General features: G+C 34.4%; 5 protein-coding genes and 1 pseudogene across 12 annotated transcripts; 2 read left to right on the top strand and 4 right to left on the bottom strand.

The window, feature by feature from the left end:
- The first annotated feature begins 739 nt into the window (after positions 1–739).
- Positions 740–13,393, top strand: LOC126715845 (ABC transporter G family member 1-like; annotated as a pseudogene).
- A 4,011-nt stretch (positions 13,394–17,404) lies between these two features.
- LOC126715846 (ABC transporter G family member 1-like) lies at positions 17,405–22,697 on the top strand. Of its 4 annotated transcripts, none has more exons than XM_050416658.1 (10): positions 17,405–17,547; positions 17,712–17,797; positions 18,488–18,738; positions 19,225–19,304; positions 19,470–19,940; positions 20,202–20,288; positions 20,648–20,773; positions 20,860–21,060; positions 21,213–21,299; positions 21,825–22,697. In XM_050416658.1, exons 3-10 carry the CDS (start codon positions 18,516–18,518, stop codon positions 22,503–22,505), a joined length of 1,956 nt encoding a protein of 651 aa, XP_050272615.1. In that variant the 5' UTR covers positions 17,405–17,547; positions 17,712–17,797; positions 18,488–18,515; the 3' UTR covers positions 22,506–22,697. The 4 variants fall into 4 exon arrangements, with proteins under 4 accessions (XP_050272615.1, XP_050272613.1, XP_050272616.1 ...); XM_050416656.1 differs by having other exon boundaries at positions 17,712–17,779; XM_050416659.1 differs by having other exon boundaries at positions 17,460–17,592; positions 17,712–17,779.
- Positions 22,698–26,135: 3,438 nt separating this feature from the next.
- LOC126715847 (basic blue protein-like) lies at positions 26,136–27,784 on the bottom strand. The gene is made up of 2 exons (XM_050416660.1): positions 27,544–27,784; positions 26,136–26,577 (listed from the first exon to the last, which is right to left on the bottom strand). Exons 1-2 carry the CDS (start codon positions 27,707–27,709, stop codon positions 26,378–26,380), a joined length of 366 nt encoding a protein of 121 aa, XP_050272617.1. The 5' UTR covers positions 27,710–27,784; the 3' UTR covers positions 26,136–26,377.
- A 3,487-nt stretch (positions 27,785–31,271) lies between these two features.
- On the bottom strand, positions 31,272–32,932 carry LOC126715848 (basic blue protein-like). Its single transcript, XM_050416661.1, has 2 exons — positions 32,680–32,932; positions 31,272–31,766 (listed from the first exon to the last, which is right to left on the bottom strand). Exons 1-2 carry the CDS (start codon positions 32,855–32,857, stop codon positions 31,567–31,569), a joined length of 378 nt encoding a protein of 125 aa, XP_050272618.1. The 5' UTR covers positions 32,858–32,932; the 3' UTR covers positions 31,272–31,566.
- Positions 32,933–39,301: 6,369 nt separating this feature from the next.
- On the bottom strand, positions 39,302–50,203 carry LOC126715849 (sterol 3-beta-glucosyltransferase UGT80B1). Of its 5 annotated transcripts, none has more exons than XR_007651938.1 (15): positions 50,048–50,203; positions 49,087–49,158; positions 48,603–48,699; positions 48,329–48,477; positions 47,597–47,667; positions 47,021–47,102; positions 46,736–46,837; positions 46,392–46,447; positions 45,830–45,864; positions 43,937–44,150; positions 43,423–43,638; positions 41,784–41,843; positions 41,636–41,680; positions 39,775–39,969; positions 39,302–39,451 (listed from the first exon to the last, which is right to left on the bottom strand). XR_007651938.1 is itself a non-coding variant. In XM_050416665.1 (15 exons), the coding sequence occupies exons 1-15, from the start codon at positions 50,135–50,137 to the stop codon at positions 39,395–39,397; spliced, it is 1,458 nt and encodes a 485-aa protein (XP_050272622.1). In that variant the 5' UTR covers positions 50,138–50,203; the 3' UTR covers positions 39,302–39,394. The 5 variants fall into 5 exon arrangements, 4 of the variants coding, with proteins under 4 accessions (XP_050272622.1, XP_050272621.1, XP_050272620.1 ...); XM_050416665.1 differs by having other exon boundaries at positions 39,775–39,996; positions 41,636–41,675; positions 43,937–44,045; XM_050416664.1 differs by having other exon boundaries at positions 41,636–41,675.
- Positions 50,204–53,394: 3,191 nt separating this feature from the next.
- LOC126715850 (protein HAIKU1-like) lies at positions 53,395–57,552 on the bottom strand. Its single transcript, XM_050416667.1, has 2 exons — positions 56,512–57,552; positions 53,395–54,974 (listed from the first exon to the last, which is right to left on the bottom strand). Exon 2 carries the CDS (start codon positions 54,969–54,971, stop codon positions 53,550–53,552), a length of 1,422 nt encoding a protein of 473 aa, XP_050272624.1. The 5' UTR covers positions 54,972–54,974; positions 56,512–57,552; the 3' UTR covers positions 53,395–53,549.
- Positions 57,553–72,089: the final 14,537 nt, after the last annotated feature.

Raw genomic sequence — 72,089 nt, forward strand, 5'->3', positions numbered from 1 at the left:
CACTTGGCGAGTCCGAGGAGATACTCCTCCTCGGACGCCCCTAAGCAGGCCCGGCCCATCATAGTTAGGATGGGATATCCTTCGCCCCCTGCCTCTTTCTTCTTATCGTGGTTGGGCTTGGTACATGAACTACGGCCCAACATCCGCTGACAGATTTTATCCCCCACAACACTCATATCAGTCTATGTATTATTATAAAAAAAATACATTTGCATTATAGTAATTATGTAAATTTGTAAAAATACATTGGTACTAATATAATTGTGTAAATTTACACTATTATTGTAGCACAAATGTATTTTTGCACAATGATACATAAATTGATGTGAGTGTATTTTAGGGCTGGTTGGACAAATTTGGAGATTTATGCCATTTTACCATTGATGCAAATACTATTACAATGAAATTAATGTAAAATTGTAAGGGAATGACCCAACATTCTTGAAAAAGGAGGCCCAAATATAAAATTGTAAATATATATTTATATATATTTATATTTATATATTTTTTTCCTTAAGACTAAGAGGGGGGGGGGGGGGGGGGGGGCGGGCTCCCTCGGGCCCCAATTAGTTCTGTCAAGTACTGATTTTATTGTAACTTGAAGTAAAGATTTCAGTTGTTGCAGAGAATTACACAATGTGTGCAACATGAATTACCGATATAATTAATTGAGCAATCAGCTGTCAACACTGCCTTTAAGTACTTGGCTCTCTTAGCAGTCCTGCCCATTCCAAATCCTTCTCTCACGCTCCCTGCCACTAAGCACTTGCTCATGAATACTGAGCTGTGAGCTCTCTTACTACTAGAAATCACACAAAACAGAAGTTGGCCATATATGGCATCGTTTCTTCAACCAAATACTAGAAATCTTGAATATAACAACAACTCCACAACTACTCTTGCTAGGTTGTTAGAAATGGAAATCATTAATCCAATGCAAAGCAATAACAGAGGTGGAAACGTTGTTAGAACAATGGTTCCGGAGGAGAATGGTGTTTTCTTGACATGGGAGGATTTGTGGGTGACGGTTACAAATGGAAAGGAAGGTAGTAAATCAATACTTGAGGGTGTGACTGGTTATGCACAACCAGGCGAGCTCTTAGCCATAATGGGCCCTTCAGGTTGTGGCAAGTCTACCCTCCTTGATGCATTAGCAGGTATATATGTCATATTTTTCACTTTACTATAAAATTATTTACACCTTCAGACTATTTTCACGTCTTATCTAGTGATAAGGCAGACAAGATATTAGTCAAAAAGAAAAGGTGTAGAGAGGGATGAAGGACTGGAAACAGTCATATATGTGTGTGTGTTTGTGTGTCCAAAACTCTTCGGGCCTCTCTATCTCTTTAGAGATAGAGAGAGAGAGAGAGAGAGAGAGAGAGAGAGAAATTTTGAGTTAGGATCAAGTTTTACTTGGAGTAACTCCAAGTAATATTAAACTCTCTAATAACTTTTATCAGATTAATATTTTAAAATTTTCACTATTGAAATATATATATATATATTCTCTATGTTCTAGAAATGTTCGCCAAATTTTGTACCAATTGGATGTGATATACTATTCAATCTAAAACCTCATCATTTTCTAATAATTTAAAAATATAAAAATTTAGAATTAAATATATTTCTTGGTAGACAAGACAACAAGTAAAACAACATTACTTCCATGACAAGTAATAAAGCTCACTATAAGGCTTAAATGTTCAAATCCAACTCCTTTTCCTACATAAATGCCTCTAAAAACAGGACCGGACCATCGCCTCGTGATCAAAGACAAGCCTTTTAAGCCCACTCTCTACAAATCATATTGTGAGGGATCTTTTTTGTACGAGCCTAACGTCATTCTTGGGCCGCTAAATAATCGTGTCCCTACAATTGGCGCCGTCTGTGGGGAGGCTTGCGCGTTGGCATAGGTGGCGTTCGAGTCAACTCTCTAGCAAGTAGAGATTCGCGGGTTTTCCCCCGTCTCCAACGACATGCAGTTCTTATTCCGACATAAACTTGTGCAGGGGCTTATGTCCTGTAGCGCCAACGGCACGGGCAGCTCTAGGGGCTTCCGACCCCAAGTCAGCTCTCCCCGTCATGGTCAAGGGGCTGACCTGCAAAAAAGCAAATAAGTACAAAAAAGTACTCAAAAAAGTTTTGGACAGAACCAAGGCCTTGCATGGTCCTCAGACTCAAGCCTATGGGGAAACCAAGCACCAAAAAAAAAAAAAAAAAGTTTTGGACAGGACCAAGGCCTTGCATGGTCCTCGAACTCAAGCCTATAGGGAAACCAAGTACTTAAAAAAAAAAGTTTTGGACAGAACCAAGGCCTTGCATGGTCCTCGGACTCAAGCCTATGGGGAAACCAAGTACTCAAAAAAGTTTTGGACAGAACCAAGGCCTTGCATGGTCCTCGGACTCAAGCCTATGGGGAAACCAAGTACTCCAAAAAGTTTTGGACAGAACCAAGGCCTTGCATGGTCCTCGGACTCAAGCCTATGGGGAAACCAAGTACTCCAAAGAGTTTTGGACAGAACCAAGGCCTTGCATGGTCCTCGGACTCAAGGCTCTGGGGAAACCAACTACTTACAAAGAGAATACAAGTTTTGGACAGAACCAAGGCCTTGCATGGTCCTCAGACTCAAGCCTATGGGGAAACCAAGTACTCAAAAAAGTTTTGGACAGAACCAAGGCCTTGCATGGTCCTCGGACTCAAGCCTATGGGGAAACCAAGTACTCAAAAAAGTTTTGGACAGAACCAAGGCCTTGCATGGTCCTCGGACTCAAGCCTATGGGGAAACTAAGTACTCAAAAAAGTTTTGGACAGAACCAAGGTCTTGCATGGTCCTCGGACTCAAGCCTATGGGGAAACCAAGTACTCCAAAAAGTTTTGGACAGAACCAAGGCCTTGCATGGTTCTCGGACTCAAGCCTATGGGGAAACCAAGTACTCCAAAGAGTTTTGGACAGAACCAAGGTCTTGCATGGTCCTCGGACTCAAGCCTGTGGGGAAACCAACTACTTACAAAGAGAATACAAGTTTTGGACAGAACCAAGGCCTTGCATGGTCCTCGGACTCAAGCCTCTAGGGAAACCAACTACTTACAAAGAGAATACAAGTTTTGGACAGAACCAAGGCCTTGCATGGTCCTTGGACCCAAGCCTCTGGGGAAACCAACTACTTAAAAGGAAAAGCTACGTTACGTGGACCTCAAAATCTCCCCGAGGAAAACTCTCCATTAACAATTGGGTTAATTCCTGAACTACATGGATTCTCTAGTTTGCCCTCGGATCCTCAACACCAAAAGGACCAGTACGGAATGGAGCAACATGTTTCCAAAAGCATAATCGAAGTCATTCAATGCTCGGTCACCCCCTCGGATGAATTATTTAGAATTTATCGTTCTCGGACAATATTTTCGCACTTATTACAGAACGTTCAACCGTTATCTCGGTTAGTTTCCTAAGTTTAACTTACTATGAATTGTTATTATTATGCCTGGTAGTGTCGGTAAATTAGAATTAGTTGGATTGTGTTTCAAGGGTTTTTGCTCTAAATATTGCTGAGGAGAAACACACACATGGAGCACACCCATTCACAAAGTGGTGTTGCCAAAAGAACAATGTTCAAAACAAGTAAATAAATTTCCATTTTTACTAAAACAAAGAAATAGTACAGCGTACAATGAAAAGCTGGAATCAGCTTATGTCAAAGCTCACTACATAACCAAAAAGAAAGATACAAGAGAATAAGATAAAGCCGAGGAAGTGGCACAGAGGAGAGGTTGGCTACTGCTCCAAGACCTTGTTCTTCCTCAATGCTTTTACATGCCCATAACTCAGGCAGCAAAAGAAACCCAACTTGAGCCTCACACCGCTGAAGGAAAGGTGCAGGGAGCCGGAAGTTGAGGAGCCTTCACCAAAAATTTGCCTGCGACAGGGCAGAGGCGATGATGGCGGAGAATCTTTCTTCTGACACACCAAAATTCTGGCATGAACAGAACCTGCTTCGGATTTTGACTAAAAGAGAGAGAAACACCCTTTCCCCCCTGTCGAAGCGGAATATTCTCTTCAAGTTATGCTTACTTTGCCCGTACCTCACTATTCTGAGTCTCAGGAGGACACGGCGCCTCTGTGGCGGAGAGAGTTCTTTCTCCCCAACCTTCGCCTCAAACATGTTATGCTAAGGGAGAATAGCATTGGATATGAGAGTTGTGATTTGAGAGGAAACTGAAGGATTGGTACACAGGTGAAGCAACTTTCTCTCCTATTTATTTAAAAAGATAAGGTGGTAGCATTTAATTCACGCAGCGTCCCAAGGAACGCTACAGACAAAATGGCTCCGGCTCAATCTCCAACGCCACCTGCAACCATGGGATTAAAGAAGTCTCGGGAAGGTGCACCTCGAACACTGGGACGCCAAAAAGTACCGCGTGGCCAAAGACTACAGAAATACCTCTTAATTTGTGGGCCTAGTGAATTCGTGGCCCAGACCCGTTCTACATGGGGGCCCAAGGATTATGACCCACGCCGAGGAATAGCCGTTGCCGAGGACAACCTCCTGCTCGGCACCTCGTGAAATACCTGAGGAAAGGGAGAAACTGAACTCAAAAAGTTTTGGACAGAACCAAGGCCTTGCATGGTCCTCGGACTCAAGCCTATGGGGAAACCAAGTACTCAAAAAAGTTTTGGACAGAACTAAGGCCTTGCATGGTCCTCGGACTCAAGCCTATGGGGAAACCAAGTACTCAAAAAAGTTTTGGACAGAACCAAGGCCTTGCATAGTCCTCGGACTCAAGCCTATGGGGAAACCAAGTACTCCAAAGAGTTTTGGACAGAACCAAGGCCTTGCATGGTTCTCGGACTCAAGCCTATGGGGAAACCAAGTACTCCAAAAAGTTTTGGACAGAACCAAGGCCTTGCATGGTCCTCGGACTCAAGCCTCTGGGGAAACCAACTACTTACAAAGAGAATACAAGTTTTGGACAGAACCAAGGCCTTGCATGGTCCTCGGACTCAAGCCTCTGGGAAAACCAACTACTTACAAAGAGAATACAAGTTTTGGACAGAACCAAGGCCTTGCATGGTCCTCGGACTCAAGCCTATTGGGACGCCAACTACTCGGATGGGAAAAGTCCTCGGCTCAAATACTATAAAATGTTAAGGCCAATAAAAGTGTTAGGATGATGGCGAGACGCCCCACTATTCGGTAGCCTAAGGGGGCTGTTCATTTTTGCGGGTGATATGTCTTCGGATGATTACTTCCTATACCGCATAGAGCATCCAGTTCTAATCTCGGCATTGTTTTGGGTAAGTATCGTTATTCACAGGTAGGCATTGCTGTGTCAAACCACTCTATTAAAGTTATAATGATATCTTTTTGTTAGCAAGTATTTTGGCCTTAGTTATCATTGATTCAAATGCTATACTATTATGCCGAGCAACGTTTGCAAAGTTGTAAAAACATAGAGATAGAACATGCAAAGTAAAATAACAACAATTTTTATTAATATGAAAAATTATTACAACGTACAAAGAGGGGCTTAAACAAGCCTATACAAAAGGTGAATTGCCGAAGCAACGGTAACATCCGCAATATAGATAAGTAAACAGTCGGGTGTCTCTTAAACTCGTCTTCAAAGTCTCTCCAATCTTTGCCTCAGTATTGCTCATGTTGAGAGAAGGACCTGTCTTAAAAAAAAATGAAGGAGAAGGAAGAAGAAGATGAAGGAGAAGGAAGAAGAGGATAGAGGAGATGAATGAGGAAGATGGAGGAGATGAATGAGGAAGATGGAGGACATGAGTAAAAGAAGGAGGAGAAGAAGAGGGAAGAGATGAAAAGAAAGAGAAAGGAGCAAAAGAGGGAGAAGGAAAAGCACCAGGAGGGACCTGGTGGTGGAAAGAAGAAGAAAGAGAGGCAAAGAGAGGCGCCAGTGAACGAAGAGAAGAAGAAGCAGGGGCATTTAGTCCCTGCCCCAGTCCTGACTCCTAACACACTGGTGCCGTGTTAGATATGCTTGTGAGAGAGCGGGTGGTACTGATGATGTGCTTCCTCGGCTCAGTTACGCCGAAAATGTGACGTGATGAGTCCCTGCTTCGGATTTTGGCTAAAAGGAAGGCGAGACAAATCTTGAGTCTCCGCCATCCTTGCCCTGACCGAGCCATTTAGAGCTTCGCTAGAACATGGTGTTTCTGGGAGGGGAATGATTTTTTCATTGCTTATTACTACGGTGAGTGTATTTCAGGTTAAGGTATAACCGGAGAGTAAAAATAAATTCCGGAAGGAATCTAAGGGTTTCAAATTTTGGGGGGATTAAAGGGATTCATCTGTGGGAGAAACAACTCTTGTTTCTTCTCTTTATATAGGGGACGAAGAGGAGAGTACTTAATGCGTTCAGATCTCCAAGGAAAGCTGCAAACAAAAATACGTCCGTTTCATTCCCCCACGCCATCAAAAACCGTTGAATCTGGGAGGTCTCGTAAAGGGAAGATATTAAAGACGCGCTTCGAATAACCAAACGGCATAAACGCATCGTGCGCAAATTAAGGGGAACATCTTGTAGACCGGTACACTCCCTGGGCAGGTGAAGAGTCGCCGGCGTTAGTCAATAGTTGAATTAAATAAGCCATAATGAAGGCTCGGTATTACCAAAACCCCCCTCTCCAACCATGATGTTGGACAGCAGGGTTTTGAGGGGCTATTGTGGGGCCCAATAATCTATGGGTCAGGTCCACTTGCTCGTGGGGAGTCAAAAGGCCCAAGCCAAAGAAGGCTACGGCCCAAGCTCAGTAACATAAAGCCCAAATGGCCCGGAGATGTTGCCGAGGACAGTTCAGTCCTCGGTAGACCCAAAATTCCACCGAGAAGAGGGGCAAAAACGGTATAGAACCAGACTGGAAAGGAGACCTAAAATATCTCGGGAAAGCTGCCCTTATTACCCTTCCCAGATAAGATTCTGCATCCAGCAGAGCCGGATTCTTCGGCTTTATCAACCATCCCCAGTGATTATGGGATTAGACTGACGGGACAAATATCAGTCTTGGAAAGGTTGACCCTACACGTGGACGAAGGACAGCGAGCGTCAGCGAGTATAAAAGAGAAAGTAAGTAATCTGGATAAGGGGGCTGGAGACAATGGATAAAAAAGACCAGGGGCTCCTATTCTACCTCCAGGAGAAAAACTCCATGGGTGAAAACCCCTTAACAATGTATGCACACCACATAAAAAAGAGAAACCCACCGCCGGATAACCGGAGGAAGATCTTAATCGTCCTCGGACTAATTCCGAGGAGTCCAACCCCTCAGGATGTGACGCTATAAGGCTTAAATGTTCAAATCCAACTCCTTTTTCTACATAAATGCCTCTAAAAACAGGACCAGACCATCGCCCCGTGATCAAAGACAAGCCTTTTAAGCCCACTCTCTACAAATCATATTGTGAGGGATCTTTTTTGTATGAGCCTAACGTCATTCTTGGGCCGCTAAATAATCGTGTCCCTACAGTTTTAATTCCGTACCAAATTTAATTGTAATTTTGTTCAATCTTATATACCCTGTATTTTATGTGAGATTTCATTGTATGGGTTATGTGTAAGAGAAAGTGTGAAGACTCAAGACAAATTGAAGATCAAAGGAGTTTTCGCGGGTAGCTCACGAGAAACCTTCCCACAAAGTGAAGCCATGTGCTCAGCATATGACTAGGATGCGAAGAGTCATGATAGATGGTGACAATAGGTTTTCGAGAGTATTTCACAAGTAAGGCATTCCCACGAGATACCCGCGAAACATTCTATTTTATTATTTTGTCATATTTGATACACCATGTCTCTACCCACACTATATATACCCACATTACCCACATACTGAGAGGAGTGTTTTACAGAAAGAAAATCCTAGTCATAACCCTTGAGAGTTAGAAATGTCATACCCACAATCCTCTACAGAATCCATTATGGTTTTCCTCAACTCCTACCTCTCCATATTCAAATCCTTGAGAGGTTAATAACCCAAACACTTACCACACTCATCCTGAGTGTAAAGTGAGGTTTTGGTGTTACTGGGAAGCATTGGAAGAAGCCATTTGTTTGGTGGATGCAATCGGGCTGAATTGCGTGATCGAGAGAGCTAGAGAAGACAAGACTTCATCAAGTCAGTTGGTAGCAGGAGCTTGGAGGACTCAAGTACATGGAATAGATTAGGCTTAGAGGGTCTTTTACTATTCGTGTACTTCAATTCATTCTCTAGTGGATCAATTCACCGCTTGAAGGGTGGCGGAGAGGTTTTTCACCGAGTTCTTCGGTTTCCTCTTCGATAACACATTGGGATGTTATCTTGTGTTTACATTCTTCTTCCCTACTCTTTTAGCTTTCATTTTATTGTTGATATTTGATGAATATGGTTTAGAGTAGTTATATTGTTTGTTCACTCTCATTTACTCTATTCCACACTTAGTTTAAGTTAGAGTAAAATCAACCGAGACATAATCTTTAATTTGGGAGTCTAAATAGCTCTTATGTTTTCACACAAATTCGAACTTTCAAAAATGTTATACATTATTATTATTATTTTTTATTTACCTAGAAGAGTGCCTCTAAAATATTAAACTAATAGAATCCCAACTCAATAAAAAATTTAAATTATTTAACAAAAAAAAAAGTTGTAAATATGTCAAATCATATAATTTCCCTTAATAGTTCTTGCTAAATCGAAAGTGCACTTGGTTGAGCGAATGCTTGGTGAGAGTGAACTGTTTTGTTCTTCATCAGAATTTATCGGGTTTTCTTGACCTATTTGACATGGTTTCATGTGCCTAATATAGTCAATGGTATTTTCAACTGTTTTTTGAAAGGGTATAACGCCTAACTAGTATCCTTTCATGATGCATAATTATTTGAACCTCACGTACATTATCTATAATTAGATGACAAGTTCAGTCATTTCCAGCATCTTTCATTACTTTTCTGCATAACACACTTATAAGAAGTTCTTGAGTGTTTAGAATTGCTATTTGTGGATATTCAGACTTTGTTGTATCTCTGAGACAATTTGCTTGTAAACCATAGCAAATTCTTCAAGCGAGGGCAAATTTAGTCCTAATCAGAATGTTGATACGTGTCTCAAAGCCTTCAATTTCCCCTCCCCACTACCCTCACCAAACAAAGGGCTATGTCATTTTTTTTTTGGATTGACTAAAACATATAGTTGAACACTGTTGCAAGTTCCTCCTTCTAGCAACTGAGATTCTTGTCACTTATTTTATCATGGAAAATAAATTATAATGTCCATTATGCATGCGCACACAAGAGTAAAGCAGTTATATCATAAGTACATTATATATTTTTTAGAGACTTTCACTCCATTAGGCATGTGAGAACCAATAAGGAGTATTTTATGGCAGGGAGATCAGGTTTAAACACAAGGCAATCAGGGGAAATTCTTATCAATGGCCTTAAACAGAAACTGGGTTTTGGAACATCGGTAAGAGACAAATTGAAAGATAAACATATAATTCTTTTTCCTTTATTAATCAAAGAGAATTTATATCAATCCTAAAGGAATTAAATGTAGCAACTGTCACAAAATTCTTAACCATTAAAATATACTAATCAGTTTAAGTTTTAAATATATTTAGGCCTATGTAACACAAGATGATACTTTGATGACGACTTTAACTGTAAGAGAAGCCATGTATTACTCGGCTCAACTCCAATTGCCAGACTCCATGTCAAAGTCAGAGAAGAAGGAGATTGCAGACATAACAATAAAAGAAATGGGCTTAGAAGATGCCATGGACACAAGAATTGGTGGGTCGGGAGCCAAAGGCATTAGTAGTGGGCAAAAGAGAAGAGTAAGCATTTGCATAGAGATCCTGACACGCCCCAAGCTTCTTTTCCTTGACGAACCAACAAGTGGACTTGATAGTGCAGCATCATATTATGTCATGAGCAGAATTGCTAGCCTGCATAAAAGGGATGGAATTACAAGGACTATAATTGCATCCATCCATCAGCCCAGCAATGAGGTCTTCCAAGTCTTTCACAATCTTTGCCTTTTGTCATCTGGGAGAACAGTCTACTTTGGTCCTTCTTACACAGCAACTGAGGTAAGTTCTCTAATGCTTCTAATGTCTACGAAGAATAAAATGATATTAGAGACAAAATATTATTCTTTTTCAGAACTATTGACTTGTCCTATTATAATTGGAGCAACATTAATTTCACCCCGTCCACCCTTTTTATTATGCACCAATCATAATAGGCTATGTCAATAGTTAAGAAAAATATTGTGTCTCTAACCTTATTCATGAAGAATGTTAACATGGTGTTTGGAATATGTAACTAAACATACCTAGTTTCAATTCATTGCAGTTTTTCATTACAAATGGTTTTCCCTGCCCGACTCTCCAAAATCCATCTGATCACTTCCTTAAAACTATAAACAAAGATTTTGGAAAGGTAAGAGAACATAGGATTTTCCCATTGGAGAATATGTTTCGTGGTTCTTGTTTAATATTTTGTAAATTTAAATCTAAATATGTATTACGTATCATGTCCTTTAAAATTTTGTATTACTCCATACATTGTTAGACATCTCCATTATTATCATAGGCTCAAAACACTTTTTTCAACTTAGCCTTATGCAATTACTTACCCAAATCTTAAAAGCAAACTCCTTATAAATCTAACACTTTTTTTTTGTTTTTTTAAAAATGTAGGATCTTGAGCAAGGTTTAGATGGAGGGATTCCAACAGAGGAAGCAATTAATTCTCTTACAAGGTCATATAAATCTTCTGAAATTTACCAACAAGTTCAAAGACAAGTATCGGAAATATGTAAACGGGTAATGAAATTCAGACAATTAGTCTTATAATTTATTTACATAAATCTTTCCAAAATTAATGACAGAAACTTACATTGGTTTCAGGACTATGGAGCATTAGAGAAGAAGAGAAACCATGCTGGGTTTGTTATTCAATGTCTTGTTCTTACAAGAAGGTCTTCTGTGAACATGTACCGTGATATAGGCTATTACTGGTTACGCCTAGCTATTTATGTTGCATTAGCTATAGGCCTAGCCACAGTATTTTATGATGTTGGCTCTAGTTATGGATCAATCAAGGTATGAGAGAGAGATTGAATATTCCTTATACTTATTCTAAAAAGCTAGAAAATAAGAAGCAATATTAATCATTGTAATGTTTTTTTGTACTTTCTCTTTTTTTTAGGTGAGAGGTTCACTGATCATGTTTATAACTTCATTCTTAACTTTCATGACCATTGGTGGATTCCCTTCTTTCTTGGAGGACATGAAGGTTTGTTTTGCTTGTCATTTATGTATTGATCCTCTTTTTCTTTTTTTGGGAAGCAAGTATTAATCTATTTTTATGCACATAGATTTTACTTACCTCTTTTAACCTGCATTCGGACTAGTCTTTTTTTTTTTTTTTTCTTTTAATGTCTAAAATTAATTCAATCCTTTAACTTTTAACTTTATACAATTCAGTCATTTCGTTAATGTGCCTTAGGTGATATTTTATTTATTGATAGGGTGATATGCCATTAAGTATCTCAAATGATGTAGTTTTAAAATATACAAATATATATATATATATATATAATTTCTTACATTAAAAAATAGAAAATTTTCATTTCTTTTCAAATTGAGGCAAGAAGAAAAAAATACAAAAAAAAAAAAAAAAAAAATTATAGTCCAAAATAAAAGGACCAATGTGAAACGGATTAAGAAGTTGAGGATTTTTTTTTTAAAAAAAAAAAATCACTTTTTTTCAAATCTAGAAGTGCTAGTTGAAATATATGGTTAAGATTAGAAATTAAAATTCACATTTTTCAGCTTTTCATTTTTTTCGCTTTTTCTTTTTTTAACTTTTATATCACGCATCAATATGGTTATTGCACAGTGCAATTATTACACCAGATTCAAATCCCTTCCATCTATGGACCAATCTTTCACCAACATATCACCCATTTGTAATTGGGGACCAACTCATTCACCAAGTTCTTCACCATTTTCTCAACACAACTCGCACACTCATTTTTGTAAATTTTCTCCAAAACGAATCCCAGTGATCTACTTTATGTTTTACATTAAATAGAACAAATCTAAGCATGTACATCAAATATTACGACATTTTAAAATTTTAAAGGACATGGCACTTGGTATAGTGTCTGATTAAGAAAATAGAATCTTATCCGTAAAATGGACTCTCTACATTTTAAGTGAATAGAAAATGTTTGATTTTATAGTTGAGGAGGACATTAGAACTAATTTCATACTTTAGGGGAGGGAAAGTGCAATTAGCTCAATTTTATGGTGATCACTCATCTGGTGTCACTACAGATTCCCTTCTAACTACTTGGTTTTAACCAAAATTGACAATTTATTGATGTCATACTCAAATATATTCCATCTTTTTTTTTCTCCCATTTATCCAGGTATTTGATCGAGAAAGATTAAATGGACATTATGGCACTAGTGCATTCATCATAAGCAACTCATTTTCTGCTGTTCCATACCTGTTATTGATTTCACTGATTCCCGGGGCAATAGCTTATTACCCTACAGGACTTCAAAAAGGAGCTGAACACTTTCTATTCTTTGCTTCCATATTATTTGCTTGCATGATGTTAGTTGAGAGCCCAATGATGATTGTTGCAATCATAGTACCTAATCTTTTAATGGGTATAATAACTGGTGCTGGAATTCAAGGACTCATGATGTTAGGTGGTGGAATCTTTTGATACCCAAATGATCTTCTCAAACCATTTTGGAGATACCCATTATACTACATAGGTTTCCACAAGTATGCATACCAAGGATTGTTCAAGAACGAGTTTGAAAAGCTAACATTTCCTGTAGATGAAGCTGCAGGACCAACCAACATTAGTGGTAAAGAAATTTTGAGATATAAATTGCAAATGGAAATGGGTTACTCTAAGTGGGTTGATCTTGCCATATTGCTAGGAATGGTTGTTTTCTATAGACTTCTGTTCTTGGGTTTCATCAAGACTATGGAAAAGATAAAGCCTGTTGTTACAACTTTCATGTCAGCTCCTCCTAAACAAACAACACAAGTCATGGTGAATCCCTCTTCTACACCTTTACATGGAGAGACTCTAGCAGAACATTGATGTTATTGGTTGTATTTTAGAAAATAGTGATGGGTAAAGGACGAGTAACTTTTACTATGTTTATTAATTAAAGGAAGGGAACTACTGGTTTTTTTTTTTTTTTTTTTCAATTGAAGTATTTGAAACGAATCATGGAAGTGAAAGTCTGCTGGTATGTGATTACAGTGCGTTTTGATATTTGATTCAATAAGCTCAGTGACTTGTAAGATTTGCTTAATTTTTATTGAACACCCTCCATACATACCGTGTATAAAATGTGAACACTTAATATCCACATTTTTCAAGAATATTCATATTTTAGACATTTATATAGAGTGTGGAAGTTTATAACGTAAAACAATCATGATACTAGATAAAGTTGCTACAAGTAAAAATAACAAATCAGTACTAAACCATGAGACTTTTATTTTTCAATAAGAATTAAAACCTCCTTTTAAAAAAAAAAAAAAAAAAAAAAAAAGCTTGCAACGGCCTTATGATGTTTATTAAATTTTCAATTTTGCCTAATAAGTTGTAGCCTGCATGTGCCATGCAGGGATGTCAAAAAATAATAAACAATGGAAAACAATCTTCTTCATATTAAATGTATCTATTTTATCGTTTCGATTAAATATTATAAATTTAAAAATGCACCCAATATTACATTATTTTAAATTTTAAATATATATCATGACAATCTGATACAAATTTACAATGAAAAGGAAGTTAGAAATAGCTTTATTATGAACTTTTCAAATCGATAACATTGGAGGCTACAGCTCCATGAATGAAATGGGATACTTCCTCCAACGAAACATTTCAAACATCAAAACTACATGCCATTGATAGATCCATTATCAGACCTAGAAACTAAAGTAAAACAGTAACTATGATTTCGTGAAAGCAACAAATGAAGCTCCCCCACTACATGCCATTGATAGATCTATTTCGAACACATGGCATACTCCAAAAATTGATGGGGAAGTGGTTCATTTAAGTCAAAGCAATTTTTTGGAGCAAAGTGCTTGAGTGTTGAGACTCACTTGCAACTACATCCCCATCCATTAGTGCTACAATATACATATATAAAAAATAAAAATTTACATCATATTAATTATAACATATTTTTAAAAAATAACTATGAATCAAATAAAATACAATAGTAGTACCTTGTTTAATTATTCCTCAATCCTTCATTGACATTTCTTCATCTCTTCTCCTCTTTGATATTGGGAAAGGGAAAGAAATTAAGTTTGATATTGGTAAAGTAAAAGAAAATTGATAGTAAAATATTAGTAAAATAAGATTTGGTGGAAAATAAAAAGTGAAAGTAAGTGAAATGTGTCAAGAGGGCAATTTAACATGGGACCCATGTTAACATTTGCCAAAACTATAAAGTAGCTAGAACACTAAAAGTGGGACAAAATATTTTTAGCGAAAATATCATTTTAGTCCCTACATTTTTGAACTATATTCAATTATGTCCATATATTTTGATAACAATCAATTTAGTACATGTTATTTTCAACTTGTTATCAATTGGGTCCTTACTACCTACTGTTAACTCACTAATAGAAAATGTCTACATGACAAACAATGTACACAATTGGCATACTTAATGTTGACATGGATAATAAAATAATATTAATAATTATTTAATTTCTATTTGAGAAAACCTCGTTAGCAATTTTAAGAATAAATTTAAATAAATAAAAAAACTACATGAGAAAAATAAAACAAAAAATTTGAATGATGAGTAGCTTTCTTGCATCTTCTTGTCGGCTAAACACAACAAACCCATAAGCACAAACTTAAATGCAACCCAAAAAATTCAACATAACCAAATTCTATTTCAACTTTCAAGCAGTGGATCCTTCGGACCAACACTAATTCTCGATCTTCTTAGACCAACCAAATATAAAAGCAAATTTTTTTTTTTTGAGAAAGAATATAAAAAAAAAAAAAATTGAATGGTCATAAAACCACAAAGATTTTCTACACAATGTCGTATTTGCAAATTCAATCTCTTTCTTCTAAAGGTTCTATCACTCTCTTTCCCGCAGTCTCACTATCTCATCGCAAGAAAGCCACTAGCAGTCATCATTCAAATTTTTTGTTTATGACCAAAAGCAAACATAAAACAAAAAACAAAAAAACAAAAAAATGAGATACCCCTTCACAACAACCAGTAGTCTTCTCCTCTACCAAAGACGTGGTCCACATCCACCATGTCATTGTCACGAAACCTTGTGGCTTGGGATGGAGCCGCCAGGCTCTACTTCTTTGACTATAACAAACACTACCTCCATCAATCTCTTCAGATCTACTATAGATGGGCTGGATTTACTGTCTGAATTTTTCTTTCCCTCATTTTCTTGAATTAGAATTTGGTTATAGTGAATTTTTTGGGTTTAGTTTAAGTTTGTGTTTGTGGATTTGTTGTTTTCATTTGACAATTAAATAATTTTTATTATTATTTTATTATCCATGTCAGCACCAATTTTCCATCTTATACTGCAGAAGTACCTAATTATTTACTCAAATGCAAAACTTTCCGATATGAGATGCTTTGAAATTTGCTACGCTGTCAAAAATGTGGGCATGCGGAAAATATTTGCTTTTTAACACTTAAGCTCATAAAGTTGTTGGGTTATTCCTAAGCCTCCAAGCTTGGTTCATGAGCATAGCCAAATTAGCATGTCTGATTGATTTAATGCCTAAACCCCCAGCCTCTTTCAAAAAAAATAAACCCCCAGCCTCTTTGGGAGTAGCTATTAGCTCCTAACTAATATGACAATGACTGTGTTGATTAGTATCACCCCATAGAAAACAACAATTCATACTATAAAAAACAAAAACAAAAACAAAAACAAAAAAAAAATAACAATTCATACTATATATCTAGATGCCGACTAACTTTTTTGAAGGAAAAGGCTCGTTTTCATAACATACATCGGAACAAGGTTCATTTAATTAAAGTACCACGACCAGAAATTGAAAGATATTTGATTTGACAACCCTCAATTTTATTTCAAATCTTATCAACTAAATATTGATAGGCATTGGCAGTTCTACAAGTGGTTTTGCATTTGTTTTTATGCGTCAAATATGGTTGGATTTTGGATTTTTGTTTTAATGAAAATTTGAAAGTGAGGTCGGGGGAGGGGATTTAAATAATCAAACACTGGGGTGGGGGCGGGGGGCCAACTACTTAAATTTCAAATTTCTTGACAAATACTAAATTCTATCGCCATTCTTCATTAGGAAAAATGTTAAAGCTATTATACATAAAACTTACATTATCATGTGACAATAAATATAATTAATAAAGTTTAATTACATAATAAATAAATATTTAAATTATTTTTTATAAATAATGACACGATGATTTGTAAATTCTATATCATAAAAATTTGTAATATCCAAACAACATTTTTTTTATTGGAACCTTTAAAGTTTGAAGCACATGCTTATATAAATAGGACTTAACCCTCATCATTGTTGTACTAACTACTAAGCTCTATCAGCAGTCTTTCCAGTTCCAAGTATTCCTCTCATGCTGTCTGTCACTGAGCACATGCTCATAAATACTGAGCTCAGTGTCTAGAAATTACAGATACAGACTGGTGGAATGTTTTATACACGACATTTTTATATTAAATTTTAAGCGGTATGTTATTATTAACTATTATGAGTGTGTCAAAAAATAATATAAATTATGGATTAAAATTATATTCAATAACAACTCATTATTTAAGATTTATTGTGAAGATATTATAAAAATGTTGTGAACATATTTTAGATCAACTAACCCAACAAATAAAAGGTTAAAAAACACTCAAGAGCTAACTTGTGTCACAGCGTCAGAAAGATTGAAGGAGCAAAGCTGCAAGGAGGCTTTGATTCGCCACCCACCACAGGTGAATCTCTCTCTCTCTCTCTCTCTCTCTCTCTCTCTCTCTCTCTCTCTCTCTCTCTCAGGCATCTTAACTCTCATTCTCTCACTGCCCCGTCTGTCTCTCTTTTTTCTTTCCTCTACTTTTTCGTCATTTTACAATGTAATAAAGCATGTTTGCACGTGAATAATAATTGCAGACATGTTTGCACGTGAATAATAATTGCAGACAGACACGATTATATTTACAATATTTTCACAACAAATTTTAATTGATATGTTATTATTAACTATTACAAATAAACCAAAAAGTAATATAAGTTGTAGATTAAAATTAGATCGAGTAACAACTCACCACTTAAAAATCATTATAAAAATATCATAAAAATATTAATATTATGAGTATAACATTTCTCTGTCAATTATCTCTACAAATAAAAGGTAAAAAAACATTCTCTAGAAGTAACTTGTGTCACAGCAGCAGAAAGATTGAAGGAGCATATCTGCAAGGAGGCTTTGATTCGCCACACACCACGGGTGAATCTCTCTCTCTCTCGCTCTCTCTGTCTCCCTCAGCCTCAGGCATCTTAACTCTCATTCTCTTACTGCTCCGTCTGTCTCTCTCTTTTCTTTCCTTTCCTCTAGTTTTTCGTCATTTTACAATGTAATAAAGCATGTTTGCATGTGAACAATAATTGCAGACCCTCAATCCTTATCCTCCTCCGCTGGGCAAAGACGTGTGTGGTCAAAATCATTTCTACGAAAGCAAGTGAGTACTGTGTAGCAAGTGTGTGGTACTTTCATTTTATTTTCATTTTGTTTCATTTGACTTTAATTTCTCATCTCTTATCATCTGTTTTTTTTTTTTTTTATTAATCCTCTTATCATCTGTTTATTTGTTCTTCAAATAATCAATATATCATAACGTTATAAATGTATCTGATTAAAATATATTATTTTTTATCATTTAATTTATAGATAAAATAATATAACATATATTTGGTTCTAGTTTATTAGATTTTTATTTATGTATTAAAATTTGAATGATTATTTGTCTTTTATTTAGAAATCTTTAAATTATTAGTATTTTTTTAATTTTAATCATTATACTTAATCGATGATAATTAAATGTGAAAAATCTAGGTTCATGAACAAGTTTTGAACTATTGACTCATTCTTAAGATTAAAAAAAAAAAAAAAACGATAATTCAGAAAATATTACACTTTTTGATTTTAATGTATAAAATATTTAATTTGTATATTGATTATTAAATTGTATGTACGTTACTAATAGAATGGATATAATTAATATATCTATAGAGAAAAAAAAATTAGTCGTCTAATTTTATGTTCCCCAAATATAAATATCTAGCTTGGCCACTGCACAAACACTAAGAAATTGCCCAAGGCTGCACTTCTTCAATTAAATAGTACTAGAAATCATTAACATATACAAAAACTTCACAACTCTTGCTAGGTTTTTAGAAGCGGAAATCATTAATCCAATGCAAAGCAATATCAGAGGTGGAAACGTTGTTAGAACAATGGTGCCGAAGGAGAATGGTGTTTTCTTGACATGGGAGGATTTGTGGGTGACTGTTACAAATGGAAAGGAAGGTAGAAAATCAATACTTGAGGGTGTGACTGGTTATGCACAACCAGGCGAGCTCTTAGCCATAATGGGCCCTTCAGGTTGTGGCAAGTCTACCCTCCTTGATGCATTAGCAGGTATATATAAATATATTTATGTCATAATTTTCATTTTACTATAATATTATTTTACACCTTCAGACTATTTTCACGTCTTATCTGGTAATAATGCAGACAAGATGTGTTTGTGTCTATCTCAAAAACTCTTCGGACATCTCTAGTTGTATTATCTTATTATGAGATGTCATTTACAATTTTATCAAAATTCATTGTTCGGTTAACGAGTGTCTTTAAAACATTCGATAATAAACCAATTTAAGAAAGTTTTGATACAATTTTTATAAAAAATAAAAATCTTTAAAAAAATGTTTTTTTTTCTTTTCTATAAAATGTTTAAACCAATGTTTTTAGCACATCGGTTAACTTCTCCCAAATTCATTATATTGATATGGGATTAAAAACAAAGGGCTCTCTCTCTCTCTCTCTGTGAGAGCTGAAATATATTTTTTAAAGAGTTTCACTCCATTAGGCATATGAGAACCAATAAGGAGTATTTTATGGCAGGGAGATCAGGTTCAAACACAAGGCAATCAGGGGAAATTCTTATCAATGGCCTTAAACAGAAACTGGGTTTTGGAACATCGGTAAGAGACAAATTAAAAGATAAAAATATATCTCTGTTTCCATTTCTAGTCAAAGAGAATTTATATCATTCCTAGAGGAATTAAATGAAGCAACTGTCAGTCTGTCACAAAATTCTTCTTAACCATTAAAACATACTAAGTAGTTTAATTTTTACATAAATTTAGGCATATGTAACACAAGATGATACTTTGATGACAACTTTAACTGTGAAAGAAGCTATGTATTACTCGGCTCAGCTCCAATTGCCAGACTCCATGTCAAAGTCAAAGAAGAAGGAGATTGCAGGCATAACAATAAAAGAAATGGGCTTAGAAGATGCCATGAACACGAGAATTGGTGGGCCGGGAGTCAAAGGCATTAGTAGTGGACAAAAGAGAAGAGTGAGCATTTGCATAGAGATCTTGACACGGCCTAAGCTTCTTTTCCTTGATGAACCTACAAGTGGACTTGATAGTGCAGCATCATATTATGTCATGAGCAGAATTGCTAGCCTTCATAAAAGGGATGGAATTAGAAGGACTATAATTGCATCCATCCATCAGCCCAGCAGTGAGGTCTTCCAAATCTTTCACAATCTTTGCCTTTTGTCATCAGGGAGAACAGTCTACTTTGGTCCTGCTTCCACAGCAACTGAGGTAAGGTATCTAATGTTTATGAAGCATAGAATGATATTAGAGACACAATATTTTTATTTTCAAAACTATTGACATGGCATATTATGAATGTAGCAATGTCAATTTCACATGGTCCACCCTTTTTAATTTTATTATGCACTAATCATAACACGCTATGTTAATAGTCAAGAAAAATATTTTGTCTCTAAACTTATTTATGAAGAATGTTCACTTGGTGTTTGGAATACGTAACTAAACTTTCCTAGTTTCAATTCATTGCAGTTTTTCGCTACAAATGGTTTTCCATGCCCAAATCTCCAAAATCCATCAGATCACTTCCTTAAAACCATAAACAAGGATTTTGGAAAGGTAAGAGAATTTTTAGTCATATAGGACTTTCCCTTTGGAGAATATGTTAAGTGGCTAGTTCACTGAGGAAAAAGGATCTTCTTCTTTTAAAATGGATTTGTTTCATGGTTTTTATTTAATATTGTAAATCTAAATCTAAATATGTATTGAGTATCATGTCATTTAAAATTTTGAATTACGATACACTACATACACTATTGGATTCATAACATAAAATTTTAACCGTGAAAAAGATGGAGACATCTCCATTATTATTATAGGCTCAGAACACTTTTTTCAACTTTGCCTAATTTCTTACCAAAATCTTAAAAACAAACTCATAAATCTAACAAATATTTTTGTTAAAAAAAAAAATGTAGGATCTTGAGCAAGGTTTAGATGGAGGGATTCCAACAGAGGAAGCAATTAACTCTCTTACAAGGTCATATAAATCATCTGAAATTTACCAACAAGTTCGAAGACAAGTATCAGAAATATGTAAACAGGTAATGAAATTCAAGCAATAAAATCTTATAATTTAATTTACATAAATCTTTCCTAAATTAATGATTGATTCTTACATTGGTTTCAGGATTGGGGAGCATTAGAGAAGAAGAGAAACCATGCTGGGTTTGTTACTCAGTGTCTTGTTCTTACGAGAAGGTCTTTTGTGAACATGTACCGTGATATAGGCTATTACTGGTTACGCCTAGCTATTTATGTTGCATTAGCTATAGGCCTAGCCACTGTCTTTTATGATGTTGGCTCGAGTTATGCTTATGCATCAATCCAGGTAAGATAGAGATAGAGATTGAATATTTCTTATACTTATTCTACAAAGCTAGAAAGTAAGAATCAATATTTGATTCATAATGCAAAACAGGATCAATTCAAGAGCCAAATTAATCGTTGTACTTTTTTGTTTTTGTTTTTTTGGTTTTTCAGGTGAGAGGTTCACTGATCATGTTTATAACTTCATTCTTAACTTTCATGACCATCGGTGGATTCCCTTCTTTCGTGGAGGAGATGAAGGTCTGTTTTGTTTGTCATTTAAGTATTGATCTTCTTCTTTTTTGAAGCAAGTATTAATCTATTTTTATGCACATAGATTTTACTTACCTCTTTTAACATGCATTTGGACTAGGCTTTTTTTTGTCTAAAATTAATTTAATCCTTTAATTTTTAACTTTATTCTATTCAGCCATTTCTTTAATGTCCATTAGGTGATTTTTTTATTGATAGGTTGATATGCCATTAAATATCTCAAACAATGTAGTTTTTTTTATTTATTTTAAATATAATTTCTTACATTAAAAAATAGAAATTAATCCTTTCTTTTTAAATGTTTGATTTTATTGTTTAATTAGGAGGGCATTAGAACTAATTCTGTACTTTGGAGGAGGGAAGGTGGAAGTAGTTCAATTTTATGTTGATCACTCATCTATTATCATTACAGATTCCCTTCTAACTACTTGGTTTCAACCAAAATTGACAATTTATTGATGTCATACTCAAATATATTCTATCTTTCTTTTTCTTTTTCTCCCATTTATCCAGGTATTTGATCGAGAAAGATTAAATGGACACTATGGCACTTGTGCATTCATCATAAGCAACTCATTTTCTGCTATTCCATACCTGTTATTGATTTCACTGATTCCCGGCGCAATAGCTTATTACCCTTCAGGACTTCAAAGAGGAGCTGAACACTTTCTATTCTTTGCTTCCATATTATTTGCTTGCATGATGTTAGTTGAGAGCCTAATGATGATTGTTGCAAGCATAGTGCCCAATCTTTTAATGGGTATAATAACTGGTGCTGGAGTTCAAGGACTCATGATGTTAGGTGGTGGAATCTTTAGATATCCAAATGATCTTCTCAAGCCATTTTGGAAATACCCATTATACTACATAAGTTTCCACAAGTATGCATACCAAGGATTGTTCAAGAACGAGTTTGAAAAGCTAACATTTTCTATAGATAAAGCCGGAGGACCAACCAACATTAGTGGTAAAGAAATTTTGAGAAATAAATTGCAAATGGAAATGGGTTACTCTAAGTGGGTTGATCTTGCAATATTGCTAGGAATGGTTGTTTTGTATCGACTTTTGTTCTTGGGTTTCATCAAGACTATGGAAAAGATAAAGCCTATTGTTACAACTTTCATGTCAGCTCCTCCTAAACAAACAACACAAGTCATGGTGAATCCCTCTACTGCACCTTTGGTTAGACTCTGAAGCAGAACATAGATGTTATTGGTACTATTAGAAAATAATGATGGGCAAATGAAAGTAAGTTTATTTTGTTTCTTAACTTAAGGAAGGGGACTACGTTCTACTGCTTTTTTGTTTTCGATTTCTATGCAATTGACAATTGTAGTATATGAAACGAATCATAGAAAGTACAATTATGTTGGTGCATTATTATCATCTCTTCTCAACAACAAAAAAAATTGCCGGTGTAATATTATAATTCATATTGATATTTGATTGTAAGAAATTCTAAGCTAGGTGAATGGTAAGATGTACTTAATTTTTTTTATTTATTATTTAGGTAAAGGGAAAATTATTACTTCACACTAGTGGTGTACACATTTTGTATACACCTTGTGTAGAATGTGAAAAATAGATATCCATATTTTTCAAGAGTATCCACATTTTACATACAATGAGCACAAGTGTAGAGGTTTTTTTTATGCAAAACAATCATGATCCTAGGTAAAATTACTGCAATTTGAAATAACAAATAACAAATTACTAAATCATGAGACTTATTTTTGTTGACACCTCCTAATATTTCTAATGAAGACATCTTAGATTCAAATCTCTTCTCCCCTATTGTAATTATCTAATCATCCCCACAAAAAAGATTACAATTACAACCTCTTGTTCGAAATCGGAAAAAAATAAAAAATATATATAAAAAAAAATAAAAAAAGCTCTTCCAATAGCCCTCTTAATCTTATTAAATTTTCAATTTCACAAATAAGTTGTAGCATATGTGCACCACGAAGGTATCTCATGAGACATCTCTCTCACATCATGTGTGGATCACACATGTTGAGATAAATGTCATATAAGATGCCATGCATGAATATTAAAAAATAATAAACAATGAAAAACGATCTTCTTCATTTAAAATGTATCAATTTTATGGTTTAAATTAAATATTATAAATTCCAAAGTGTGTCTAATGTTACATTATTTAAAAATTTTAAAATGTCATAATACTCTAATACATGATATATATTGAGAAGAGAGTTAGAAAGAATTACTATTAATTATGAACTTTTTCCAACTGATTACATTGGAGGCTAGACCTATGAAATGGGGTACTTTTCTCAGTTTCTCCAACCAAACATTCCACATGTTAAAACTACGGGAAATTATAGAATACTCTCAGAGTATCATAAATGCATACTCTCCCCTCTCACATAATTGTAGGTCCTACTAATCAAATTCATGGTGGGACTCACTATTCATGTAAGAGTGAAAAGTACGCATTTATGGTACTTTCAGAGTATTCAATAATTTTCCCAAAACTACTTGCCGTTGATAGATCTATTAATAGACCTTGCTAGAAACTAATAGCTTGTTTGGATGAAGGGGAGTAAGTTAAATTACCTTATTTGGATTTTTTTTTTTTTTTTTAAGGGAGGAAAGGGAGGGATTTGGAGGGGTTTAAAGGGGTTTTAACTACTTCTAACCCCTCATTTTTAATTCCTCCAAATTGGAGAAATTTGGAGAGAAAGTAGAGTATAGAAATGCTTAACCAAATGAAGTACCAAATATACCCTTACCATATTAACAAAATTACAAACTATGAAAATGCTAATTATTCCTCCCCCTTACTTAATTTTAAAAACATCCAAACAGGGTGGAGGATAACTCTTCCCCTCTATTCTCCTCCCCACTACTCTACTCCCCTCTATTCTCCTCTCCCTCCAAACTTCTAAACATAGCATAAAGTAAAATAGTAGCTTTGACACCCCGAAAAGCAACAAATGAGCCTCCTTCATGGATCACTATCGCATGCCCACAATGGTCGAGAAATCAAGATGAGAACCTGCATGCAATTACTCAGGTCAAAACACACGCATATAACATCACTCTCAAAAATTGACTCGAAAATACCAATATCCATGGCAAACGTAGTGGTGAAGATATACCAATTGGAGAGAAAATTCATTGCATTCTTTTTTCTTTTCTTTTTTTTTACACTCTTTCCATTTTCCAATACATCAAGTTTTAGCTTAGCTTATAGACTTGTGGTGGTAGTTCATGTGTAATCGAATATGGTTTCGACTTTAGAGGTTGAAAGTTGAAACTTAAAGTTGAAGGTACCACTTGTTTAATACTATTTTTTTGCCTCCGGTAAGAGTGTCGATTGCTTTATAGTTTTATTTTTATATACTATTTTAGTTGAATGAATTTTCTTTTTGGGTGTGCTAAATTTATTTCTCCAATGATTCATCCCATGATATGGAACTACGAGTACCACTTGTTTAATCTTTTTACTTCTCTTCAATAGACTGTCGGTTGCTTTATATATATATATATATATATATATATATATATAATTGAAGTAAAAAAAATTTATTCCACTTAAGAAAGTTAAAATTTCTTAAAATGAGATTACCCCTCATTTTTCTTAAATGAAGCAGCTCTCTATATCATTTGAGTTTTGAGAGTGCAACTCCTTACTAATAAAAGTGACCGGATTGTTCGGCATGATTGAATTTTCTCTTATTCTTAAATAATTAACATATTTTTCAGCTTTCATCTCTATATGTTAGTACAATTTTAACTTCCTTTTTTTTTTATCTTCTCAAAAAAAAAAATCCTTATTTTCTTTTTCTTTTATGTTTGAATAATCTTCTTTTTCAATTAAGAATTTAATTCATCTGAGTGTTTATGCATGAAGTGTTTGGAGGTTCATGGGAGGATCTAGGGGTTTCAAGCTGCAAAGTTAGACGTCTAACTATCTATAAAAAAAAAAATAATAATAATAATAAATTATTAAAAAAAGGTTTGAAACATGCATATATAAGACTTTTCTTCCCCTCCTTCTCAATAAAATTGTTAAAAAAATTATCCTATGGTTTCAAAAAATATATTTCCTTTTTATGTTATGATACTTTTTTTCTTCTCTTTTTTTTTTTTTTTTCGTTTGTCACTTACTTTAATTAATTATCTCTTTAAATACTTACAGTAATTTAATGAGTCATAATATATATGGATGGTCTAATGAATTATTGCATTTTTTTTTGGCAATCACTTTTCTTTTTCTTTTTTCTTTTTCTTTAATGTTTTGGAAAATTTTTAAATCATATTAAGGTGATTAAGAATATGTATAAACTCATTTAATTTATTCCCTTTTCAAGGTTTTAATTCTTCTTTTTTAAAAGTATAGAATTTATTTTACTACACCCTAGACTACATATAGATTTAAATTGTAATTTTTCTCATTTGAAATTTGAATACAATACATACATATATATATATATATATATATGTAAAAACAGTATATATATTTTTTAATTTAATAGCGTCTACAATAATATAATGGAATTTAACAACTCCATTAAAAACATAAAAGAAGATAAGAATCTTGACGGTAAAATAAAATAATAATAAAAATAAAAAACAGCCTTGAAGGTTAAGGAGACAAATAGGACGCCAAAGTTTTTGATTTACACTTCAATACACTGCCATGTGTAGTTATTTATTTATTTGCTGGCGAAATGATGGAATGGAGTATTGTTTGTCAGTCCATATAAATACCCTATTTAATGAGAGATAGTACAACAATAAAAACTCATGAAAAGATGTGGTACCCAGAATTCAGATTAATAATTGAAGAAAAAAAAACCACAAACCATCTTTTATTTCAATTTTATTTTATAAGACACCTACACTTTTTTAAGGTAAGCATAACTCTTACCCTTTCACATACATACAACTCTTTTTCTTCCTTCTAATCCTGTTCTCTATTTTATTTCATGATCACTAGGAAGTAGCAGCAACTAGTGACACTAAACTTTAGACCCAACAAGTGGAAACATACATAAATAGTCAAAGAGATAGTGCTCTCCAATGACACATGTTAATTAGATAGCAATGACAGCAACTTTCATTCCAGATTGACAATGTCCAGCAATACTGCAGATGAAGAAATTTTGGCCTTTCACAAGTTTGATTTGATCCTTTCCTGTCTTGTAAACTTTGGAACCTCTTGGTGTCGTGCATGTATTGTAACCCACTTTGTTCACAGCTACCAAGTTGTGTGCAGCTGGGCTATAGTTGAACGCTGAAAAGTCAAGTAAAGACAACCTTCTTGGTCAATATATATCACAAAGTCTGTCATATAACAAAGAAAAGACAAATGATAAAGTTTTTTTTATTTTTATTTTTGGCTAAAACAAGATAAAGTTATTACTAATCTTTGAGTAGTAATTGATACGGACAACAACATTATAAATAATTTTTTAATTATTTTCAGAAAATTATAAAATATTTCAGTGTGTGTTATATCAGTTTAGAAGTTTTATATAATAAAATTTATAATTTTTATAATATTGTTATTTTTTTTATAATGCTTTTAAAAATTTGTACTAATCCTACCAACACTCTAAAGATAGAAATAAAAATAGGAAGTTATATCTTACCAACCCACTACAAGCCTTAGTGATTATTGTACATAGTTCATTTAAAAAAAAAAAAAATGTGATTAGTGTACATAAAGCTTTTTACTTTTTGTTGTTAATGTCGTTTGTTCCTTTGCAACCACATTTATTATTGGCAAACTGTATTCTTTTGCTTTTTCAACCAAATCCAACCCCATAACAGGGTCATGTCGGTTTCACTATTTATATTTCTTTATTCTATTTTTTGTCCCATGTTGATGTTATAATCCCTAATTTTCCATGATGCTATAGTTTCGAGACTAGCTCCTAAAATTTACAGGCCTTACACAAATCAATTTAGCTTTTTTTTATTTTTTTTATTTGCTGAATATCAATTTAGCTTTTTCTAAGGAAGAAGCATATAGTTTTAGATAACTCGGTTTATGTTATCATGCCTTTATGATTAATTTTTCTTTTATTGTGATATTTATATTATTTTATTATGATAAAAGTTATAATAATATAACTAGTGAAGAGATAAAATAAATAAAGTAATGTTAAGGGAGGTCAAATAGTTAAAAATAGAGCAAATATAGCTCTGCTCTGATCTACTAAAAAGTAAATCTTCGTATACTAAACAAGTATGTCACCAGCCCTAAACTGCTTTCCCTTAGGCCAGCCAGCAACGTTGAAAGTCCAACCACCTGAATCTCCAACAGTGTAGCTGGCTGCATGAGCCATCTCAGAGTGAAGCACAAACATCAACATGCACAGAAACACTGTGGCAACCATTGCACTCCCTCTTCCCTGAGCCATTTTTTTGGTTAAAAAATAAAAACTCAAACTTTGAGAGAAACAGAAGCAGAGAAAGATCGTGTGTATGTGCGTGTGTGTGTGTCGGTGTGAACTTTGCAGAGGAAGATGGCCTTTTTAATGAGGGTGGTAGTGGACTTATGGGCCCATATGTTGAAACATTTTTCACAGAAAGAGATGGGTCTGGCCAGTGTCATAAATACTTGTTTAAAACTGTATCCAATGTTATATTATTTAAAAATTTATAAATGTCATTATATTTTAATATATTTTACATGGGTCTGGTTAATGTGTGTCATACATTAAGTTTTCGAGAAAATTTTTTCAAAAAATGAAAATTAAGGGCAAACATTAGTAAAATCTATTTTATATATATTGAGAAGAAATTTTGAAAGACTTACTACTAGTTATGAACTTTTTAAACTGATTACTACATTGGAGGCTACATAGCTCCATGAATGAAATGTGGGATTCTTTCTCGGTTTCTCCAACCAGACATTTCACACATCAAAACTACAGGTCGTTGATACTTGATAGATCCATTAACAAAAGTAGAAACTAAAGCAAAACATTAGCTTTAACACCACGAAAGCCACAAAATGAGCCTCATTTATGGATCACAATACATCCCAATGGTCGAGAATGATCACACTACATTGGATGCTGCAATTACTCGAGTCGAGACACATGCATATAACATAACTCTAAAAAATTGACTCGAAAATACCAATATCCATGGCAAACTTAGCGGTGAAGATATACCAATTGTAGAAAAAATTCATTGCATTCTTCTTTTTTTACACTGTTTACTATACATCAAGTGTTAGCGTAGGTTGTAGACTAGTAGTGGTAGTTCATGTGTAATGGTATATGGTTTCGACTTTAGAGGTTGAAACCTGAAGTTTTTTTTTTTTTTTTGAGAAACAGAAACCTGAAGTTGAAGGTACCACTTTGTTTAATACTATTGTTTTGCCTCTCTAGTAAAAGTGTCGGTTGTTTTATAGTTTTATGGACTTGGTTTAGGTCCAATGCATCCAGTGCACTGGACCCTAGTCAAATAGTAACATGTGTCCAAAAGCGGACACATGTCATCATCTCAACGGGTTCAGTACTACTGAACACTAGACCTAAGATTGACCCTAGATTTATATACTATTTTAGTTGAACGAATATTCTTTTTGGGTGTGTTAAATTTATTTCTCCAATGATTCATCCCATGATATAGAACTACGAGTATCACTTGTTTAATCTTCTTCCTTCTTTTTTTGATAGACTGTTCGGTTGTTTAATATATTATATGTAATTGAAGTTAAAGAAAATATATATGGGTTTTACTAACGTATGCCCAGCATATGTTAATAAACCTTTTTAGAAAAAAATTTATTGGAAAAATTGAAAAAGCTGTCAAACTTTTTAATAGCTTTTCCAATTCCCAAAAAAAATTCCTAAAATAAATTGTTAATGTATGCCCTAAGAACATACATTAACTGGACCCAATATATATATAAGAAAGTTAAAATTTCTAAAAATGAGATCACCCTTCATATTTTTCTTAGAAGTAGCAACACTATATATTTTGAGAGATAATGAAACTTCTTACTTATAAAACTGGATTGTTCTCCGTGATTCTTTCTTTCTTTTTTTCTTATTCTTAAATAATTATCATAATTTTTCAACTGTCATCTCTATATATTAGTACAATCTTAACTTCCTTATTTTCTTTTTCTTTTATGCCATTTTACAGCTAGAGAGCCTAGTATTATTATATTTGGATAATCTTCTGTTTCGATTGCAAATTTAATTCATTCGAGTTTTTATACATAAAATGCTTGGAGATTCAAGAGAGAAGAATTTCTTTTTGCAGAGTTAGCAACATATATACAGGTCTGAAATTTGCATCTAAACAATTTTTCTTCCCCTCCTTCTCAATAAATTAAATAAAATAATTATCCCTATGATTTGAAAAAATATATTTCTTTTTTTTTACTTTTAATATTTCCATTCTATGTGTTATGATACTTTTCATTTTTTTTGCTTTTTTCCTTCTTTTTTTTTGGCTTTTTCTTCACTTCCTTTAATTAATTATCTCTTTAAATGCCTATAGTAATTTAATGAGTCCCAATATATAAGGATGGTCTAATGAATCGCCAAGTAATGAATTGGAGGAGATGAAAAATTATGGTTTTTTTAATATTTATTTTGCCAATCACTTTTCATTTTTGTTTCTTTTTCTTTAATGTTTTGACAGTTTTTTAAATCATATTAAGGCATTTAAGGATATGTATAAACTCATTTAATTTATTTCCTTTTCAAGGTTTTAATTTTTTTTCTTTTTTTAAGATTTTAAAAGTATAGAATTTAATTTACTACACCCTAAATTAAATTGTAATTTTTCTCATTTGAAATTTGAATACAAAGTTTCTCCACCTAAAAAAAAAAAAAAAAAAAAAATTGGATACAATAAATATGGTAAAAAACTATTTTTTTTTTTTTAAAAAAAAATTTGATAGTGTCTACAAAGCACTAGCATTGGGGCCCCCTAAGGTGCTATTTTACCCACAAAACCTATAAAAAGAAGCTCCAACTGAAAATGGGAACCTAAAAATATTTTGCAACCTCTACAGTAAAATTTGGATTTATAAAACTTATTGTAGCAGGATGGGAACTTACTTTTCCCATTCTTTAATATATTTTCTCTCTCATCACTCTCCCACTATTTCTTCTCTGTTCCATGCCAATGAGAGAGAGAAGAGTGATGAGAGAAAGAGAAAATATAATAAAGAATGGGAAAAGTAAGTTCCATCCTCTACGGTAAGTTCCATAAATTCAAACTTACTGTAGCAAGCTGCAAAATATTTTTAGGTTCCTGTCCCCCACCGAAGCTTCTTTTTATGGGTTTAGTGGATCTAATAGCAACTTAGAGGTTTTACACCTCCAATAATAACGCGCTTACATCCTCAAATATTAAGAGCCCATTTGATAGAGGAGTTTGAGTAATATTGTAACTATTGTTTGTAATTTTTTGAAATACATATAAGTAAGTTTCAACAAAAAAATATGTATAAGTAAAAAGTATATGCCAACGGGGGCTTGGCTCAGCTAGGTATGATTCGTTCGCTCTGCCTAACACACTCAGGTTCGATTCCCGCTACCAGCAGGAGTTTAATATAACCATAAACACCTTCATTTTTTTTCTAAAAAAAAAAAGTAAAAAGTATGTAAAAATACATATAATATTGTTTAAAAACTAAAAATATGTGTTTAAAATGCTCTACCAAACAGAACTTAATGCTCTAAAAAAAATAGGATTTAAACATTAACACTCCGTTGAAAACATCAAAAGATAAAAATCTTGACAGTAAAATAAAAAAATAAAAAAATAATAAAAAAAAAACAGCCTTGAAGGTTGAGGAGACAAATGGGACGCCAAAGTTTTTGATTTGCACTTCAATTCACTGCCATGTATAGTTATTTATTTATTTTCTGGCGAAATGATGGAATGGGGTATTGTTTGTCGGTCAATATATATGCCCTATTTAATGAGAGATAGTAAACCAATAAAAACTCATGAAAAGATGTGGTACTCAGAATTCAGATTAATAATTGAAGAAAAAAAAACCCACAAACCATCTTTTCTTTCAATTTTATTTTTATATAAGACACCTACTCTGTTTTAAGGTAAGTATAACTCTTACCCATTCACACACATACAACTCTTTTTCTTCCTTCTAATCCTGCTCTCTATTTTATTTCATGATCACTAGGAAGTAGCAGCAACTAGTGACACTAAACTTTAGACCCAACCAGTAGAAACATACATAAAAAGTCAAAAGAGATAGTTCTCTAATGACACATGTTAATTAGATAGCAGTGACAGCAACTTTCATTCCAGATTGACAATGTCCAGCAATACTGCAGATGAAGAAGTTTTGGCCTTTCACAAGTTTGATTTGATCCTTTCCTGTCTTGTAAACTTTGGAACCTCTTGGTGTTGTGCACGTATTGTAACCGACTTTGTTCACAGCTACCAAGTTGTGTGCTGCAGGACTATAGTTGAACACTGAAAAGTCAAGTAAAGACAGCCTTCTTGGTTAATATATATCACAAAGTTTGTCATATAACAAAGAAAAGACAAATGATAAAAATTTTTTTTTTTTTCTTTTGGCTAAAAGAAGATAAAGTTATTACTAATCTTTGAGTAGTAATTGAAATCGACAACATCATAATAAATAATTTTTTTAATTATTTTTAAAAAAATTAGAAAATGTTCCGGTGTGTGTTATGTAAGTTTTATAGAATAAAATTTATAATATTTTTAACATTGTTTTTTTTTTTTTTTTTATAATGCTTTTAAAAATTTGTGCTTATCCTACCAACAATCCATAAAGATAGAAATAAAAATAGGAAGTTATATCTTACCAACCCACTACAAGCTTTGTACATAAAGCTTTTACTTTTTATTGGTAATGTCGGTTTCACTCTTTATATTTCTTTATTCTATTTTTTCCCCCATGTTGATATTATAATCCCTAATTTTCCATGATGCTATAGTTTCGAGACTAGCTCCTAAAATTCACAGGCCTAATACACAAATCAATTTAGCTTTGGTTTTTTTTTGCTGAATATCAATTTAGCTTTTTCTAAGGAAGAAGTATATAGTTTTAGATAACTCGGTTTATGTTATCATGCTCCTATGATTAATTTTCCTTCAATATTTCACTAGATAATGCAAGTAATATCAAGAGCATAATATTTTTCTTTTTCATAATTGTTATATGATCTGTTGTGATTGGAACAATATTTTTACGCGGATCCATTTTATTATATAATGATAAACTCATTATTTTCACTGGATCTATTACTAATAGACCATATATGCACTTATGAAAATGTTGTCCCTAGACTTATTATTACAAAAATAGAAAGGAAATAAAAGATCTTATATACTAAAGAGTAAAGCTTCATATACTAACCAAGTGTGTCACCAGCCCTAAACCGCTTTCCCTTAGGCCAGCCAGCAACGTTGAAAGTCCAACCACCTGAATCTCCAACAGTGTAGCTGGCTGCATGAGCCATCTCAGAGTGAAGCACAAACATCAACATGCACAGAAACACTGTGGCAACCATTGCACTCCCTCTTCCCTGAGCCATTTTTTTGGTTAAAAACTCAAACTTTGAGAGAAACAGAAGCAGAGAAAGGTGTGTGTGTGTGAACTCTGCAGAGGAAGATGGCCTTTTTAATGAGGGTGGTAGTGGACTTATGGGCCCATATGTTGAAACATTTTTCACAGAAAGAGATGGGTCTGGCCAGTGTCATAAATACTTGTTTGGACTTTAATGTTTGAAGTTGAAATATAGTCCAGAAACAGGGGTCTTCCACCATTTCAGTTTAAATCCCTGACTCCCTTTCTTTTTGAGACAATTTTTTTTTTCTTTAGCTCTTAAAAATTTGTGACAAAAAATGGTGTCATCATGTAACCATCATTACGTCCAACCATGACTTCCATTTTAGTACATAATACATATACATTTTTCTAGTTAATTTTATTTGTTGATTTTTGGCACTCAGTTTATTTTAGTGTGTTTTAGGAATTTGGATATATTTTCAACTTTTAGCTTATTTTTTATCTTTCAGTTCATGCATAACTTTTTAAAATCTTTTTTTTTTCTAACAATATTTTCATATCCATTTACTTCTTTAACTAAATAAACTATCTCAAGCAGGCTCTAAATTAATGAAATTTCACCTAAACCTTTTCACTATATTCTTGTAAAGAATATTATATTATAAATAAAAGATAAGATACATAAAAATAAAAAATAAAAAATTAGAAAAATTGTCATATTAACAGATACTCTTAGGAAAATTGTTAATAAATCAGCTTAGGAAAGTTTTGACAATACTTTTTATAGGATATATTAAAAAAAATCATCAAAAAAATTAATTACTTTTTTCTTTTCTTATAAAAATTTTTAAAAATATATCTTAAACCAATGCTCTTAGAGCATTAGCATTGGGAGTTCCAAAACTCCCAATATCCTATTTTAGAGCATTAAACCACAAAAAAGATGCATTACCCAAGTTTCCAATTGTAAAATTTTTTACAATCAAGCTATATGTAAGATGTTACTCTAGCAAGTTTCTATTTTTTTAAATTATATTTTATTCTCTCTCTCTCTCTCTCTCTCTCTCTCTCTCTCTTTTTAGGGATATATTATTTTTATTGGGTTGTTTATATTATTTTAAGGTATTGTATGTAAAAAAAAAAAACCTGAAATGTTGGATATATTATAAAGTGAGATGGTATAATAGATAAAATAGTTTTTTAGTTAATAAAATAGAATATTTTTTTGCAATTTGGGATACTAATCTATATATATATATATATAATAATAGGTGAAACTGAGAGAAACTCAAATTAGAATTCCAAATTAGAGTTCCAATTTTGCGCCATGTGTCCTAAATTATTTATTCTTAAAGAGTTTTATTTCTTAATTTTAGAATCAAATATGAGACCACATCATAAATATTCATCCAAGTGAGTTATTAAGTAAAAAAACCGAAGAGTTTAGAATAAATTAATCATAAAAAATTTAAAATAAAAATAAAAAAGTGTTTCACAATAATTTTAAAATAAAAAAGGACAATTTACATTTTATACTTAATAATATTCTTACAAAATTTTTTAAAGAGTTAACAAAATATAAAAATGACTATCAATAATATTTGAATTATATATATATGAATTATATTATATATCTTATTGTATATATTTAAGTGTATCCATAAATATGCATGTGATTACAAGTTAGTGTTTTAAAGCATCATTAAATTTTCCCTTAGAAGAAAGAACTCACATAAGCCTATGTCGAGCTTGCCAAGTCAAAAAAGTACAAAAAGGGTTGCATCAAGATCCCATAAATAATCACCAATTTATTAGAGCATTCACATTGGGTCTCTCAAATGCCATATGTCGGTATATTTTAGCATCAAAGCTCCAAAAACTCCCGATCCAGTCTTCCAATTGTAAAAAAATTTACCATTGTGCTACAGTACCATCCTAAATATGGTACTGTAGCTCAATTGCAAAAATGAAATATTGCTTTTTATTCATCCTCTCCCCTGACTCAGTTCTCTCTCTTCAATCTTCATCACTCTCTCTTTAGTCTTCAAGCTTCATCAATTCAGTCTTCACTTTTCACCATTTTCTTTATTTTTTTCTCTCGTCACCTACCCATCTTCGCCAACCCATCTTCAGTCTTCGCCGACCCGTCGATGGTTATGGGTTGTTTATGGGTTTGGCTAGGTTTTGGGTTTAATGGGTTCAGGTCTAATGGGTTTCGGGATTGGTTTATTCTAAGTTGATCGGTGGTTATGATTTGTTGATGCGTTGATCTGTGGTTGATGGTTTTAGTTGCGAAATCGGCGTGGGTCAATGGGTTGTGAAATCGGTGTGGGTCCGGTGGTTGCAAGATTGGCGTGGATCGACGTGTGTGGTGTTGGCCGTGGGTATGGGTGGTGCTGGGTTTGCTTGCCGTGGGTGGTGTTGGGTTTGCTTCTTTTTCTTTTTTCTTTTTCTAGTGGTGGTGGGTTTGATGAGTGTGGATGTGGTTGGGTTTGTGATTGATGATGGTGGAGATGGTGATTGGTGGTGGTGGTTTTAATGGTTGTTGATTGCTTGCTAATCTGTGGTAGTTGGTGGTTTGTTCGTGGTGGTGGTGATGGGAGTAGGTGGTTGCAATGAATGCTTATGAATCTGGGATATATTATTCTATTTGTGGTGGTTTTAATGGATGTTGATTGCTTGCTAATCTGTGGTAGTTGGTGGTTTGTTCGTGGTGGTGGTGGTGGTGGTGGGTTTTTATTAAAAAATAACTATAAAACCCAATCTATATTATTAGTTAGGCCGTTTGAAACCTATTTGGATTCTAACAATTCGAGTTTTCTGCACTCGATTTTGCTTAGTGAAGTTGCACTTGGAAATTAAGTGTCTCACACTCGGTTTTCTCAGAGCAAAATCGAGTCCTCTGGATTCGATTTGTTAGAAATGAAATTTGTTTCAAACCTTACCTAACTAATAATATAGTTTGATTTTTATAGTTATTTTTTAATAAAATCCGTGGTGGTGATGGGAGTAGATGGTTGCAATGAGTGCTGATGATTTGAGATATATTATTCTATTTGTAGATGAGACAGGTTTAAACTACACCTTTTTTTTTTTTACCGTAGATTTTTAATAGATTCAATGGTTAGAAAAATAGCATTAAATAATTATTTTGTTTCTCTTCTTTATTTATGACAAATTAATTCTATCTTTTTTTCTCTCTTTCTTACCCAATATAAAAAGAAATTCTCTTCTTCTTTCTCTCACCTATTTTCTCTCTCTTGCTTACCCAAAAAGAAAAACAAAATTCTCTACTTCTTTCTCTCACCGTGATCTGAGTAGAGGAAGAAATGATAAAACAAAATGATTTTTTTATGAATTAAAAAAATTACCAAATTAAGAAGCTTAACCAACGCTTTGCAAGAAAAAAAATCCCATGAGATTTTTTAAGTTTTAATTTTGAGATATTTTTTCCCCGTTTAGGAGACTTGGTTAATTGGTTTTGAATTAGAAATATAAGTATGATGTTTGAGTTATGTTTTGTATGAGGCTTTGCTTTGTCTCTGTGGATGTCATCTCTATCCATAAAGTTTTCTATCATTTTTTTTAAGAGAGTATGTGAATTAGGAGATTAGGAAAATTGAAACCTCAAAACCATTTGAAACACAAAACAAGTCTAACGAAGAAGAAGGAACGTTGTCTAACAACAGAAATTTTAGGAAGAAAGGGACACCATTAAAAAAATCCAATATCTAAGGTTGGTGGTGGCTTTGTCATATCTAATCTAAGAGATTTTGACAACTTATATATTGCAAGAAGAGAGTTTTTAAGTGTTGATTAGTTGAATATGTGACATTCTAAAAAAACGTTTTCATTTTGTTGTATTAAACTAGTTTTTGGTTGAACACAGAAAACCTTTTCCATTGACCTGCATTTTCCACCATAGAAGAAACGTTGTTTAACAACTGAAATTTTAGGAAGAAAGGGACACCATTAAACAAAATCCAATGAGATCTATGGAAAGTAATAAACGAGGATAGAGAAAAACTATTATTAATTAGGTAAATAAGTGGAAAAAAATAATTATTTAATGCAATTTTTCCAACCGTCGGATCTATTAGAAATCTATGATACAGAAAAGGTGTAACTTTATAAGAATTACACCAGGTGTAACTTTATAAGAATTACACCAGGTGTAACTTGAACTCATCTCTTTGTAGATATATTATTTTAATGTGTTGTATAAGAAAATAAAAATCGGGATGTTGGGTGAGTTATAAAATGGTATGATATAAGGGATAAAGTAAGTTTTGAGATGGTAAAATAGAATAATTCTAAAATAGCGAATGCCTCTTAGCATATTTATTTGCTCACCAAAACCTATTGTTGGCTCTAGAATGAAGTAGATTATATTATCCTTATATACTGTAAATCAAGTGGGGCTACCCAATTTTGAATTTTGATCTTTTTTATCCAATATAACATCAAAACATGGCATGTACCTTTCTTTCTTTTCTTCTTTTTTTTTTTTTTTTTCCTTCTTTAATGAAACATCATGGCATGTAACTTTATTTCTTTTCTTCTTTTTATTTTTTAGTGAAATATAATGGCATGTACCTAATTAGTCAATTCTCAAACGTGAAAATTTCAAAAGATTGTATATTTTTAAGTGTATCTATACATATACATGGGTTACAAATTAGTGCTCTTAAAGCATCATTAAATTTTCCCTTAAAAGAAAGAACTCACATAAGTCTATATCGAGCTTGTCAAGTCAAAAGAGTACAAAAGCGTTGCATCAAGATCCCATAATCACCAATTTATTAGCATATTCATTTGCTCACCAAAACCAATAGGCTGTAGAATGAAGTAGATTATATTATCCTTTTATACTGTAAATCAAGTGGGGCTACCCAATTTTGAATTTTGATATTTTTTATGCAATATAACATCAAAACATGGCATGTACCTTTCTTTCTTTCCTTCTTTTTTTTCTTCTTCTTTAATGAAACATCATGGCATGTAACTCTATTTCTTTTCTTCTTTTTATTTTTTAGTGAAATATAATGGCATGTACCTAATTAGTCAATTCAATTGGGCTAACTACCACAAGTTGTAGATTTTCCGCACCACATGCGATCTGTAACACCTTTTATTAAAATCAATGGAGAAAAGAAAAATTGTGTCCATTTTTCATGACTATAAAGCATCTAGAATTCGGTAGAAGCCGAAATTGAATCCACACCCTTTCCCATTTAACCACTCACTCAAATTTTTAGTTTTATTTAAAAAAAAAATTAAAAAAAAAAGAAAAAAAAGAAAAGAAAAAAAGAACCGAACCAAACCGAAGTCCATAGAAGAAGCACGTTCTAGTTCCATACACAGATTCAATTGACGTGATGCTAGTCTAGCTAAACATATATCTTGCTAAAGATAAACTATTTCTCCATTGAAAATATTTTTCTTGGAATATATTCAGGTCGGCTCAATACAATTTCAGATCTAAAAGATAATAGAATATTCTTGTATATTTAAAATCAATGAAAGAATATATATTTTAACTTCATATGTAACAAGTTTTTTGTATATAAAATCAATTTTTCTATTTTTTTTAGATGCAAAATTAATAAAAATTTCTATTCAAATTTTGCTAACTTCCGTTTTTCAATTGATAATATCATTAAATAGGATGTTATCAGTTTTAATTTTAGTTGAAATAATGTTTTCATCCCTTAACTTCAAAAAGTTTGATTTTGTCCGTAAACTTTAGCAAACGTTCTAGTTTATATCCTTTCATAAAACCAACATGGCAATTTTTTAGCATCAGAATCAGATTATCTGACTTGGACTAATTTATTAAAAAATAATAAGGAAAAACAACACATGACACCAAATGGTTGGTCACACAGACTACTACATGCAACTAACACAAGAGATCATTTTTAATTCCTTCGATGCTGAACAAAGTAAGAGCAGGCTAAATTTTATTTGAGAATTTATCATGCTAAAAGATTGCAACCTTCTCACATTTCGTGCAAGGTTTAAAAAAAAAATGATTTATATATTGCAACTCAACAATTCTTTTTGCCAAGAGGCTTTATATCTCAATGGTATAGCTTGCTCTCCTTTCTTAGAAAAACCAAGGTTCAAATCTCACTTCCCCAACTGTTGTAAGTTATATCTATCTAATTATCAAATATATAGTTTTTCACCCTTTAAAACTATATTTGACACTCCACAGTTGGCTGGTAAGCATAGTCGAAGTGACAACAATAGTAAGGGTACCATTTATAATAATCATAACAATAATAATGTCTCACTAATTTCTTAGTTTCTAAGAGATGTGTTAATTCCGTAAACCCTCTGATTTTTTTTTTTTTTTGTGGATTAGCTCGGTATATTCAACAGCCAAAACAAGGAAAAGCTGAAAAAAAAAAAATATAAAAAAAATAATAAAAAAGAGAGAGAGAGAGAGAGAGAGAGAGAGAGAGGAGGAAATGAAAGGTTACCAATATGATGGAAAAAGACCAGGTTACAAAGAGAAAAGTCTAAGAAGTAGGAGTTTCTTGATTATCTTAAATTCTTAATCTGGACAGCCCAGCTCTTCCTTGAGGGTCTTCACAGCCTCCAAGACTCCATTCTGAAATAAGTCTCACAAATGTCAGTTTTGCTATATGTGTATCCATTTTGCTGTCAGATGTTTGTATGTGCTTCAAAAGAACAAGAGTCTTTAGAAGCATATAGATTAGGGACCTACGTTATTCTCCACCCCACCCCAAAAAAAAAAAAAAAAAAAAAAGTTGTGTATAGCTCTTTTACAAGTTTTTTCCTGTAAGTTAAAACGTTGTCACAGCAGAGAATAATATGGTAAACAATTAGAAATGAATACATATATAAGCGACACTCGAATGTTTCAGAAATATCACCAACAAATGCACCCACATAATTGAAGTTAGGTATTACCTCTAGAGAAATCCTTTCAGCAAGTTCTATTGCACATGCTTTCACTTTAGGAGATAATGCATCATTTATCGCCCTTGATAGTACATTTGCAGCTTCACGGATGCTCATGTCATCGTTCTGATCAGGAAGCAACTGATCTCTTTTCAGTGGTTCTGGCGCAACTCCAAGCCAAAACATCCTCTCAGCCCAATAGAACTGATCTAGCATAAATGGACATACTACCTGTCAAACAATATTACAAGTGAGAGAGAGAGAGCTTAATGTACCAAAAATGAACCACAATGAAACAATATTTTTACAAAGGAACAATCCAATTGCAATTTGCATTGCCCAGTTAAACATCAAGAGGTTGAACATGGATATTAAGTTAACAAAGCTTGCTGATGTAGTATCTATGCTATGAAATGCATAATACATGTACACAGGCACACACAAAATGCTTGTGTAATCTGGGGGGTTGAAGAAAAAACAGAGGTCACTATTCTTATTTAGAGACCCCCGCTTACATTACCATTGTTGGCCCACAATAGGCCAAAACACCTGAGCACTAGGTCAAGTACAATTAGGATCTCTCTTTGCCTGGTAAAGAGATATAAGTTACAAATCTTCTGGTTGTGCATGCAATATATCACTATAACTATGTCAATGAAGTACTTAAAGGCAGCTTTCGATTATCCTTTTTGAAGTGAGAAATTTTGAATGCGTTCCTATGAAATGAAAAGGAATTTGTCAATTCTTCAGGGTTCCAAAGGGCTAGAAGATGGCAAGAATTTGTATCAAAAATTTTGACAACTTCTCTTAACCCACCAGAGTTAGCAACCTCTTGGTTATAATAAATTTCCTATATGCTTTCCAAATTTGCAGAGTTTAACAAAATTTGACAATTTTTGGGAATTTTTAGGGAATTTCTCAATGCATATCTTTGTAAGGTTGCAACACACCCAATTTTGGATATCAAGTTTCACCAAGTCAACTGAACTGGATATAAAAAAAAATAAAAATAAAAAACACACAAAGAACCCAAAGTGACACCAACTAAGAAATGAAATCCAAAAAAATGAACCCTGCATGTTCAAGACATAACCAGTGGCAAAGAAAGTAAAGGACCAATTGATGAAGGACATAACCAAAATGATGATGCAATACAAAAATAGAAGAAAAGAAAAATGAAGGATAGGTAACCTAGGAGTCAACACCTAGGCCTACTTAGAGTCAACACCAAGAAAAAGAGAACCTCTAGGAGTCAACACCAAACCATTGGGAGAAAATCAAGAGAAATTTGATTCATCATCAAAATAATCTATCTCCAAAGGAGTACAACACTATTCTTATATAGACGACTAAACCCTAATATTGACTGACATAGGAAACCCTAATTCTATTTGACCAAGGAAGTCTAAGTATCTAACTCTACATGACGGGAGATCCCATCATTGAATTATAAAAAATAAAATCAACTCTAATAAATATAATACTAATTACTTAATTAACTACTAGGACCTAAAATAAACTAACATTGACCAATAAAAATACAACTAACTTGCAAAATTAAATAAAAGTAAATTAAAATAAATATTTCCTCATACTTCCCACATTAGATCATGTTCAAAGACTATCTACTCTTAATCATGTCATGAGTTTTGGGAATAATAATCATATAATGATGATTCCAAGAGGAACCATAAATAGCATGTATCTCTAGTACCATTTGATACTTCTCAAGATATGGCTATCCTATCTTTTCATGTCCATTATTGCAAGAAATGCAGTCATTATATATAAGTTTTAATGGCTAAACCATGTGAACAAACATTAACAATAGTGACAACAAAACAGCAAAGTGTTTAGATTTACATCTAACCTGTGGGATTCCTGCATGTAATGCAGCAGCAGTAGTTCCACTAATCTTACACAAGGAGAAACAACAAAAAGCCAACTGAGTAACTTGACTATTGTATATTTCAATAAGATGCATAATGTCAATATGACTCACAATGGAATATTCCTACCTGCCCCCATGATGAATTGCAACCAAACATTTTGGAAACAGCCACTTGTATGGCACGGAACTATTGACATTATAAGAAGATTGAAAACAATGATTAGAACCAACTCAATCACAATTATAAGATTCCCTAAAAGGTACAGCATTGTATATTGATGTGTACACTATCTATGATATAATGCCAAAAGTAATCAACTAGATTCAGCAAAACTAGTGTTAGAGCATCATATTATAATATGGTGACAAACTTCATGCCCATGATACTATTTGAGTGAATTGCTTTTTCAAAAAACTAGTGTTAGAGCACATGTTTTGCATGTGGACCTATTTTACTAATGACAACATAATTAAATTAAATATTAGTTTACAGGCTCTGAATTATCTACCTCAACCTGGTGAATTTAATTTTAATTATAATAGATTTACATTTTTACATATTGCAAATGGCACCATTTAAGAAGTTCCATCTGCATGTGCATTTATGCAGATGTACTTAGGTTATATAATTAGAGCGTAGAATACACATTTTCACTGTACGATGAAACAGTTGATGCAACTTGCAAAAATAATTTCTAGGTTCTGTCTGGCTTGCCTTAAGCAGAGCCTTAGAGAGCTGATAGAGCTAAAAAGCTCTTTAAGAAAAATAATAAATAAACAAAAATGCTAGTGTCTGGTAAGCTCTACAAAAGAGTTTTAAGCTCCTCCAAAGCTTTACATGGAAAAACTGAAATTTTGAGTTTTTAGGAAAAAGCTTTACAATTTACTATTCATAAATCCAGAGCTTTAAAGCACTATTTACTATAATTTGCCGAACCCTTAAAACGCTAAATATCTTTTCAGCTAAAGCTCTACTTCCTACAATAATTTCAGGCACATAATTAACTTGATAACAGCACAATGCCATTTACTCAATGAAAAAAATGATAATATCTCTCCCCTCTCTTTGAGAGCTATTTATAATTGTAACCGCTTATGCTTTTGAATGAGTGCTCAATCATTATTACATAGCAAGATATTCACCTGATTAAAAGGTTCCGGCAATGAAGATAAGACATACCAGTGTTACCTTACCAAGTGGCACCAAGTGCCCACAGGTGTAGGATACATATATATCAAGAAATACCATGAAAATACTCCTATAACATTCTATAACTTAGCATATAAATATTAAAAACATTAGTTAAACCCTACAACACAAGAACAATAAAAAAAAAAAACACTCAAATTATTATCTAACCTATCCATATACCCATTATAGGACAACTTGCTTGAAGTAGCTTGGAAAATCATTAGCAGATGATGAGCAGCTTTCTGCAAGTATTGGCAAGTGCTCAGGAAAAATAGCTGAAATCCCCTTTTTTCTAATTGTCTATGCAATCCTAGAGTGCACATTTTTTTTCCCTCGATAAATACTCACACCCGAGGGGACTCGAACCTCCACCTTCACCTCCCAACCCATCATGGGAGGCGGAAGTGCCATTTGTCCGAAAAGCCATTGGCACTGTAGTGTGTGCCAGTTATGTGTTTGATATCAAATAAAATGCATAAATTGATAGATTGCAATTATCTTTTGAATCTGATAACTTTCTATTAACAGTAGTCATCTTCTTCCAACAAGTTTCCTAATATTTGAAGAAACATACCCAGTGAAGCAAAAGAGCCGACTGTTAAAGAGAGAGATGCAATCTTCACTGAGCTGTGTTTGACTTGAACATGATGATGCTTCTGCAGCAATCATACGGACAGCTGCATCTAAAGCTTCAAAGCCAGCTGTGAAGAGGATAAATCTATGACTTGTGATCTCTATAACAATTCGAAGTACATGAAGAAATGCTTGGGGATTTTTTAGAAAGCCCATGCTGCAGACAAAAAAGGCAAACTCAGTTCAAGAGAGTAAATGGGGCTAATGAAAACATCAACATATCAGTACTATGGTAATAAAATGGTGGCAGTGCAAGACCTATATGCATCAATATATATGGAACTAGTCCATTCAAACAGGAGCAACAATAATTTAAAAGCTATACCTCCTATAATCAGATAATGATATATTTTGACCCAACTAACAATTTTAACAGAGGAGTTCTGGTAAATAAACTTTATGGAGGCATTTAAAAGAAGTTGAGAACAAAAAAAATACACATATAAAGAACTTGCCTTCCAACAGAGCTCAGCCCAACAAAAATTGGTGGCGTTGACACAGTCTTCAGAAAAGTTTGTAAATCAATATGAGCTGAACATAGTTCATCTTTTCTCTGCAGATTCCCTGAAGAAACAAGCACTGAGATTTCACTGCACTCCTTACAAGAAAACTGCCACTCCATAGGCAGAAACCAAAAGCCACAAACCCGGACATTTGAAGGCCAATAACCTATTAATGTAGTGAAATAAATATGGTAATGAAATTGGCGAAGAAAACTTGACAAATGAAAGAATCTGTCTATCATGGGGCACATTATATTATTTAAAAAGAACTGGGGCAACCTCATTGCTACATGGCAAATGGCCTCGTCATTATACGTTCTTTGTCAAGGGAAAAATCTACCTCCAAACAAGGCTACTTAGTTTAAATATTCTTTGTCAATCATAAATAAATCATGCAATCCTATGCATACTATTGACCACAGAAAGCTAGTATTAGCTGTAGTTTTAGATAAACTCTTATGTACCAAGATAACATTTGAGGTCTCTTTGGCAGCCTAGAAATCCATTATCCAGCAGAAGTGCAAAAATGCTTCACTAATAAGATATTGGATTATGATAGAACTGAAATGATTTGAGGGTTGTAAATAGCAGTAAAAGGGAAGTGTAGGTAAACCATGATATAATTTTGACTTCATGCGTAGAATGCCCTTTTAGGTTATTCAATACTCTATTGGTGGAAGCTATCCTTGGCTCCCAGCATGTGGTTTGTACAAATTTGAAATTCTTTCTTCTAACCATTCACTAAATCTTTTTCAATAAATGAGTATTACGAAACTAAAAGTAAGAAATTTTTTTCCTTTAATATTACATGTTTGCTGTTCTTTCTATGTATTGCTATTTTCCTATGTATTAGAGTAATAAGTTGGACAGTGATGATGCATGTATAGCATGATTAGATATAAACTACATCCTTTGCAAGCCAAATGCTACGACGATTACCTTCAGATCAAGAAAGAAGCATTTCTTGTCCTTGGTAGTTAATTAGGTCATAAGTATTTTGCTTTATATTTGGGTTTTCTTTAGATTGTAGAATCAGGGGAATCTTTAACTTTCTAATTAAGTCTTTTTTTGTGCAAAGGAAATTAGAATTGATTGATGAGAATTTGATTGTTGATCATAGAAGACATGGATTCCCTTATGTGATTTTCCTCCCTCTCTTTCCCTTCTTTTTCTGCTTTTTCTTTTTCTTTATTACTGTTCCCATCATTCTTCAGTACTTCCTTGACAGCAGACAGATCTGACACTTTCTTCCCTTTAAACCCTTTCCCTTAACTATCAAAATCCTTAAAGCCCACATATATTACATGACAATTAGCCCTGAAATAGTCCTTCAAATGACACTTTAGAAACTCTTTAATCCTGATTTTATGCTGCTCAGAGTTTCCAGAATTTTGCAATAGCCATCAAACTTCATTCTTTTGAACCCAGACACTATACATATACATATGGATAGGTATCCCAGACACAACATTTGAAACCTTAACCACTTCTAAAATCCAAAAATCATAAGTTTCAAAAATCAAAACTCATCGATCAACCAATTGTAGGCAAGTTTCTAATTTGTCCTATCCCAAACAGTCAATCCGAACCTATAATCTGAAGAATAAATAATAAAAATAAAAATTTATGATTCTATGCCTAAAACTAAACCCAAAAAGGCTGAAATTGTCTCTTCACCCCTAAAAGTTCCCATGCTTTCTCATATTTAGTAGAAAATTACTAGGTTCATACTTCAGACATTCACCAACCTTTTTCACTTTGCACTGAGGAGAAACAAAAGACTAACAGTTTTTAAAGTTCAAGAAAGAAAATTTTGAAATAATATACGAAAAAAGATTAGTATACCAGGGCATTCAACAACTTCTTTGCTAAATCCATACCTGTGATACAATATTAGTGAACAAATTAGAAACTGGAATTAGTATGTTCCTAGTCAAAGTAAATTCATTATGATGATGAGGGAAATTTGTTAAACAGGGATGTCATCAAAACTTACTCATCAATGAAGAGAAAATTAATCATCATACTAGCACACTCTTACTTGTTTAAATGTACTGTCCATTTGCTTATGAAAAATATTTTATCTCATATCTAGTAGCAAAACAAAATCAAAGAAGAAAAGAACAATTAAAAAAATAGCCTCATTAACTCACAGGTGTTAAATTTCTGCAATTTATTTTAAACCTAATGGATGAACCAGCACCATGGAATACACAAGCAACAAGGCTTGAGAATTTCAACTAATGCTTGAGAAGAATATACAAACAGACGCTTCTTTTTTTCTTGTGTTGATTTAAGCCTTTCTCTTAATTTATCTCCTTTCTCTTAATTATGTTGATTTAAGCCTTTCTCTTAATTTATCTCTTTTATACACACACACAGATAGTGTATGAAACTCATGACTTACAATAATAGGGGAGATGAAGGCATATCATGCCATGTGGGAAGACCTGTTACTGGATCCTGAGTTCAAGAAATAAGCACTTGGATGAGTTTAAACAGAAAGCCAGAGAAGCCATGTACCTCCAAACAGTACAAGCGTACAGCAACATTTCAACTAGGCACTTTAACCATCTATCTTTGTTTACTTTATCTCTTTTTTCTTTTTCTTTTTCTTTTCCGTTTTTAAATACAGCTATATTCTGTTTCATGAAACTTTTCAAATAAAAATTTTGTTTCATAAATGACTGAATGCACCAACTTTATATATATATATATATATATATATATATAAGTATTAAAAGCACCAACCGTAAAAGGGCAAGGACTCAGATTCAAATCATCACATCTCCAAGATCCCCAACTATCAGTGAAAAGAGGCCACATCCAATGAATCACGTCTTTCCAACAGACCTATGTGCATAGAAGTACAATAAACATTACATCTACAACTTATGAATGTGACTGTCAACCTATTTTAATAAAAGAGAAGCAGAAAATACGTTTACTTGTTAGTGATGCCTTTACCATCAATGAAATTGCACATCCGTAACTAAATTTTACAAAAAGTTGGTATTTCTAACAGTGTACAAGTACCTTGTTAGTAGTAGCTTCCTGAAGATATCTATACAAAAGAGGAAGTTCTTTTTTAAAGTGGCGCTCAAATGATGAAGGCGCACTGCACAGGAGAAATAAATAAAGTAATATGTGGCACATAAAATTGCGGGAAATATCACATGAAAATTGACTGAGAAAAATACATGGTATTTACGAGTGACAAAATATGAAACGATGGAAGAAAATACAAAAAGTTCCAGAGAATCTCTAAATGCTGAAAGTGGTTCAGAATTCAGATTCACCAAAAAATAGTAGATATGAAAGTTGAGAAGGGACATTGAGAAAACAAGTGCTAGTCAGACACAGAATACTTGAGATCATTGTACTTTTTAAAGCATGATAGCAAATTTTCCCACAAAGTAATTTCACTCATCATGATGTCAGAACCTATAATACCAAAATGGGGTAAAATCTAAGTTTGTCATGTAGGAGAGACTACAGCCATGTTAATTAATAAGGAAAACAATTTAAGGCTAGCCAACACAACAGAAAACATATTAATACATTATACAGAGCATTCAATTGTATGAAAAGAATATGAGATTCTTCCATTACCTGTAAGGGACAACATATGGAGCAGCAACAATGCAACGGACACGAAACGTTTCTGCAAGGCTCCACCCTTCCTGCATCATAAAATCAAGCAAGGAGATCTTTCAGGTATCAATCACTTAACTTCACCTACCGGTTGAATTTCAAATTCATTTTTCAAATCAACAAGTCTAGTGTGTGTGTGTGTGTGTGTGTGTGTGTGTGTGTGCATACATGTGGAGTGAAATCGAGAGAGGAGACTTATATTTGTTATCTTGCGGAATGCCATATTCAATTAATGTCTTTTATTAGGGGGTGGGGGGGAGACAGACAAAGAGATGAAGACATGCAGTATAACATTTTCTCATATCTTCTATAACTTATCACACCCAACTACTCTCTCCCACCATCCCTATCATGACAGAAAGACTGTTTGCATAACGATCAATTATAGATAGCAAAAAGATAAATGTTAAAGTTAAAAGGGGCAGATAATTCTGTTTCTTCAATTTTTTATAAATAATTATAATAGTTTTTAACTTTTTATGAGAATATTAGTTTCATGAAAGTAGTTTTATCTCCTTAAAAAATTCAAAAGTAAAGTCTTTTACAGTTTTATCAAGTATCTTGATTGTATATTGGCTCTAATTGGATGGTATCTCCATCAGCATCACAACATTAATCTTCATAAACCATTTCTGCAACTTTTTGTGAAATTTTTATTTTGACTTAAGGTTTTTTCCAATTAGAGAATACCAATGCAAAGAAATTTATCACAATAAAATCACCATCCAAGCTTTGGCCACATCCGAATATCCTTTGAACTAGAGAATAGCATTCTCGTCTATGTTCTTTTGTAACCATTCTTTTTTGCAGTGAGAATGACAACTCCAGTAAGCCTGACCCTGATAAGACAAAGGAATCCGTTAAAATTTTACTTTAAAGATGTAAACTTTTTTGTCACTGTAGCCACAGCCAGTCTCATCCATAGTATTAAACTAACAAGGAGACCAAAGTCAACAATCCAAACCTGTAGTAGTCTCATGGTTCTGATCTGTAGAAAGGACCGGTGGTGATAAAATTGGATGATAGGCAACATGTTTTCCTGCCAAGTGATGACCTAAGTTCTGCAACCAAGGAATCATGACATCAACATGCTTTGTTCAAAAACTTTATTTAATTGTGAAAATATTTATGACCCATTAAGGTTTTTTTTTTTTTTCTTATATGACGTAGAATGTCACCAAGGCAGGGGCCCTTTGGATCCACACCTGAGGAGTAAACCACAAATAGACAACCCCACCCACCAGAATTGCATATCAGTAATCCAGGGGAACTCCTAGTGGGGATCAAACCTAGGATGTCTGGGTCTACAGTTCATCCCAAGCCTCCAACTACTAAGCTGCACCCTAACGGGTGATCCATTAAAGTATTATTAACTCAGCAATATGATAAAGCCATTCAAAATTAATGAAGTAGGAAATTCAAAAATTCAAAAGCAACCTGGCACAAACCTCATGTGCCGAATGAGTTATTAGGACCACATTGTATTGTTTCTGGTCACAAGCAAAAGCAGCAGCAATGGCCTGGAAACAAAAAATGAAAAAGAAAATATTCAGTTAATCAAAAAAACATATTTCAAATATAAAATGGAAACAAAGTAAAGAAACTGTAACAAATGGCACCACCATTACAATATCTAGATGCAATTCAAAGAGAAATCACTCCATATACATAGCCAAAATAAGGGCCTGAATTCTTTAAAACTTTTATTCTTTCAGTAAAAGAAATAATTTTTTTAATTTTAATTAACAAATATTTCTTAAATCAAAATAAAGGCTTAAAAGTGATTTTAGTCCCTGACGTGAGATGACATGACCAAACTCAAAACTGACATGTCATCACTCCATAGCGACTAAAAGCAATCACTTTCAGTTTTTTAGTAACTAAAAACGATCACTTTAAAGGGTGCATTTGTATAGGCTGTTGAACTGTGTTTTGAGTTTAAAATATGCGTTTATAAAAAAAGTTATGATGAGTTGCTATTGCAAAATGGATTTTTGGGTTTTGGGTTTTAAAAATGCTTTTTTAAGTTTCCAAAACACCTAACCAAATGGACCCAAAGTATGTTAGTTACTTTAAACTTCAAGAACTGAAATCTCTAATAAGCTAAGCTAAATTCAAGGAACCAAGACTATATTTTGACTTGAAAAGTGAAAGTAAATTTCTTTTCTTGCCAGTGCCCACTTCCTCATTTGTAATTTTCTTCCCAGAGAACCAATATAAAATTAATATCAAGCTCATTTTTTAATTGCTGAGAAAACTGAAGAAAGAATAACATTTTCTATTCTTGTGTACACTGAATAGTGATAATCTCAAAACAATGAAATCTGGGTACCCTTTTGCTTTCGTTTTTCTATAATTATTTTCTGAGCAACCAAACAGGAAATGCAAAGAAAGAACGGAGGGACTTACAGCGATGGGGTAGACGTCGCCTTTAGTACCGAAGGCCATGAAGATAGCAATTGGTTTGCTTCTTTCCTCCATCTCCATCTCCGCTTCCATTGTTGTTTTTGCTACAGATTAATATGAGACTTCTGAATTTGGACTTCCATTTTCGAAAAGTGCATAACGATGAAGATTTTGCATAATTTTTTAAATTGGGAAAGTTCTTTTTTTAGTGTTAAAGATTATGGTAAAATACTATTAGCGTAAATCCCTTTTCGTTTTTATATTTTGGGGTGATTTCTATTTTGGTTCCTACATTTCTATTTTACCGCTTGTTATTTTAGTCTTTTTCGTCATTCAATTAACAGAAAAAGCTAACGTGGCAAACGGAGTACACCGTTGACACAATAAATACTGACATGACGAATAAAATAATATTAAAAAATATTACATCAGCATCCACGTCAGCATCTAACTTAAAAAATTAAATTTATCAATTATAAAAATTATAAAAAGAAAAACAAAACGTAATTAAAATTTTAAAAAAAATGGTGAAATTTAGATTTTTTTTTTTTTTTTTTTGTACTTGGTTTCTTTTTCTACTTTATTTTCTTCTTCTTCCCAGATCTTTCTCTTAGTTTCTCCGCCCCCCATTCTTTCTTTCTGTATTCTTTTTCTTCTTTCTCCCTCTAGTGCTTTGCCTTCTTGAACTCTTTAAGCAAGTTCCTCCACTTATCGGTGCACATGGTGGGTGATCGATCGAACCCTTTTTCTCTCATCTCCGATGAAATCTGCTCCCACAAGTGCTTGTTTGACTTCGGCTTGGACCCACGTCTCGGCTCTCTTGTCTTGGACCCATGTCTCGGCTCGCTTCTTGGGAGCCTTAACTTCGACTTCAACTTCTTGGTCCTCGTCGCCGCCATTGCTATCGCCGAGAATCATTTGCTGGTGCTAGTGGTGAGAGTGGGCGTGAGTATGAAGGTGATGTTGAGGAGCGTGGTGAGGTGGCAGGACACTGCCGCCGACGCCATCACGTGGGTTTCCAAGTTGATCTGAAATCCCTCTCCCTCCTCACTTTCTCATCTCACTCTCTCTTTATTTGGGTTGAGTCTGTTGTATTTCTTTTGGATTTTTGATAAATTTGAAAAGGGATAATATGGGTTTGTGATAGAGAATTTGTTGGGTTTGTGTATAAGGGGATTTGTTGGGTTTGTGAAAATGTTTAGATCTTAGGATTGACATCAAAATTTTAGTTGGTTGTCTGGAAATTTTTTTGTGAAACTAAAAAATTTGTTTGGTTGCCAAGAAAATGGTTAAGAGTATCTTAATTTTCCTCAAAACCAATCTGAGTTCAAAGATGGAGTTCTTCACTGCCTTGAGTCCATTGGTTGCCGGGGTTTGTGTGTGTTTATGTTTTTGTGTTTGGTTGACAAGAAAGGGCAAGAAAATGCTAGAAAATTTGAGTGTGTTCTTATATTTAAAATCTGGGTTTGTGTTCATTCTGCTCTTGTTGAAGATGAACCCAGATCTAAATTTATGTATTTTTTGAATTTTAATTCTGTTGTTTTTTTTTTTTTTGGTTTAAAATTGATAAATTAATTTTTTTAAAAAAAATTAGATGCTGATGTGACATTTTTAATATTATTTTATTTGTCACGTCAGTATTTACTATGCTAATAGTGCACTTCGTTTGCCACGTCAGTTTTTTCTGTTAATTGAGTGAAAGGACTAAAATAACAAGCGTTAATTGGATTAGGGACTAAAAATGGTAAAATAGAAATGTAGGAACCAAAATAGAAATGACCTCAAAATATAAGGACGAAAAGAGCATTTACGCCAATACTATTTGCTTCCTAATTTTTTTTTTTAACTTTAAAAAATTTATTTTCACCCTAAACTAATGAAAAGTTTTTTTTTTTATTCTTAAATTGTTGAAAATAATTTTCTTTATGTTCTTAAACTTTACTAAAAGTTTTTTTTTTTTGTTCTTAAATTATTGAAAAAAAAAATCAATTTTGTCTCTAAATTATTTAAAAAACTCTTGACAAAGTTTAAGAGTAAAAAAATATTTTTTAAAGTTTAGGGATTAAAAAAAAAACTTTTGGTAAAATTGAGGTACCAAAATAATATTTTGCCCTATAAATTATATGATAATTTGAATTTTTATAATTTTTAATTTGAAAGAAAAAAAATTATATATTTTTATATAAGTAGTATAGAAACTCCTCATTGATTGTTGTGGGGGCTAACTATCTAAAAGGTAATATTAAAACTGTATGAATTAGGCCTATGGCCCAATCCGAGGATGGTTAAATAAGGTTATAATAGGAATGGTATAAGAAGAATAAATAAAGATTGTATGTGATAGTCTAAAATATGTCCGAGGAGAAAATTCATCTCGAAAACTGAGATCCGAGGTCATTAAGAATGTCCTATCATCCTAGACATCCTTCAAGGTTGCATCACAACTAAAGTCAGGCATTAGATAAGGGATGAGCAAAGGGTGGCAACAAATATCTTCAAAAGCTGCTACCTCCACATTAAATGTCTCTCAACCAACTCTTTGGCCGCATTAATGTGGAGGTAATACCTGAATAGTGATCAAGCAGCCTTACAGCTACTAGTTGATGGTTCTGGGAGGTGTTGGATGGGACAAGAAGGAGTTCCTAGAATCCAACCTACACGTGTATGATAGGGATGATACCAAAATTGTAATATATAGCATAAGAAGGTGACCTAAAAAAGGGGATTGGAAAAACTCAAGAAATCTTGGTAATAACATTGTGAACTCTTGGAATTTTGTTCTTGAACAAAACATTTGATTCGGAGCACTGTTCCTCTTGACGCTGAGAGACTGTATGGCTCGATCCGCCTGAGTAGCATTTTGTTCCCGGTTAACGATGCCGGAATTATTGCCGGAAAAGATGATATGAGTGTGGTGGTCAGTGACTTTTCTAGTGGCTGTGGGTGATATGGGTTTGTTGGGTGGTGGGTTTTGAGAGAGAGATCTGAGAAAGAGAGAGAGAAGAGAGAAGGGGAGAGGAACGAAGAGAGAGAGAAGAGAGGAAAGAGGAAGATTGGTGTTATCACTAAAGGGTAGGGATAAAATTATCTTTTGGGACTAAATTGGCAGGTTTTAGAATGTTATGGACTTAATTGGTATTATCCCAAACCTCAGGGTAGGTTTGTGGAATTTATCCTAATTATAATATACTACTAATCCCGCATCTCAAACTTTTTCCACCCTAGACTTCTAAGCACCATGTGCATAGGTGGTGTCAATTCAGGTACAAAGGCCCTTGGCTAATAAAGGAAAGCTAAGTCCAAAAAAAAAAAAAAAAAAACCAAAAAAATGCATTTGCATACATCACAAATGCTAGAAATACAACAATGGATACTGATGATGCTGAAAAATAAACAAGTCACACGATCCTCATGTACTAGAAACAACATCTACACAATACAAAAAGAGAACACCTACCGGACAGCACCGTGTGGTCATCAGATACATTATTAAAATGCTAGAAATCTAAACTACACCACCACAAAAATCACTTAGAAAATTCCAACATTGTGCGTCACATGTGTTTGCGCCTAGCCCATCCGCCTCTGGGTCATCTGCCAATAGTTCATCTTCCATGAGTGAGAATGGGTCATCTGCCTCTGGTGCATCTGCTGTGACTACGTTTGGGTCATTTGCCTCTGGTTCATTTGCTATGACTACAGCTGGCACATCTACCTCTGGATCATTTGCCCGTTGGTTGAGGCCTTGGGGCTGCCCGTTTGGTAGGATTGGCTGGTTGAAGAACGAGTTTGGCCCCGATTGGTAATAGGGAACCTGGGGCTGGTTTGAAACTTGTTGGTCTGGAAATGGGTGATTGCCTTGTTGGATATTTGCTATGTTTACGCCTGGGCCATTTGCATCTGGTGGATCTGCTATGACTCCAGCTGGGTTATTTACGTGTAGTTCATTTACCCATTGGTCGAGTTGCTCGTTTGTTAGGGTTGGCTGGTTGAAGAATGGGTTTGGGTCATTTCCCCATTGGTTGAGGCCTTGGGGCTGCCCGTTTGGTAGGATTGGCTGGTTGAAGAACGAGTTTGGTAGGTTTGGCCCCGATAGGTAATAGGGAACCTGGGGCTGGTTTGAAACTTGATGGTCTGGAAATGGGTGATTGGCTTGTTGGACATAATTGGGATTGGGAAATGGACCTCGTGGTGGTTGTAGATTTGGCTGCGATTGGTAACAGGGAACTTGGAGCTGGTTTGAAACTTCATGATATGGAAATAATTTATGGTCTTCTTGGACACAATTGGGATTGGGAAATGGACCTCGTGGTGGTTGTAGGTTTGGCTGCAATTGGTAATTGGGAACTTGGGGCTGGTTCGAAAATCCAGAATATGGAAATGAGTTTTGGACTTGTTGGAGATAATTGGGATTTGGAAGTGGACCTAGTGGTGGTTGTAGATTTGGCTGCAATTGGCAATAGGGAACTTGGGGCTGGTTTAAAACTTGATTATATGGAGGGTTATAATGTTGTTGGACATTATTGGGATTGGGAAATGGGCTAGGCTGATTGGGAATCGCAAATTGGCCAGGGACTTCTTGATGGAATAGTGCCCGAGAAAACCAGTTTTGGGAAGATTGCAAACGGCAATTCTTAAGTTCAGACTCTAGATCGGCTATTTTTTGTTCGAGTTCTATTATGTATGTCAAGACCCCATTGACTGAGTCTTTCAACCTATGGTTGGCTTCAAAGACTAACGACTTAATCAACTTTGGTCTTTGTTGGGCATCCACAGACGATATCAGTTTCTTAACGTTCCCCAAGCCCCACAAGGTCGCAATGTCTTTGAAGTCCACATCATCTTCAGCAGGAAACAATTCCGCAAACGCACAATTGTTAACGCAATTGCGCTTACGCGAATATTTGCAGACTGCGCAGCGTACCATGTCCTATTTAAAACATAAAATAAAATTACTAAAGTTAGGTAAAACAATAACCGACAAAAAGAGTCTAAGCAACCGCAGCGTACCATGTTCATGTTCTATCTAAATAAACTAATAAAATTAAAATCACCATAACAATAACAAAGAAAGTCTAAAAAGCAACCGCATGAAACTAAGTACTATTTTCATCAAACCCTTCAAATTAAATACCATTTCCCATTTCACAATAAGCGTGAATCAATATGCATTTCATACAACTTCAATTCTTTAACCCTAGTTTGATCCTTCCAAATCTGAATTAACCCAACACCCCAATAATTACAAATCTATTTGTATCATATATACTAGTGTGGGTACCTTCTTTTTTTGTTCTTTTATTGGCAAGAATTTGTCTATAAATGATAAGGCAAGACCAATGCCATTTAACCAAACAAATAGATGGTAGAAAACCAAGTTTAAGGTATATGAGCTATTCTCCTGTTGTATAAAACAATCCACAGTAATTAAAAATATTTATTTATTTATTTACAAAGTACAATAAATGATACTTAAATAAGAGCGGTTAAAAATAATGTTTACGCACACTTTTACCGCATTTTATATGAAGTTTTATCTAAAGGTTCTAGAATCTTATATAGTCTCTCATGCATAATGATTTCAAAGTCGCATGTAAAAGTGGCTTCTACCCACCCTAAGAAAAGAGTAAAATATGTGCAACATTAGAACTTTAAATCACTTTTACAGCATTAATCCAATAAAAGATATATTAAGTTGTTATTATTTCTACACATGCATAAACCCCAAAACTTCTGGCATATCCCATATTAGAGAAGGAAAACACATAACAATGTACCCAAAATTTTCCATGATTAGCATATCATAATGCTTAATGATATGGTTAATGATGTGACATGAAAGTTTGGGGTTTTCGCTTGTGTGTAAACAATCTGTGATAGGAGTGTTTGCAATATGTATTGCACTTGATAATATAGCTTGTTCGGAGATGGCAACACAGGGGAGTTCTAAATAAGAGAACTTAAATAAAAGAATCCACCTATACTGAACGGCATGGAATATTCTTTGATAATTGTCAAGTAGAATGTTCATTGACAATTTCTAAATTGCTATTCATTTCAAAGTTATACACTAAAATTCATTTTTAGTTTCATGGTACTTTCTCTTCTATGCATATTTAATCCAATCAGATATTAATGGCCCCTTATAAGTGCCAATGAAACTAACAAAAAAGAAGACAAGAACTATACAAGAATCATCTCCCACCAAATACTCTATTGTATCCCTTTTCTTTTTGTCATATATCCGCCATTTTCAAAAGTGGTACAGTATGAGAATGTGCAAATGTTAATACTTTTTGAGGAGAAGCACTAATATTAAGAATTGGATTCACTACTTCTAAGAGGCATTTAAAAGATTAATTAGTCTTTGTGTTGCCATGTATGTAAAGAAACATCAATTAGAAGTTCTATAAACAAATAAAAAAAGTAGAGTAACTCATATAAGAAATGTGTAAAAGAATAAGTACCTGTTTAGTTTACAGATTGTTGGAGGGAGAAGTGACATCCAGCAAAGAAGATACGGTTGGCAGCATTGGACACATTGGACACGCTTCTAATTCTCTCGTCACCTCACCATGCAGAATGCAAAATTAATTACAGAACAGCCCGAACCAATTCAATCCTAATATCCAAAACAAATACAAACACGCGCACACACACACACCAAAAAAAAAAAACTCTAACCCAACTACAGGAATCAAAAAAATCCAACCAAATATATCCAAACATAAAACATATTTGTGATGGTTCCAGTAAAGTGGAAATTATACCTGCTAGCACTGTTTTTACTCAGAATTGGATTGTTTCCAACAAGGATTTATTACACGGATTTGGAATTGAAATCAATCAATGGTGAATGAAATCTACAATTGAATCCAAGAGAAAGTCAAATAAACCTAAATTTGTTCTTGAAAAACATTGAGTAAAACAATTGGAAACCCTTCGCCAGGAATGCTCATTCAAGGAGCTTAATGAAATTGTAGAGACCAAAAATACTCAAAACACAGATGCCCTAAACATAAACCACACCTAATCCAATAACCTTAATAAAATTCAAATTTAAACCTATCCTATCAAACAGAAAACATCCAAACAAAAATCATAGTTATGGCCTAATTTTAAAAAGAATAAAGAAAACCTTTACCGGTAATGTCTCCAGCTGCATGACGGTTGAGGGAGGCCACTTTTTCAGTGGTTGGCGACCGACGGTGGTGCTGCCCTGAGATTTATCTCTCTCTCTTTCGATCTCCTTTCTTCTTCTGTTTTTAAGTAGTGTTAGTGTTACTTCATCAGATTCCTGAGAGAGAGTCTCTCTCTGGCCTACGAATCGTTTCCACATATATAGCAATAGGGGCTTTCGTTTTGAGGACAAGCAAACTGTATCAATTTGTCAAAGGTTTTGCTGATGTGGGCAACAATTTGCAGCTCGGTTGTTGTAATTTGAGAGGGAGTGTCCCTCCAACACCCTTTCTTTCTTTTTGTTTTTTTGTTTTTTGATTGGAACAGCACCCTTTCTTTCAATTAAATATCTAGAAGAACACCATATTCTAATAATACCTATACGAGATTAACTTCAGTCCAGAACTGCGCAAAAGTGAGATTTATGGTCCCAATGAATAAACGCCACGTCATCACTTTCTGAAAAATCAATACAGATTAGATCACAACCATAACTTAGTTAAACCCTACAATCGGCAAACACAAATACTGACAGACCCAGTCGCGGAACCAGGAATTTAGGCCCGGGGGAGGTAAGATTAAAAGACAAGATTTAAAGTAAAAAATTAATCTAAAAAAATTTAAACGTGAATATTAAGAGTATGCAATATACTTGTGAATATTTAAAAGTGACTCAATGACTTGAATGTTTTTAAAAACTCACCTTGAATACTTTTAAAAACTCAACAGAAACTCTAATAGCTTGTTTGAATAGAGGGGAAGTAGAAGGGAGTAGAGTAGAGGGAGGGAGAGTAAGTTAAATTACCTTATTTGAATTTTTTTTTTAAGGGAGGAGGGGGAGGGGGAGGGGGAGAGACTTGGAGGGGTTTTAACTACTTCTAACCCCTCATTTTTAATTCCCCCAAATTAGAGAGATTTAGAGGGAGAATAGAGCATAGAAATATTTGACCAAATAAATTACCAAATTTACCTTTACCATATTAACAAAATTACAAACTATGAAAAAACTAATTAATTTCCCTCCCTTATTTAATTTTAAAAACATACAAAATTTTTTATATTTTTTATGGAAGGTGTGCTTTATACTGTATTCTATATACACTGTTTTTTTCAGAGTTCTTTTAGTATCAGGCTACTGTGATTCCTATTCCATATAGGCATATAGCATTAGCAGTAGGTTTTTTATTTTTTAATCATTACTAGATGGGACCCATAGTTTTATATTAGAGTTATAGTAGTCTCAGAGTTTATTAGTTAAGGCTGTTGAGTTCTGAAACATGTAGCAGTAAATAGAAAAGTTTTTTGTCTTTTGTGTAGAGGGGCAAATAATACATTTCAATGCAATGTATTGTCATAAAAATTTTGGAAGTTCAGGGGGGGCACCTGCCCCCCCTCGCCCCCCCCCCCCCCCTCCTCCCTCCGCCCCTGGACAAACCTAAGAGCTAAGGGCTTGTTTGGTTTAAAAAACATGTCATTTATCATTCAATTTTCATCACCCATCACTCATCACTCATTATTTAAATTCTATTTTTTCACTCAAAATAAAACATGTTTGGTTTCATTTCTTGTTTTATGTAACTCAAAATTTAGCAATAATGGTGGGACCCATTTACTGTACTGGGTCAGACGGATAGTTGCCTACTCACGTAAGTTCTCTCTCTTCTTCTTTTTCTAAACCTCAAATCTCATTTCCTCCTCTCCTCTTAGCACCAAAACTCCATACGCCGCCACACTCATCATTTTTGGAGCTAGGGCCGCCGCACCAAACCTCAAGGTGTGTTCTTTTATGATTTGTTATTTCCCCTAATTTTGGATTTCGAAATTTTAATGGGTTTGGTTTATTTTTTAGATATCAATCACTTGATTTGGTATGGATTTTGCTGGATTTTGGTATTTTCACGGGTTTTGATTGAATTCTTAAGTGGTAGGTTCAAACCTTAAAAAAAAAAAAAAATATCTGATTGTGTTTTTTTTTTTTTTTTTTTTTTAAGCTAGCTTGGGTTCTTATGATTTTTATTTCGGCTCAAAATCATGATTCTTATGTGCTTCTTTTTTGAGCTATGAAATTTTTTTTAGGCTTTCTATGTATTTGGATCCCCTGTATTGCTCTGCCCGTGTTCTTTTGAAAGGATTAATTTAGTTAGTTGAATTGTTCTTTATGTAGAGTTGAAAAATATGACAAGTTGACAACATCAGATGGAGAATATATGTTCTAGTACTTCATTTTCTAAATCTTTTAGTAAATGGTGCCAACTTTAGCTTGTGGTTCAATCTTTTTTCTTTCACTATTATTAATTTTGTTGTTGATAGCTTATCTATCCATCTAAACTTTTCAAATGAAACCTTTTACACCCATATGAATGATGTTTGAACTCATGCTTCCTTGTAAATTCATAACAGGCTTTGGGTGCTGAATCAAAAACAGGAAAAATATGGGCGAGAAACTATTAAACTGATCAATGTACAAATGGTTTTTCTTTTCACATGTTGAATAGCTACATTGTTGTCTTCCACTGTAATTGCCTCTTGAATTCATAAGATGCCAGTTTATCACTGTAATTATTCCTAGTTAACTTTTTTTTTTTTTTTTAATTTTATTTTTATAATTCAATAGTTGGGGGAGGGAGACTTGAACTTTGGACTTCACCTTTAGGAATACTAGGAGTCACTAATTGAGTTACAAGGCTCTTGGCTAAATTTATTAGGACTGTTTTTCGGCAGATACCTATAATTTATTCATTGTTTCAGATATGTCATATCTCAGGCATGTCTAATTCACTGTATAACATTATCATTGTCGTTGGCATCTCATAATATGCTCATTGAGTTGTAATCAGATAGCACCTTCTCCCACCCCATATATAAGGTTTAGAAGGTGAAGTCATGAGTTCAAATCTCCTAGGTTTGTGTGAGTTGTGTTTGTAATTCCTTGATTTTCTCAAACTTGTAAATGGTTCATTGTCCTATTTTTTGCCCAATACTAATAGCAATAGCACTGATTTTCTTTGTGTTAATTTAAGGGTGATGTGAAATTCTTTTGCTCACATCTTCTCCTCTGCATTAATAGGTCATAGGAATTGCTGGTATCAAGGGAGCAAACAGGATTGATTTACTTGACCTGGAAACGTACGATCTTACCATCCAGGTTGCTCTTGGGGAAATGCAAATGACTACACTGATCAAAAGACCTTTACAACATGTTGTGTTAGTGTATTGTTTTTAAAAGAAATTGGAAAAGGGATGCTATGAATAGAAGCAACCATATGTTGTTCATGAACTTGTCTTATCATTAGGAAGTTCCACCAAGTCATAAGTGTTATTCTTGTTCAAAGAATTCATCTCTTCATGCACTAGCTTTGCTTATCCTTATAAGACTGTACTTCCTAAAAACTTTATGGCTCCCTTTTCAGTAATCATAGTATATGTAGTAGTGGGTTACCTAGCCGATGGACGACGCTCTCTACTAGACCTCCTCCCCTAAGGTTCTACCATATCTAGTGAAGGAGGCTGATCCCCCTGATCAACACCATCCATATCTATCACATCATCAACACTTGCTAGCTCATCAACATCAAATTCAATTGGTTCATCACCATAATTCTCATGTTGTACCTTTTCCCTATTTGTGGCATTATCTAAGGAAGAAAAGGTAGGTGTAAGATCAGGAACACCTTCAATTGTAGCTTTAGGCTTCTCAATTTTCTCAAAGTCTGCCAAGTTTTCATTCTCATGAAAAACTACATCTCGATTTCTGATCATTTTCTTTTCTTTTGGATCCCATAACTTGTAGTCAAATTCTGCATCTCCATATCCAACAAATATACAAGGAGTGGATTTGCTATCAAGCTTTGATCTTTGTTCCTTAGGCACATAAACAAATGCCTTGCAACCGAATACCTTCAAGTGAGAGTAAGAAACATCTTTCCCTATACAAACTCTTTTTGGAATATCAAAATCCAAAGGAACTGATGGAGATCTATTAATTAGGTAGCATGTAGTCATAACAGCTTCACCCCATAATGACTTAGGCAGATTAGTCATTCTCAACATACATCTGATCTTCTTAACAATAGTGCGGTTCATCCTCTCTGTCACACCATTTTGCTGTGGGGTACCAAGAACTGTCTTCTCATGTCTAATGCTTTCTTAGAGCAGTAACTCTCAAATACATTAGATGTGTATTCATCTCCGTTATCACTACAGAGACACTTCAAAGTCTTCCCTTTCTCTCTTTCCACCACGGCATGGAATTTCTTGAAGTGCTAAAATACCTGGTCTTTTGTTTTCAAAACATAAACCCACACCTTTAGTGAAGCATCATCAATAAATGTAACAAAATATTTATTGCCACCTAAAGTCTCAACATCAATGGGATCACATACATCAGAATAAACAAGATCTAATACATTAGGTTTTCTAATAGAGAGTATATTAAATGAAACTCTATGTTGTTTACCAAATAAACAAAAGTCACAAGGATTTTTTTTTTTTTTTTTTTTTTTGAGAAGAGGTCACAAGGATTTAGTGACATACCTTTGGCAAAGGGAATGAAAGACTTCTTTGCCAAAATCTGCAACCCTTTTTCACTCATGTGAGCCAGCCACCTATGCCACAAGTTAGGCGAAGAATCCTCCTGAGCTGCACTAACAACATCCTTGCAAAACTTTACTTGTGTCTTGTAAAGTGTACAACAAATTTTCCCTCTAGCAAACACCAATGATCCTTTGCTAAGCCTCCATTTTCCATCACGGAAATAATTGCCATAACCTTCTTTATCAAGAACATGAGTGGAAATCAAATTTAGGCGAATATTCGAAACATGTCTCACAACCTTCAAAATCAGGGTGTATCCAGTGTTAGCCCTAACACATATATCACCAATTCCCACAATATCCGCAAAACTATCATTGCCCATCTTCACTCTCCCAAAGTTTCCCACTTTGTATGAAGTGAATAACTCCTTTCTTGGAGTGACGTAGCAGGAAACAGCTAAATCAATCACCCATTCAACATAAGGATCTGAAACTGTACAACAATCATCTTGTCTTATGGCTAGGACCTCATCTTCCAACACTATAACAGCAGAAGTATTCTCATCATCCACATTTTTCTAATTTTTATCCTCTTTCTGTTTGTTCTTCCAAGCCTTGCAATTCCTTTTTATGTGACCTTCTTTATCACAGTAAAAACACTTGAATTTCTCTTTCGACTATAATCGACTTCTGGATTTACCTTGCCCTTTAGAATTTTTACTCTTACTTCTCCCCCTGTTCTTTGTGACAAGAGCATGTGCAATGTCCTTGTCCATATCCTTTCTTTTAGTTTCTTCATTAAGCAAACTATCTTTAACCATGGCAAGTTGTAACACACCATTTGAAGCAGAATTACTAAGTGATACTAACAAAGTCTCCCAACTGTCAAGTAAGGAATTTAGAAGCAATAAAACTTGCAACTCATTATCTATTACTAACTTTATTGTAACCATTTGATTAACCAAGTCTTGGAACTCACTAAGGTGCTCGGCAATGGACTTACCCTCTTTAAACTTTAAATTCACAAGCTTTCTAGCAATAAAGCTTTATTTTGAGCTGTCTTTCTTTCATAAAGACTCCTTAATTTTTCCCAAAAAGCCTCTGCATTTATTTCCTGAGACACGTGATGAAAAACACTAACATCGATGCATTGTCTAATACACCCGATAGTTTTTCTATTTAATTTCTCCCAGTCTCTATCTGACATATCACTAGGCATGGCACTATCACCCTCAATAGGGTCATGTAAATCCTTGCAATGAAAGACACCCTCCATCATCAGCTTCCATATCAAATAATTCAATGTCGAGAGTTTAACCATAGTATTCATGGCCATATTCTACATTTAATCCAACACAAGATGATCAAACCCAAGCAACTAAAAGCTCTAATACCACTTGTTAAGTAAAAATCCTAATCCCCTCAATGTCTATGTGTGAATTTAAATATAGGCTAAATGACATATTTAGTCCCTATCCTTTAAGCTATTTTTCAATTTGGTCCCTGACATTTTAAATATGTCAATTTGATCCCCAACCTTTTGATATTGTGTCAAAATAGTCCTTACCGTTAAATGTTGGATGGAAAATTCTGACATAGTTAACGGTGGAATTAAAATATAATTTTTATGCCACTCAAGTTGCCACATGGGCTGCCACATAGGATTTTATAAAAAAAATAAAAAATAAAAAGTAAAAACTTTACCAAAATTAAAATCACAAACGTATTTAGGATTTAAAATTTGAGCAGAAGAAAAATCCTTTAGATTTAATCTTAACATCTTTGGAGCTAATGGAACTCTTCACTTCGATTGATTTTTTTTTTTTTTTTTTTTTTTTTTTTTTTTTTTTGTAGCTTCCTCCGTAAGCTCTTTTCATTTAATTTGCCTATCATATTTTGCAGCTAATGGAAGATCCAAAATCGACTACTAAATCCCACCTAAAGGCTTCATGAGTTCTCAGAATAAATGAAAAATAAATTTGAATGCAGCATCCATTGAAACTCATCTTGCATATAGCCTATCTATACTTGAACTTTGTTACTAGAGTTAAGTAGCTGTATGAGCCTTGTGTTGGAACTTTCCACAAACTCCTTATGTGCGACCACAAATAATCACCATTCCTTCAAGCATCCCAACAGCAGTTCACGTAGCCATAAATAATCACTTCAAGTACTGCAATAGCACTTCAATCACAATACCCACATTAGAGACGGGCTGTTATAGCCACACAAGAGTTCTTCAAAGCAATAACTTGTCCATTATTGCATCGCCACGCATTTGTTTTGAAGAACTCTTGTTGCGAAGGTACCCAATGAGACAGCGACGGTTTCTCGCCACATCACCCTTTGAGAAAAATCCAGAACCTCTAGATCCGAGGAACTCCGATAATCCCCATGTCCTACACAGTTTGATCTCTCTCCCTCGTGTCCTTTCTCTTTCTCTTCTCCCCCTCAACGTTCCTAGGGTAGGGACTTCGATTAGGTTATGTCGTGTTTTGTTGTTGTTCAATTTGATTTTTCAGATCTACCAGTTTTGCTAATTAATATATTTGATTAGCTTAAACGAATTCAATTTGGCTGAATTTTTGTTTTTTCAAATTATGGCCATGTGGCATCTCACGTGGCAACTTAGATTAATATTTTAATATTACTGATAGCTATCTCAAACATTTTTCATCCAACATCACGGTAATGACTATTTTAACACAATATCAAAAGGTTAAGGACCAAATTGATATATTTAAAAAGTTAGGGACCAAATTGACAAATAGCCTAAAGAATAAGGACCAAATATATCATTTATTCTAAAATATATAAATACCAGGCAATAGCAATATTATGGAAACAAAAAAAAATCCAGCGAGTACCACATAAACACAACCACACAAGAACACTAAATCTTACGTGGAAAACCCTTCAATGTAGAGGGAAAAACCATAGGGCAGCTCTGAAAAATATCCACTATGAAATAGAGATTACATCTATCAAGTTTATGTTAAACTTAAGTCCACAATAGATTGGATATACAATAAATAAATCTCACGAAACCAGTAGCGAAATCTTCCTCTGAATACACCAATTCTCCATGGTTGTAGCACTCAAAAACTCCATGAGAACTCTACCACTTTATCTTCCTTATGTGTAACTTGAGCAAAGAAAAATGTCTTATTTTTCTTTTTAACTCTCTCACACTCTCACTGTGTTTCTCTCTATCTCTCCACACGAACTGCACCTCAAATGGTTGAAGCTCTCCTTTTGTGTTTCTTGCTCACTCTGGAACTCACACACAAAAATGGCCAAAAAATGACTCTCTGTTTCAGCCCTCCACTGAAGGCCGAATGGCCTCAGTTTTCTTTCTTTTCTCCTTTTTCAGTTTCAGCATGTCTCACACGCCTAAGTCCTCACGAGAAGTCAGACCACTCCCATGCTTTGGTCATTTCTCAATAAAGGAAAGAGTTGCTTTGAAGACTTTTGGAATAAGCTCATAAATGAGCTTTGACAAAATGTGTGCGCTGGAATCCAAAGGCACATGCACCCAACATTTACTACATTGAAAAAATAAAGGTGACATTTCTGTCATTTGCACTTGGGGGGAAAAAAAACTAATTTATTGACTTTTTTTTTTTTTTTTTTTTTTGGGTTTCTTCTCTTTTAAATACTGGGCAGCCATATGAGAGTTTACGTCTGTTACGTTGGTGTACAATGTTTGGTGATTGAATTGTCATCTACATGTTCTTCGCTGATTGGCTGCTGACGATAAATGATATTTAGATTCAAAAGTGGGACTTTGACGATTCCATGGAGTTCTGTGAACAAGTCCAAGGAAGGGGCCTTGGGGAGTGTTGCAATTTCCTTTGGAGGCCAATTGGAAATTGAAAGTTCAAAAACGTGTACAAAATACCTTTGAACGTTTAGACCCCCAAATTACAACTTAACCAATACAAGCAATATGTCAAACAACTAGTGTGCGGAAACTTAACACATGCTATAATACGAAATTGGTTAAAGACTATCTAAGCCATAACAAAATAAAACCACAGCAGATAATAAAAAGGCAAAGATAGAGAGGAAGGAAGATGCAAACACAAAGACAACACGCGATGTGTTATCGAAGAGGAAACCGAAGTCCTCGGCGAAAAACCTCTCCGCCGCCCTCCAAGCGGTAAACAATCCACTAGAAAATGCAGTTGGGATACAAGGACAGCAATAGACCCTCCAAGCCTAATCTACCCAGTGCACCTAAGCCCTCCAAGCTTCTTGCACCAACGAGGTTGCGCCGAACCTTTTTCTTTTCTAGCTTCCCGGATTCCGCTACTAGACCGTAGCATCAACCAATGAAGATTGGTTCCTTCCTAAGTGCTTCCCAGAAATCCAAACAACTGTCTCACAGTGATGATGATGGTGAGAACCAGGTTTGGTATAATGCCTCTCAAGGATTTGACAATGGAGAGGAAGAGAGTAGAGGAATTTGAAGAGACTCTAAGGTAGAGATTGTGGGTGAAACAATCTGGTTTTTCTTTAGGGTTTCTCTCTCAAAATTCTCTCTGGAAGCCCTCCTTCAATCGTGGGTAAAAGGGGTATTTATACTAGAGTGGGAGAGGAATGTGAAACGTCAGGTTTTACAAAACAGGGGTGGCTCGCGGCTTGACTAAGTCGCGAGATCCAGTCGCGAGTTAACCGTATGGCCAGTTGTCCTGTTTTGTCCTGTAGTGCTCCAGCTAGCATGACTGTTCATCTTCCAACATGCTTGGCACGTGTGCTGCTTCTGGCGGCTTGCAGCAGCGAGTCACCCGCGAGTCCCAGCCGCAAGTCTCTGTTTTCTTGCACACTCTTGAGCAATCTTCACTCTATCTCACTCACTACCCTTACAACAAACCCACCTAAATACAGGGTTACTAAATACTGAATTACAAGCAAATTTGGCACGGAATAAAGCCAATTAGATGGTTGAATAAATTCAACCTTACAATCTCCCCCTTTGGCTATTCCGTGACAAAACCCTAAAACAGACTCTAGACTTAACATGTGAGTTGGGAACAGTTGAACAAAACTCACTCACACCTAACTCTAGAAGCTGTGAAGCACTTGAATCATATGAACATAATACTCCTGAAACACAACAATACACCATGATCATTGTAAGCAGAAAATTATAAATGCATATGAAACAGGCAATATGTGATCAAGCAAAGATGGAGTTAAGAAACAAACCATGGCTTGATCAACCAAGTGAACACCACAGGGTAGTGATCACAGTGCTCATTCACACTTGGAATGAACACAAGGACATACAAGTTAACAAGCACAAGGCAAGACACTTGTATGCTCAACACTCAACCAATGCATAACACACAAGGCATATGCATCTAGGAACAATCCTACAAGGGCACAAGAGTGACAGTACATAAACCAAAATGCAGAACATTTAGATTAAAGTACTGATTTCAACATAGCATAAAGGCTGCATTAAGCAAGGTACATACCATAAAGCCTACAAACTATGCATAAAACATTAACCCTAAAAGCTTACAAAAGCACAAGGGTACAAACACAAAAACATCCTGAATAATATCATAAAAATATATTAAAGTTTAAACCAAGAGTATAAGTGATGAGTTAGAAACAACTATACACCAAAACACAGTGTATCAAAACCATAAAAACACTAAAAGTACCCAAAACATAAACATATATAAACAAAGTCTCTGATTTTGACAACTCCCCTTCAACACAATACTCCCCCTTAAGAGCTGCTTTTCTGCTTCTCAATCATCAATGACATTATCAACAGACAGAAACTTCTCCCCCTTTTTGACAGGAATGGCCAAAGGGTCAGTGTTCAGGCTGAGTGGTGAAGCTATCAAGTTTTGCAGACAAAACATCAATCTGATCCTGCATGGCTCTCATCCTCTCAGAGTGCTCAGTCTGGACTTCTCTGATCCCATCAAGTCTTTCCAGAATGATTTGGAAAGCATCTGGAGGTGTATCTGAAGAAGTTGATGCTCTGGGTCTTTTGCCACTCCTCCTGGGTGTTGAGGTTGATGCATGCCCTGCTGCCTCTGCTTCAGTCTCCATTGGGACACCTTCTCCTTCATCACCTTCATCTTCTTCTCCTGGAAGCCTAACACTTATCCTTTTGCAGGTAAGCTTGTTAATTGCAGAAGGTGTGGACATGGGACTGATGTCTTGAGGGATTGGAACCCCCTTCCTTCTAAAGATCCTCATCAGCAAACTGAGAAAGATCAATTTTGGCCTAGAGGTTGTTCTTGTCTCATCCACAATGGTGTCATATATGTGGGAACTTATGTCTATGAAATTCTTTTCTTTGAGATCCATCAGAAAGATTGCTCTAGCACAATTGATTGTAGTCAACTTCTTAATGGGATAGAGGTTAAACATCATGATGATTGTTAGACACCTCATGTCCACTGGAAAGGCAATGGTATTCAAACATTTTCCTTCTCTCTGCCCACCTATCCTTTGTTGAACTGTTTCAATAGAGACACTCCTATCCTTGTAGTTGATAAATTCCTCATCTTCTAATCCTTCAAGCCCTAATGCATCATCTATGACATGTGCATCCAAAATGAATTCTTTACCTCTAACCCAGCAACTTAACTCATTCTCCTTTATCACAGCATTTGAGTAAAATTCCCTAATCAGGGGTTCACACACTACAGGGAAATCACTCAGAAGCTTTTCCCATCCTCTTCCTTCAAAACAGCTGGGGATAAAGGTTTGTCTCAAATCCTCCAAATCTACAAATCGTTCTTGAATAATTCCTGCTTTCATGAAGTTATCCCTGTATCTCTCAAAATGATGAACTGACCTAAATAGTTTAGAATCCATTTTCAATCTTTTGTTAGCCTTCTTTGCAGGAGTTTTCTTCTTAGGAGGTGAGGGAGCCATCTGTGAACAATCAGAAGAGGCCACAACAGTATAGAGCAATATATGTGTAGAACTAGTCAGTACCATGTAATTAACAAAGAGATTTCATCCATACAAATGAACTTGGAACATTTAAACACAAGCTACTTAGATCAAACACATGGATAAACAAGCCTAAGATAGGAAACACATATAAAAGCAACAGATATAGAAACTATTCTAAAGGCAGATATATGTCAATGAGACAGATAATGAAAAATGATATGGCTCATAAACAGCATTGTGAAGCTCACATATGCTCCCAAACGATTTACACAATAGAGCATGCATATTTAGCACAGTAAAACTCACAGTCTCAAAAGGAACAATTTGAAACAACTCAACAACTCAAAGTTCAGATAAAATAAAAGAATCACTTAGCTAAGCACAGGATGAAGAGCAATAAGGAAACAACTAAGATCAGATCAAATTCTAGCAGTAGCATTCGCAAGCTAAGCATGAACAAGGAGCAAAATCCGAAACACAAACCCATTTCTAAATCACAAACATATGCGAAAAATCAAAGGGAAAAGCACAAAATCAAGTAGAAAAGAGCGCAAAACTGAAAACCCATACCTGTGACTTGAAGATTTTGAGCTACAAGAATGCAACAATGGAGATTGGAAATGGGAGCACGGAGTGTTTGGGAGGGAGATAGTTTAGAGAGAAGATGAACAGTCACAAATATTCGAGGGAAAACTGAAAAAGATTTAAAAACTGCTCTTATTTCTGCAAAACACGCGTTTTTCGCGACTTGATTAAGTCGCCACACAGTCGCCAGCTCAAGCCACCAAAGCACTCAAGAACAAAAATTTGGAAAAATTTTTCTAAGTGTTTTTCGTGACTGGAAGGTCTACCCGCGAGTGAGTCGCGAGCTGAGCCGCGAAAATCTCTGAGTGAACCTCGCGACTGGACTTTCCACTCGCGAACAAGTCACCAAAAATGACCAGCGAAGATGCGACTGAGGCTCGCGACTTGACATACCCGCGACTGAGCCGCCAAAACAGGGCAAAACAGGATTTTTGAAATTTTCAGATTTTTCAAACAAAATACTTTCCAAAAACACCTAAAACACTCAAAAATCTTTTTGTGCTTGAATTAACAAAGATTGAGCATGTGAAAACACATTTCATCAAGTACAATCACACAAATGAATATGGCATTTATTGAACATAAACTTGTGTGTTGTGTGTGGATATCAACAATGAGATAGTCATTCGTCTAATGTGAAGCTTCAATGATCGATTCAACCAAGGCATACATAATTAGCACTAGATCATGTGACCTATCTCAATTATAGAAATATGTATATATGACCTCCCACAAAACTTGATAACATGACTTGGAGTTTTACATTTTACTCCACTTTTAATCATAACATTTGATCTTTTGAGGCAATCACCTCTCATTGTGAGAGTGATATTTGACATTTCACTTTAATGAACAAACCTTTTGCTTTTTGAATAAACATTCACTTTAATATAAGGTCGCTTACCCTTTTTCCCATTCAAATACTAGAATGTGCGACAGGCTTTTGCAGCTCAATATCTCTTTTCATTTGGAGATTTACATTTGGTGAGCTCTTTTTAGTAAAACAAAAATAAAGAGTGGGAAGATATATAGACACAAGTCTATGCATGTCTCAAGATCAACATAACCATTCACTAATCATTCATGACAAGTTTGAAGATCTATTTACAACAATCACATAGATTTCAAGATTTTTCCCACAGTGATATAAGTGCATGAAAACAAGCAATGCTCGAAAATGCACAAAGCCATTAGCACAAAGGTACAAGACAAAACAAGTTTTGAGACAAAACTCAACAAAGTCAATCAAGCCTTTTGATTTTCTAATTTTTTTATGTGATTTTTGGATTTTTGACACAAGAAACAAAAAGATTGATAAAACAAAATTAAAAATATTCACAAGTAGACAAGCAAACAACCAACATCAAAAACAGCAAGCAAACCAAACAAACATTGTCACAAAGCATAGGAAGTATTAATGCATGGACATGTTGTAATGCTTATGCATGAGTACCCTTTTTCACCCACACGTCACTTGCGTTTGGGGTGATTTCCTTATAGGATTGGGTACGGGAGTTAGGGCTTTCAAACCTTCGTGAGAAGCTTTCCAAGCAGTTGGTGAATGCACCAATCATCTTCATCACGTTCATCATTCCGGGATCTCCATTTTGATCTCTAGATTGATCACCTGCCCAAATTCTCCTATCATTTCTGGGTCCTCCTAACCTTTGAGGAGTTGCACTGTTCTTTGCTCTTAGCTTTTGGCAATTTGGTCGAGTATGCCCTTGAAGTCCGCAATAATGTCACACATAAGTTCCTCTAGGACCTCTTTGTGGTCGTGGACGTGACTTGGCACGAGATTCAGACCTGCCCACAGACTGATTACGGGGATTCAGCATCCGTTGGTTCGCCACATTCTTCTTCTCCTCCACCTCGAGCTTCTCACCAGTAAGGTCAGCTACAACTGGATCTTTGGCCTTTACAAACTTCACTTCTTTAGTGACATTTCCAGATGAACTACTTCCTCCGGTATATCTCAATCCGGATTTGTCTAAAAAGCTCTTTTGAGATGATATAACATCATCTAGCTTCTTGGTGGTGACCCTCTCTATTTTAGCATTCGCTTGCACAACCTCATTCTCAAGAAATCTCACTTTTGTGTAAGTTTCGGATAACTCACCATTCAGTGTTTCTATCTCACATTTGGCCTCCCTATATCGAATTAGGAGACTTTTGTAGTCCTCCTCAGCCTTCTTCATTTTTCTCACAGCAGCCTTGGCCACCCTTGTGTACTCACCTGACTTCTCCAAGAGTGAGTTATAATTCTCTTGAAGATTTGTTGTGCTTTCATCTTCTTCAGCATCTGATTCTTCAACAATTCCTAGTGATTCATCATCACTATGTTCTCCAAGGTCTCGTACAAGCAGATTCAACTCATCTGAAGACTCAACATGAGCAATAGTCATAAAAGCCGAATAGTTCCCCTCGCCATCACAGCTCTCTTCAGATTCTGAGTCAGACGAATCCGAGTCACTCAAGGTCGTGGCATACACTTTACCTTTCGATTTCAGATAATTCGGACATTCCTTCTTAAAGTGTCCATGCCCGTTACATTCGAAACAAGTGACACCTTGTGTGGGTTGGGATTCTTTTCCATCTTTCTTTTTGAATTCCCTCTTCTCCCTTTCAGAACTTTGGAATTTTCTTTTATCATCAAATTTTCCATTATTTTTGAATTTCAAGAACTTTCTGAAATTTTTGACAAGGTATGCAACATCTTTGTCAACCACATCTTCTCCCGATGAGTCTTGATCTTCTACCTTCTCATTAATGGTCTTTAGAGCAAGAGATTTACTCTTCCGTTGATTGGGCAGCGA

The sequence above is a fragment of the Quercus robur genome, chromosome 2, assembly GCF_932294415.1.
Source record: "Quercus robur chromosome 2, dhQueRobu3.1, whole genome shotgun sequence".
Taxonomy (NCBI): domain Eukaryota; kingdom Viridiplantae; phylum Streptophyta; class Magnoliopsida; order Fagales; family Fagaceae; genus Quercus; species Quercus robur.

What these genes read in the sequence shown, in the direction of transcription:
- LOC126715849 (XM_050416663.1), bottom strand. Translation starts at nt 50,137, where the DNA reads ATGGAAGCGGAGATGGAGATGGAGGAAAGAAGCAAACCAATTGCTATC. An exon ending in GAACCATGAGACTACTACAG is followed by an intron (nt 48,478 to 48,602) that starts GTTTGGATTGTT and finishes TTGTCTTATCAG; the next exon opens with GGTCAGGCTTACTGGAGTTG. An exon ending in TACATGCAGGAATCCCACAG is followed by an intron (nt 39,997 to 41,635) that starts GTTAGATGTAAA and finishes ATTGTTTGACAG; the next exon opens with GTAGTATGTCCATTTATGCT.
- LOC126715847 (XM_050416660.1), bottom strand. Translation starts at nt 27,709, where the DNA reads ATGGCTCAGGGAAGAGGGAGTGCAATGGTTGCCACAGTGTTTCTGTGC. An exon ending in GGGAAAGCAGTTTAGGGCTG is followed by an intron (nt 26,578 to 27,543) that starts GTGACATACTTG and finishes TTGACTTTTCAG; the next exon opens with CGTTCAACTATAGCCCAGCT.
- LOC126715846 (XM_050416658.1), top strand. Translation starts at nt 18,516, where the DNA reads ATGCAAAGCAATATCAGAGGTGGAAACGTTGTTAGAACAATGGTGCCG. An exon ending in CCTCCTTGATGCATTAGCAG is followed by an intron (nt 18,739 to 19,224) that starts GTATATATAAAT and finishes ATTTTATGGCAG; the next exon opens with GGAGATCAGGTTCAAACACA. An exon ending in TATCAGAAATATGTAAACAG is followed by an intron (nt 20,774 to 20,859) that starts GTAATGAAATTC and finishes CATTGGTTTCAG; the next exon opens with GATTGGGGAGCATTAGAGAA.
- LOC126715850 (XM_050416667.1), bottom strand. Translation starts at nt 54,971, where the DNA reads ATGGTACGCTGCGCAGTCTGCAAATATTCGCGTAAGCGCAATTGCGTT.
- LOC126715848 (XM_050416661.1), bottom strand. Translation starts at nt 32,857, where the DNA reads ATGGCTCAGGGAAGAGGGAGTGCAATGGTTGCCACAGTGTTTCTGTGC. An exon ending in TAGGGCTGGTGACACACTTG is followed by an intron (nt 31,767 to 32,679) that starts GTTAGTATATGA and finishes TTGACTTTTCAG; the next exon opens with TGTTCAACTATAGTCCTGCA.